Genomic DNA, 60,948 nt, shown 5'->3' with positions numbered 1-60,948 from the left:
GGGGCAAAGCTGGCTGTGCAGCAAAGCCCAGCTTAGATTCAGGCATTGTGTTCTGGGATTTATGGTCTCAGGACCCCAGCCCCAGCCTCGACCCCAGCCTCTGATATCCCTTCTCTATGTCTGAGACGACTTCCCTGCAGCACAATAACACACCCCATGCTCCAGCAGTGCCAATTTCACATATATTATTTTATTACTCATTTGTTTGCTTTCCAGGGCAAGTGAAAAAATAATTTAAACCAATTGTATGTACAGAGGCTTCATTAGTTTTCCCAAGAACTTCCAGAAAGTCTCCCAGCCCTGTAGACAGCAAAGCGTATTACCTTTAACATCTATACAAAAGTCCACCTATAAAAGTCTCATGTGTAGAAAGGTTTTCTTTATTATAAGCATCACATTTTGGGGACAGGAAGGGGGTCAGGGTGGGAGGTGGAGGAAAGTGCAGGGTGGGGTTCCACACACACCTGCCCAGGGGTCATCCTGGGTGGGGAGGCTGTGGCTGGTGGGGCTCAGGTGATCTGCAGCGGGGTCTCCAACATCTCCATGAGGAAGGTGTCAATGGGGGTGTCCCCGATGAGCTTGAAGAAGAAGAGGTGCTCCAGGCATTTCAAGCCAATGGAACGCAGAGCTGGGAGGCGGAGCAGCAGCTTGGCAAACCTGCAGGGAAGCCAAGAGGCATCAGGGACAGGGACGGGCAGGCACTGCACACCTGCACCTGCTGGCGGGAGGCCGTCCAATTGGCCTTCTCGACCCATCTGTGATAAAAGAGCTGGAAGAGGAGACAAGGGGGTCACAGAATCTCTAAGCCTAAAGAGCTTCAGAAACAGGCTGGAGGGCTTGTCAGCCTTAACAGAAGCTGGAGCGCATGACCCTTCAAGAATCTTGAATTCTGTAGCCATGTCCCAGGACTGCCCTCAGCTCCCCTCATTCACAGTGGAGAAGAGGAAGAACTAGATGACTGTGTCCACTCACTTTGCCAGCCATACTGGCTCCTCACATTCTCTGTGTCCCTCGGGTACCCGTACAGATCTGCTGAGGCACTTAGAGCCAAGCGTGAGACACTGAATGTGCTCAACCCATGGTAGCTGTCACCATTAGATGACACGTTTGAGAACCTTACTCTAGCCATCATGCCATCAATTTGCTTTAATTTCCAGCCCCCACAAAAAATCTTTTTAAGAATGGGTTCTCACCATGTTACTCAGGCTGGACCTGAGTACCTAGGCTCAAGCAATCCTCTCACCTCAGCCTCCCAAGTAGGCGGGACTACAGGCACATGCCTTGGGGTCCACAGTCACCAAATTTTTGTTGCCAATTTATAACCAATTGTTACCAATTTTTTTTTTTGAGACCGAGTTTCGCTCTTGTTGCCCAGGCTGGAGTGCAATGGCCCAGTCTCAGCTCACTGCAACCTCTGCCTTCCGGGTTCAAGCAATTCTCCTGCCTCAGCCTCCCAAGTAGCTGCGAATACAGGCTCCCACCACAATGCCTGACTAAATTTTTGTAGTTTTAGTAGAGACAGGTTTTTGCCATGTTGGCCAGGCTGGTCTTGAATTCCTGACCTCAGGTGATCCACCCACCTCAGCCTCCCAAAGTGCTGGGATTACAGGCGTGAGCCACTGCACCCGGCCAATTGTTACCAATTTTTATGATCAACTTATTAGTCTATGCTTACCCTTAAATTAGGAAAAGAGTTAGAAAATCATAGTCTCTGCCCTTGAGGAGTCTATGGTCTGTTTGGGGAGAGGATACATGGCACACATGCATACACACTGACCCACACATTATCCTACACACTCACACATGCTTCACACCCATGTGCCCGCACACACATCCTCACCACTCACACACGCACACTCACACTCTTTTACACTGTCACATTCCCTTGCATACATGCACTTACACACACACCCTCACACATACACACATGCCCACTCATGCACACTTTCACATGAACTCACATGTGCCTGCACACACACCTTCACACACACTCATGCACACACACCTTCACACACTCTCATGCATACACACCTTCACACATACTTCACATGTTTGCACACGCATCCACACACTCATGCTTTCACACTATATTCATGCACATTATACACAATACACATACTCACACATGTGCACACACTCATTCTCACATATCTCATGCCTGTGGTCTCACATACATACACATGCACACTCTTACACACACATGCATGCATGCACTCACACATACACACATGCAGACACACTCCACACTCACACTCTAACGTTCTTACAACATGCACACACACATACCCTCACACACTCACTCATACACACCCTCACACACATTTTTCTATAACTGAGGACATTTGTTGTGAGATTCACAAAAGGGAGAAAGACCAGCGTGTGAAGGAATTCATCTCCCATCTGCATGTCCTTTCGGGTACCTCTCTCTGTGACATTTTTCACTCTGTCTGTGTGACCCTCTGTGCATAGTGCAATGCCAGCTCATTTTTAACGTTATTAATGCTACTAGACATAAAGTCACTCTACTCACAACTTCCAAAAAAAGCTCAAGGACCAAAATCACTTTAGTCACTGTGGCCCTAAGTCAGAGATTTCTGGTTCCAGATGAATCTTTACTGAGTGTCACAACATTGTTTCATGAAAAAGTTACAAGTTAGAATTTCAATGTTCCTTGAAAATGTGTATATTTCTATACTTATGCCATATGACATTTTAAAGAAATGTAGCAATACAAGGAAAACAAAGTGGCACCATCTAAAAAAGTAGAAATTGCTTCCCTACATGGAAAAATTAAAGGTCTATGCCAATGCCACACATTACTTCAAAAGCCTCCAGTGGTAAAGCCCCTGAAAGCATTTGAGTGGCATCACTATTCAGGAAAGAGGTAGTTAGAGAATAAGGAGGCTGAACTCCCGGCCGTGCCTCTGCCGTTAAGCTTTATGGAAGCAGGCAAAGGAAACGGCTTCTCTGTAAGTGCAAAGTTAGACTGGGATTAACTTTAAAAAATTTTTTTAACTCTAAAAAGGCACGATTTTACAATATCTAAAATTCGAAGTATGCCATCATACTACCCTCTTTGTTGTGTGACCTGGATTTAGGAACTGAGATCAAGGCTAATAGAAATAAACACACCCATGAATGTCACAGCATTCCTCGCCCACAGGTTAGCAGCAAGGGGCATTTATGCCTTTGAAGGTGCCTTCTGTGTGTGCAAGAGAGTGTGTGTGTGAGTTCTGTGACCTGACTTTTGATCTCTGCTTTCTGATCAGAGTGAAAGCAGAATGTGGCCCCTGTGACATGTACTTCTGAAACGTTTCCACAGAGTGGCAGCACTCTCCCACTGAGAAATCTGCCTCTACCTGGCTGTGCCAGGATCCCCTTCAACCAGGTTCTGCGGACCAGAGGTGACCAGCCCTCAGCACACCCACATGCCTGGCCAGTGACACCCCTGATATACCTACTGAGCCAACTATGAACACTTGATCAGGGCAGTCAGCCTCAGTCCAAGCTGTGATGGACAAACCCAGGAGACTATGCAGGGGACTCTGCCACCTCCTTGCAGTTCTAAGTTCTGCCCTAGTCCTGGCAACAAGTGTTGGCCTCTCTCCCCAGTGTGTGGAGGCAGCCCAGCCCCCTGCCAGCCATATTCTGGCAGAAGAGTCAAGTTCCAAAGTTTTCAAAGTGATATGAATTAGAAACAACCCAAATGTCAATCACAGGGCGATGACTAAATACATTAGGATATGTTCACACTGCAAAATATTACAAAACCATTGAAAATGATAATTTGTAGTTGTCAATAATTGAATAAAATTTCTAGAATGGCTAAGGGAAGAAAATAATACACCAAACTGTATAATTTCATATCTAGAAATGCATACATGACATGCCTAATACATAATAGTTACACGAGGATACACACGAGACATAATAGATACACGACAACACTGGAAAGAAATATACCAAAATATTTACAATAAGTTCTTATTACCTGTTTTTTGTTTTTCTTTTTGTTTTTGTTTTTGATGGAGTTTCGCTCTTGTCATCCAGGCTGGAGTGCAATGGCATGATCTCAGCTCACCACAACCTCCACCTCCCCGGTTCAAGCGATTCTCCTACCTCAGCCTCCTGAGTAGCTGGGATTATAAGCTCATGCCACCACACCTGGCTAATTTTTGTATTATTAGTAGAGACAGGATTTCTACATGTTGGTCAGGCCGGTCTTGAACAACCGACCTCAGGTGATCTGCCAGCCTCAGCCTCCCAAAGTGCTGGGATTACAGGCGTGAGCCACTGCATATTTTTAAAAAATATTTTTATAATTTTTTTAACCAAAGCATGCATTGCTTTTATAGTTAGGAAAAAAGTGAGTTGGAGTTTTTTGTTGGTTTTTTAAGATAAACAGCAAGACAGAGACAATTTCAGGAAAATGATATGTACGACACTCATTATTTGTAATGTCCTGCACATAATATGTGCTCAAAAAATGGAAGATTTGATAGAAAGCATCCAACTCAGGGCTTCAATTAAGATGACTTGCCCAAGGCTCACACCTGACAGAGGCCAAGCTATTGCTGGCAGCCAGGTCCTGACCCCTTGGCCAGGGCTCTCTCAATCTCATCTATAGTGAACTACCAGGTTCACCAAAATCCAATATTTTCTTCTGTTCTTTGGCATACAACAGGATACATTCTCCAGCCTCCTTTGTGTCCAGCTGGGCCACGTGACTTGGCATCAGCTAATGAAAGTGAATGAAAAGGTGAGGGCCCTCTAAGACCCAGGTCTGGCCCATATGGCCTAGCCTCTCTGCCCCTCCACCTCTTCCCCCTTCCATCATCTGGATGCAAAACACAGTATGGCTCTGGGTCATGATGGAGACACAAGAAAAAAGGAGTCTTGGTCCCTGAGTGATGGCATGCAAGGCAACCACCTCTCTGAACTGACTGCCCACCCAGATTTGTGAGCAAGGAATAGATGTTTGTGTTAAACTGGTGGCATCTGGTGGGTCTATTACAGCTTAATCTCACTAATATACTAGGCCCTGCCTATTCATTGCACCAAAGGGCCAAAACCCACCTACTCGAATTCATCCACAGCCTCCAACAAAAAACACAGCTCAGTCTCTTCTGGACAATTGCTAGAGGTTGGCTTATGATTCAGGATAAACAGCTAAGTAGATATTAGACTTCACAGAGGAATGGAAACCATTAGTGAGCATTGGGAGCATGTAAAATTAATCCCCCAAACAAAATTAATGTCTTCAAGACAGGCTTTTCCGTTTCATTTCCAATTTTCTATGAGATTTGAGGATCATACTTTCTCATTTTAACTGGCATTAGCAGAGAGGGAAAACTCTTTGGCTTAGCTGTACTTTGGAAGAAAGTTTTGAGAATATCTTTTAATAACTCAGAAATACCTATACTGCTAGATGGCCTCAGAGATCTGCTAGATGGCCTCAGAGATCTGCTAGACCAACATCCACCTTTCCAAATGAGGAGCCCAGACTCAGACCCAGCACCTTCCCAGATGCCACACACGTGGCACCCTGGGGACCAGCATCCATATCTTCTGGCTACCAAAGCCTGTACTTCCTACTGCATGGGGGTTTCTATGGGGGCAGACCAGAAAGCAATGCAGTCACACCTCAAACACAGGCTCTGTGAAATCACACGAACAGGGTTCACATCTCACCTCCATCGCATGCTAGCATTATGGTCTTCAGCAAGTTACTTACATTTCTGAGGTTCTGCTTCTTGATAGAAATTGGAAATAATAATTCCCACATTTATTCATTTGTTTGCTATTCATCCTCCATTTAAAGATGTGTATACTATGTGTCGGGCACTGTTTTACATGTTGAGGCTAGAGGAGTGAATGGTGAGCAAGACAGATAAGGCCGCTAGCCCCATGGAATTAACATTTTTGTGGCTTTCAGCTTGTTATGAAGATTAAATAACATTTAAAAACACCTAAACAGTGCCTGCTGCACTTTAGGGGCTCAGTAGATGAAGAGCGGGAGTAGTTGCTGCTACTACTACCATTCTGCCAGCACTGTCTCACCTGCCTGGCTGTTCCGGATACTTCTGCTTGGTGTAGGCCTCAAGGGTGGCATAAACCTTCTCTCGCAGAGTCTCCACCTCAGAGGGGTTGGACAGGCCCTTGGCATCTAAAAGACATGACTGAGTTAGCCTTTGATTACACACCCTCCAGCAGAGGCTGTCCCCATTCTCTCTGGCCACCATCTCTAGAGTTACTAGAGACACCCTGGATGGGGACAAGGGTGAAATAAACAAAGCTGGTCATTCATGCCCCCTTGCTCTTCTTTCTGTGCCCAATTTACCCAACAAACTCTTGGGGCAAAGATTTTAAACTCCATGAATAGGCAAATGTACCCACCACTGACTCTAAGGAGGAGAGCTTAATTTTATCCAGACCGTTCTCGAAATATTACCTGCACACATTTACCGAGTGCCTATTCTGTGCTGAGCATGGACTGAGTCATAAGATGGGGCATGAAAGCTGAATTGGCGCATGTCCTGCATTGATGAACTAACTGCCTAATTCCGGAGATAAAGCCTCTGCATGAATGACTACATAATTCTGAAGGTTCATCTTTCTTGACCACAGCAGGGTTTGCTGGAGTTGATCGCCTCCTTCTTGAAAGACTATTTTCCCTCGAGCCTCCAGGACACCACCCTTCTGATTCTGTCCCTATCTCACTGCCTGCCCCTTCTCAGGTTTCTCTGCTGGCTCTCCCTTTTTTCCCTGACCTCTAAATGTTGGCATGCCCCAGGGCTCAGTCCCCAGCCATCTTCTCTGCTCTATCTCCCCAGATGATCTCACCCCAATGTCACAGCCATACACAGGCAGAGGCTGACAGCTCTCAGATGCACATGGCTTCTCCCATGAAGTCCAGACTCATGAGAAGTTGCTTCCTGGGCAGCCACTCTTGGATATCTACTACCCATTTCCTATTTTAATGTCCAAAGACAAGATCCCGATTCCTACCCACCCACTGTCAGAACTTGCTCCTCATGGAGTTTTCCCCATCTCAGTGAATAAGAACTTCATTTTTCCCATTGTTCAGGAAAACAAAACTTAAAAAAAAAACCCAGAGAGTCATATATAACTCCTTTCTTTCTTTCTCATTCTATATTCAATCCATCAGCAAATCACAGTGGCTTTACCTAGAAATATACCCAGAATGTGATCACTTTTTACCACCCCCTTCACTGCCACCCTGGGCCACTGTCATCTTTCATCTTCCCCACTTGCTCCAGACATGCGCCTGCCACACTCATTCAAAACATTTTCCAAAATGGCTCTAGCTGACACTGTGAGCTCTCCTGGATTCCTGGCTCTGCCATCTGTGTCTCAGCTGAGATGGAGGACAACAACATGGGAGCACTGGAGGTTGACCGTGGAAGAGGGCTGAACACACACATCCCCTGGGGTTGAAGGGTGGTCACCTGGGTTAAAGAGCACAATGGCTCGCAGGCATCCCAGCTCCGACTTGTCCATCTGCATGTCTTTCATTTTGGAAACCAGCTCAGTTAGAACTCTGTTAACAGGAAACAAGCAGGTAATGAGAAAACCATAAGTAACAGGCCAAGAGCCAATAAAATGAATTCAACCAAAATTTTTATATGCCCACTCTGTTTCCAGATGATGTACCAGTTACTAGGGGTACAGAAATGAAAAAGATGCAACCCCTCATTGCAAGGAGATTACAGTTTAACTAAAGAAATAGACATAAAAACTAGCAGCAGCACGATGCCCAGGAATATAACTGCCATGAGCAAAGTCCAAGTGGGTTCCAAAGAGGAAGCAATGAACTCCAAGCAGGGAAACGGAAAGACATCATGGAAGTCTTGGAAATTAGAAACGCAACAGGCACAGCAAGGTAAGGGGATTGCATGTCTAGAAAAACACAGCAGAGGGCAGCATTCAATGAACTGGTAGAAAGGTCCAGTTACCACGAAGGGGGATGAGTCATTCCAAACACCATGTTGGGCTCTACATGGAACATGTGGGAAAGGGCAGGGAAGTAGTAGATACAGCTCAGTGGATGTGCACATGACCAAAGAAGACCATTTACGATGGAGGTAGAAAGGGACCACGGGGCCCTGCCATTGGACAGAGAGATTAATTTCAACTTAATTATCCTCTTTACCAGTTCTCCATCCTCTCACTCTCAAGTCATTAACTACTCATTTTATTCAACTCCTTATCAGATGGCTTAATTTTCCTTTAGTATCATTTAAGGCACAGAATTTCTGTCAGGGTATCCCTGCCTGACAAAGATGGGTTTGCTCCTGCTGCAGGCCTCCTTCTGAGATCATCCAGAGCCCAGCATAAACAGTCCATCTTGCCTGGCCTCTTGAGGACAGATCCTGATCCCTTTCCCATCCTTGGCCCCCAGGATAAACAGTTCACCCTCTCCACCCACAACTTACTAGCTGATGTCAAGATCTAATCTCTCCTTAGGAAATCCATTGGGAGAATAGGTTCTCCCAACTGCCTGGCAACTGTGCTGGCCTCTGAGTGGCTCCATCTTATTGTGATCTCAATCTTTCTTTTAATCTCTCCCTCATTCCCCAGGTTTATAGTTTCATGTGCCTAGTGGTCTCTGCATGGTCATGTGTAGCTAACTGTTTGGGCTGCCCATCCTCCATCCCAGCACTACCCAGAGGTTCATGCCCATGTGAGAATTCATGTATATACACATGTGTATACACACACACACACACACACATAATACACACAAATACTGGAAGCAGAAGAGAGACACCTGTCAAAGATGGAGCCGACCCCAGCACTGTGGGCACTGCTCCGGTGGACATGTAAACCCGTGGCCAGAAGGATGCCATCCTGCACGGAAACTGAGCGGTGGGAGAAAGAGGCAATCAGCAATTCATTCCACCCTGCAAGGATAAGGAGGAGGTCTTGAGGGAAAACAGAACACATTCTTTCTTTACTTATAATCACCCAAGGCATGTACTATTATCCCACATAACACAAGCAGAATTGACAACCTAGGGAGGTTAAGAATTAGTTCAAGATGACACAGTTCATTAGCGAAGAAACAAAGGATAAGACTGGGGTCTCCTGACTTATGGCTCTGCACATCCCCCCACTCTCTCTCAGATGCAACCCAGAATGACAGCTTGAAGACAAGGATTCTTTTTTTTTTAATCAGTCAACAAATGTGGATTGAACATTTAGCAGATAATAGTCACTATGTTAGCTGCCATGGTGGATAAAGCTAATATACCTTGCAGTTTTTCCCCTTAGGATCTGACAACCTAGTTTTGTTTCTTTGGCATTGTCTAGTAACACCCAACACAGTCTGTAGCTTTCAGCTGACACTCAGTGAGTGCTCATTATCTAACAGGGATGAATGAGTGGCCTGGTTCCCAATGCTCAGCCAATCTTCATGAAATTTCCCTGCTGGCTCAGTGACAAAGAGGAGATATGGCATATGTCAACGGCCTGCAAGTGTCCCAGAAATAGGAGGCAAAAGAAAATACAGCACATAGAGTCTTAAAATAGGAAGACAGTGGAACCCATCTAGTACAAGCTTGAGCAAACATCTTTGGCTTCTTTATCTCACCTATGAAATGGGAATACCTCTATTTGCCAATTTCATTACAATAATGAGCCACTGCTTCAAATTATCCTCAATAAAATGATTTAATAGTCTTTTTAAAATTTATGCAAATTATAAAGCCATGGTAAAATTTGCATGGGAAAAGAGTCCCACTCCTTCATTAACGATGCTTCCTTTGGGAATGAACAACCCCGCACAGGGTTATTTCATCAGCAGCATGGTACATAGCTTGGACATGTTGCAGCTCCATCAGGCTACTTTTTTTAGGATCCCAAGAGCAATTTCAAAATTGTCCCAGGAAAAAAGGCAGCCAATGTGCTTTACCTGCCCGAAGCAAAATGACCTGGTCCTCCAAGGTGAGGTCAGAGAAGTGGGGAATACGCTTGGCCCATTCAACGAGGGTGAAAAGCTGCTTGTCAGCAGCATGACATATGTTGGTAACAGGGTCATTTGTCTGAAAAAGGAACAAAGTACTGTGAGGCACAGGTCCCAGGACTCAAATACACCCCTTTCTCCCATTTCCAGCCCTACCCAAGAAATGGAACACACATGTGTGTCTAAGAGCACATACCGAGTTCTCCATATTCATGTCACCATAGGATTCTGTCTTTGGTTCAACAGCAAGTTCAGCTTCTAGAATCCTCTCCACAGGCATGTCTTCATGACCACTGGTAGCACATTCTGCCTCACTCTCAGCTCGCTCTCGGCTCCTCTGTCTTTCTTCTTGCACAGCTGACATGCAGCAGGACATGCAGAGGTTACCATAATGCCCAGGACAACAGTGGGAAAGTTTATTACCCACATAAGCCTCAATTTACTCATCTATGAAAGGGGAATCATTATGATCCTGAATTGGGGATGTTGGAATGTTGACAGATGAAACAAGGAAAGCAAAGCTGTTTGCTTATGCCTACGGAGAATGAGGGGTTCTTTAGTGCATATTCTTTCCAATGCATTATGGTGACGACACTAGGAAGTATGCATTTTAAGCTTTAATAAACTCTAATTATGTCCTCTCTTTTAATGGGCCAACCACTCCTTGCTATCCCTGCAGATCCCCACATTCTTTTTTTTTTTTTTTTTTTTTTTTTTTTTTGAGACGGAGTCTCGCTCTGTCGCCCAGGCTGGAGTGCAGTGGCGCGATCTCGGCTCACTGCAAGCTCCGCCTCCCGGGTTCACGCCATTCTCCTGCCTCAGCCTCCCGAGTAGCTGGGACTACAGGCGCCCGCTACCACGCCCGGCTAATTTTTTGTATTTTTTTTAGTAGAGACGGGGTTTCACCGTGTTAGCCAGGATGGTCTTGATCTCCTGACCTCGTGATCCGCCCGCCTCGGCCTCCCAAAGTGCTGGGATTACAGGCGTGAGCCACCGCGCCCGGCGATCCCCACATTCTTGCTCTACCTGCTGCCTCTAAAAAACTGTGAGCATGAAATAGTTAAGTAACAAGCACATTACTTTAAAAACTCCCTCTGTCAGATCCTATGCATCATCCTTGGCATTCACGTCCCATTAGGTCTGCCCCTAGTGCACCAGCTTGAACACAACATCACCTGATCCGACTTGTCAGGGAAGATCTTTAGGGAGCCAGCTGTGGGTATTTAGTAAGTGAAGGGGTGGAGGGATGTCACCTAGATGACATTTCAGAATCAGTGGCTCATTTTGGAGGTGGGGGAGGGTACATAGGCAAAGGTGTAGGCTGAAATTATCTCAGCCTCTCCAAAGCTTAGGGTTTTCATCAAGGTTCAGTGCAACTCTCAGAACCCTCCATGTCTATACATTAGGATTGAAAGCAGACTGCTGCCCCCTCCAATTCTATGCTTTTCATCAGGAGAAAAGTCTCTGTTGGGTTAGTTTCCATCATCTAGAAGGCTGTAGTTTCCATCTTATTCACAGCAGCAATAAAGAGAATTCAATATTAGAACACATTTTTTACATCCCCAAAGTCAAGAAAATTATCCTTTAAGCAGGTGACTAGCCTGAAACTCCATGACAGCTACTCCACTAGCAGCTCCTATTTCTGTTTCTCTCCCTTCCTCCCCATAGTCCACTTGCAAGAGTGCCTCCTACTCTCTGAGGAGATAATGAGCCCCAGAGGCTGCAGAATGGACTGGAATCGCAATGCCGAACATCTAGTTTGTCATGCGAGCCATATCAGTCTCTCAAGGTAGGTCAGAGAAGGGTATGACTGCAAAAACACAACTTATACTCCAAAACTTAGTGGAGATACGCCAAAAGCTTCAAGACAAGAATGGTACTGTGTCATTTGAGAGAGAGGCAAGGAGGGTAGAAAGGAGAAAAGGAATAAGGGAAAGAGACAACAAAACAGGGTGAGAAAAAGAGGAAACAGAAGGGAGAGAGAACAGAGAGGAGAAAATAGGGAAAAGAGGGGCAAAAAACATGTGCCTTGGAGTCAAAGAAAACTTTTTCACATATAACTCTACCCCTTCCTTGCTAAATGGCATTGGCCATATGACTGAGCTTAGTAAGCCCCAGATCCCTTATCTGTGAAGCAGAGATTAACTGAGATAGTTAAGGCTGGTACTTAGTTAAGGTTGGTACTCTTCAGTAGTTAACTGAAATAATATCGTAGGGATGAATGAAGCAATTATAAAAACTCAATACAAATAGTTATTTCCTCTTGCCTTTGGTGTCTTTTTACCCCCTTGGGCTCATCTCTCCATCTCCCTTTTTGGCCTCTTCCTCTCTCTCCTGTTTTCTTCCTCCTTCTGTCTCATCCTTACTTTCTGCTCACTCTGTCAGCCTTCATTCATTGACAACATGTAGAAACTATAATATGTATTTTTTATTATATTTGGATTTACTGGGAAATGTTGAATGCTTCTTGTATTAATTTTTTTAAAGGTAGGTTATGAGCTTCTATTTGTCTTGACTTTAAAAGATGAGGGAAAGCAAACTAAGTTAAGTTTCATTCGTGGTCCTCAATCAATGTCTTCTAGAGATTTGTAACACTCAAGGAAAATAACCTTCAAGCTTCAGAGAAAATATCCTTGGTGTCAGAGAATTTGATTCGAATTCTGGTTTTGTATGAGCAAACCCTTTGCTATTCACTTTTCCTCTTTGTGCCTTAAATCTTCCTGTCATAAATGAGGAGTCATATATTGTTATTGGGGGGTAGCTTCTACTTGTCAGACATTCTGAGCTACTGTTACGACACACATCAGGGTACATCCAGGGAACCCTGGATGATCAAAAATAAAACCAAACTTCTGCCTTAGGAAAGGATTTTAACCATTCATCCAACACGTGTTTATTTCACACTTATTACAATAGGCAAAATTTATGAAGCTCTTTCTCTGTGTCAGGAATTATGCTCAACATTTCAGATAGATTACATTTCATTTAATCCTCACGATAATGCTCTGACATACTACGAGCCACAGAGAAACTAGTAACATATCTGAGGGCATGTGGTAGGCCATGATGGAGCCAGCACATGCACCCACAATGGCTCCTCCTGGGCCCATCTCTAACCTCTCAGTACTGCCTCCAAGGTACTGGGCTAGGTCTATTAATAAAGACCACACAGGGCTCACAAGGATACCAATGCTGCCCATGAACTGCCTCAAAGGCAATCCATTCTCCAGTCTTGAAACTACATGTATATGACAAGAAATCATGGAAATAGACATTCCAGAATTCCTGAGGTGGCCCACTAATCAGAGGGTCCCAGTCCTATACAGGGTCTGCCATGTGCTTGCTGTGTGGGCTTGTGCAGGTCCCTAGACTCTCCAAACCTCTAATTTGTCTTTCAGGAAGTGGACGTGTTACGTTAGAGAATAGAAAATGTCCACTCTAGCTTTAACATTATTTATCCTAAAAGGGCAACAGGTCCTGGCCCCTGATCCCAGGCAGGTAAATTCTGTACCTACCCCAATTCCATCTCTTTATCTGTGTGATTTCCATGGTCTCTCTGTTATCTGCTCCAGGATGTTATTATTCTTGTCCTCAAGAAAGTGTTCAAACTGAGCCCCAAATTCTATAAATCAAGACCAGAAATGATGGCGGTGGACAGGCTATCCAGTAGCCTTTTGAAATGCACCCCCTTATATAGTCAGCGGAGGAATTGATTCACTCCTTTGCCTTCCCTTTGTCAGGGTAAACGGTGCCAATCTCTTCAGAAAGTTCCCTAAGAGCTCCTTTCCCTCTCCTAATTTTTACTACTCAGCTTTTCACTATTCTTTCTGTTTCTCCACATTCTTTTAAAAAATGCAGGAGCAAAAATTGGGTCCAACTTTCTATTAAAGTACCCAAACCATAGAAGTGTCTCTTACAGTTCACATGTCCCTGTTTTCCTTCCTTTTTTAAAAACATTTAACGAACCACAGTTCCCAACATTTGGCCTATTGACCACTCTGTCCCTAACTGAGCTGGGGATATTCAGCCTGCATTTTCAGAGATGGATTAGAATAACTCTAGAGAAATAGAAATGATGGTTTCTCTGACTGAGACTATTCACTTTCTTTTAATTCAATATCATGTGCTTAATGAAAACTGTTACTGTTCCAAGTCAATTGGAAACTTATCTCAAGTGTTTTAGGAGGAAAAAAATGACCCTGCAGTCACTGGACTCTTGTTAATGGGAGAAATACTTGTAGTCATTTGTTTCATTTTGATAATCATGGTGGGGGAAGCTCCAAGGAGTATCCAATTCTATCCTCGTGGAAAAAAGATGTTCTTCACCAGCAGGTATTTCATATCGCATGCTCCAATCTGTAACATCATTGATCCTACTGCCACAGCAAGTATGACATAAGCACAGAGTAGGCACTCAGCTAATACTCAATGAATAAATGAATGAGTCATTTTTAGGAGCTCCTGCACTTCTAAAACTTCTGATTTCAGCATTCAGTTTAAACTATTCATTCAACAATTTATTAAATGGCTACAATGTATTAGTCACTGGTGATAAAGCAGTGGGGGAAAAAAGCAGATGAAGCCCCCGCCTTCATGGATACAGACAGTAAACAAGATAAGTACAAGTGTTAGATCATGATAACTACTGTGTAAAAGAGACAAGGAAGGGTTGGGGGTGGCTGGTGCAATTTTAGATGATATAACCAGGCAAGGCTTTACCAAGAAAGTGAGAATTGGGTAAAGATACGAAGGATGAGAAGAAGTGAGCCATCAGATATCTGAAAAAAAAAAATCATTCTAGACAGACAGAAAGTGCAAAGGCCCTGAGGTGGGTGCATCTCTGGTATAGTTGAGGATCACCAAAGAGGCCAGGAAGGCTGAGGCTGAGAGACAACAGGGCATCCAGACTATGTACAACTTTAAGTCATGACAAAGATTTTTGCCTTTTTTTCTGGGTGAGAAGGAAAGACATTGGAGGATTCTGCTGAAGGAACGCCTTGACCCAATCTACTTGTTCAAAGCCTCCCTCTGGCTACTGTGCTAAGAAGAGACTGTAGGAGGACAAAGATGGAAGCAGGGAGATGTCTTAGGATGCTGTGTAGATCACTACAAAATATACAGTTAGCTTGGATTGGGGGGTTAGTGGTAAAAGTAGTGAGACTTGGAAAGATTCTGGGCATAGTTTGAGGAAGAGACAAGACTTCCTCACCCACTACATGTGGTGTGTGAAAAAAGAGGGGAGTCAATGGTTTTTGTTCTGAGCAACTGGAAAATAAGTGGCCATTTCCTGAAAGGGGAAGACTGTGTGAGGAACAGGCTGGGGTGTGGGGCAGATTTTCAGGAGCTGAGATTTGGGTCTCTCACTTTTGAGGTTGCTGTTAGATGTCACAGCGAGGGCCATCTTCAGTTCCTTCACAACCTGGCAGGGAAGGAGACACAGACTAGGGCTGATCTGAAAGTCAGAGCCCTGGGGTCAGTTCATTAACTGCCTTTGGCACCTCAGGAAACTCCGTTCATCTCTGTGAGCCTGTTTTCTCATCTGGCGGATGGTTACAGTTGATTTGATGACTCTGTAAGGCCACCTCTAGCATCTTGACATGTTAAGATTACAAGAATTTGTTTGCTCATGGGTGACATTCACTTTTAGCAGGGACACAAAGAGCCCCTCTTCATTGACCCTTTCAGTAAGATGCCCTCTTCTCACAGAAAAGAAGTTCCTCAAGAATGAGGAGCGTGCTGGGCCTGACTGAACTCCTTGTTCTTATTTCCTAAAGAGAGGCAGGACCTTCTTACTCTAAAATCTAGTAAGATTCACCACTATCCCCATGTCCCTGCTTGAGCTCACTAGTTAATTAACTGCCCACTTCAATTTATCTGTGATACTTAATGGAAAGACTTTTCTGTCTACTAATGGGACAGAAAGCACCTTCTGAGGTTTTTTTCTCTCATACTAGAATACCCAGCTAAACCACACTATAAATTAAAAGATGTGATGGTTTCAACACACAGTGGTGGTCTCTCTGAATGGGAAGGTTAGGTCTGTCAAACCTGTGTAATGCCAGTAATGCCAAAAGATGATGGAATATACCAATATCAAAGATTTGATAACAGACCCAGGAAAAAAAAACTCAGTGCGTGAAATGAAACCTACAGTTTGCCCCAGAGAGAGACCTAGGATTAGAGGAGAAAAGTCACCTCCACCCTGAAGGTCAGTCTGATGATCCATTGGTAGAGCAGATCATAAGGACCCTGAAACCTTGGCTCTGAGACTTGCTGCCTGGTTATTGGAAGAAAAAAGGAGACGGTCCAGTTTGGGGATCACCATCTGGGCTCCAGAAGAGGATGGGTAAATGTGGAGGAGGAAGATGCCTCTTGCCCTCTCTGCTCTGGAGAGACACATTTCCTAGGAAAAGGGTACATTCAATTGCAATACACGAGTACCCAAAGTCATCCTAATTTCCTATTCAGACTTCTCTTTAGAGCCCTGTGGGGAAGAAATTTGAAGTGGAGATTAGGATGACTTTGGGCACCATGACTTCTCGTGTATTGCAGTTGAATGTCCCCTTGCCTAGGAAATGCCTCTCTCCGGACACGAGTTTTGGAACTGAATGTGTCTCACCTTCCCTCTTCATGCCCATGACAAGGCACTTCTGATAGCGACAGTACTGGCAGCGGTTGCGCTGACGCTTGTCAATGAGGCAGTCTTTATTATCCCGACACGTGTAGATGAGGTCCTTCCTTATCGTCCTCTTGAAGAACCCTTTGCAGCCTTCACAACTGTATACCCCGTAGTGCTTTCCTGGTTAGAAGAAAAGAACATTCCATAGATTGTTCTTGTGTTTATTTGGATCTTTCATTCAAAAGAACCTCTTGGCTCTTCCCCCAGAGAAACAGGCATATCACTTGGGCATTGGGACAGAAAGCGAATAATCACTAGCAGAGAATGCAGGCTTGATCACAGGAACCAAACTAAGACACAGCAAATACACTTTTCCTTGTGTCTTTCCTCTGCATTACTAATTCCAGAGAGAATTATTAGAAAATTCCTAAAGCTAAGGCTTTCTTTATATTTATTTTATAAAGGCAACTCTTGGGTTTAGTTAAGCAAATGTTCTGCCTCCATTCAAAACATTAGTGTAAATAATAAATAAAAATATATATGCTTGTCACATATTACCTAGCAGGAAAAGAACCCCAACTTAACTAATTATAATTGAGACCCAAGTTCTTAGGAAACCTATTTAAGTTTATTATCCTTTACCATAAACTATGAACAGAATTCTGAGTTATGAATTGTTAAGTGCTATTGACTGTTGAGGAAATTAATTGCTGTTTGATCTTTATATCATCATATGACAATCAAGCTATGACATAAAGATCTGATAGAAGCTGATTTTGCAGCCGGGCATGGTGGCTCACGCCTGTAATCTCAGCATTTTGGGAGGCCGAGGTGGGAAGATCACTTGAGGTCAGGAGCTTTTAGACCAGCCTGGCCAACATGGTAAAACCTCGTCTCTGTTAAAATATATATATACAAAAATTAGCCGCGCATGGTGGCGCATGCCTGTGGTCTCAGCTACTCCAGAGGCTGAGGTATGGGAATCACTTGAATCCCGGAGGCGGCGGTTGCAGTGAGCCAAGATCATGCCCCTGCACTCTAGCCTGAGTGACAGAGCGAGATCCCATCTCAAAAAAAAAAAAAAAAAAAGAAGGTGATTTTGCTTAATCCAGACTAATTTGTTGCATATTTCATTGCCCTTATTACCTGTCCACACATGCAGTTTTCAATTACCCCAGGCAGGGGTGGCTAATTTGGGTCAGGAGAGCCACCAAGCCCATCCTCAGACAGGCATCATGAATCAATCACAATCCTTTTTCTAGGTAGAAGTCTTCTTAATACCAGGCACTATGCTTGATTGATTGAAATTGCAGAACTTCAAAAATATAAGGAAACAAATCATTCAAAACATATTTGTGTCTGATTCTTTGAATGTAATATGTGATGTCATTGAGTTACAGAAATGACATGACTTTCTAATTCTGTTTTACTTAGGTTTCCAGCATCTCAGGGGTTTACAGTTCAGAGGAAGCCACTGTAAGATGAAATGATGGTTACAGATAGCCTGCCTGAAGAAAAGCCAGCCTTTGCCTCATTGGTTGACCATACTACAGGCCGGCTTTTCACATTGCTGAACTCACAGCAATGATAAATACAGGATTTTATCTTGGGCCCAGAAAACCTAGTGCTCTCAGTTCTGAAATATTTGTCTTAGAGAAATATGGGACCAATTTTTCAACTGTGTGACATAGTCATTCCCATGGCTTTTCAATATTTAAATGAACCTCATAGACTTTCAACTAGAATAAGCATAGCAGAGAACACACTGTCGGGCTGTGGCTGGTGTGCTATTACAGCAATGGCCAAGTCTGCATGATTTGGGAAATATTTTTTGAGAGCAAGAAAACATCAGCCATTCAGCTAGGTAAGTTCTAGGTGCCTGGAACTTTCAATGGAGTGACATTCTTTAGTGGCTTTGGTGGCATTAAGAGTATAAGGAAATATTCAGTTAGCCATCATGGACAGCTATAGAAAAGAGAATAACCTCCTCTTATTATTGTTCTTCAAATAATCAAATCGGAGATTCAGATGTGTTCAAAATTGATGGGGAGGGAAATATGGGGCAGGAAGAATGGAGAGGAAAGAAGCAAGGAAAGAAAGAACTGAGAAAAGGAGAAGAGAATCAAAGATAAGTTGGTGAAAACACATTTATTTCTGCCTATAAAAGCATATTGAAAATCTAGAATGTTATAGCAAGAAATACGCTAAAATATTAAAGGGTTTATTTTTCTTGGGGACATTATGGGTAATTTTTTTACTTTTCTTTGCAGTTTTCTAGTTCGTTCAAATCCTCTACATTAGGACATTATTTTTACAATTGCTTATCTGGGAGGGGTTATTCTTAATACTTTTTTTTTTTTTTGAGATGGAGTCTCATTCTGTGGCCTAGGCTGGAGTACAGTAGCGTGATCATGGCTCACTGCAGGCTTGACTTCCCAGGCTCAAGCTATCCTCCCACCTCAGCCTCCCAAGTAGCTGGGACTACACCAAAGCACTGGGATTATAGGTGTGAGCCACCACACCCAGCAGAAATACTTGATAATCACAACAGCTTCTGTTTCTCAGATACATGTGTAATAGTGTGACTCCAGAGAAGGGTTTCTGAAATGTTTCCTGTAAATCTCATCCTCAAAAAATAAAGCCATCCTTTAAATTCATCAAAACGGCAGCCTGTGAACCCAGTGACATAAATGTATAGGTGGGTCCCCAGTTAGCCCATCCTAAAGGGCCATTTTCCTTTCATTGAGTACAAAGTATCCAGGCAGACAGTGAGCAGCCCCTTCTCTGTGGCACTTTTCAGGGAGTGTCTGCTTCTGCATGTACCTGAGGATCTGTCTCCACAGATGGCACAGATGTGTTTAACCAGAGATCCGGGGCTGGTGGATGGGTAGTTCATGTTTCCAATCCCGGGAAGCCCTGGTAAGGGCTTGATGTCCTCTGAACTGCTGACACTGTTGACCACATTTAGCTGCAAGAGAAAAAAATACTGTAAAGCACAGAGCCAGAGTAAACTCAATCCCCAAGGCCTAAGGCAATGAGGGCTTACTCAAGAAAAAACAAGTTCTATTTCAAGAAACAGTTTCCAAGTACAGAGTATTTGAAACTGCCTATCTGTGAGATGAACTTAAGGGAGGGATAAAAGTGCCATAGGAGGAACAAAATTATTTCTAGAAGCCAAAACTTAAACCAAAAATCACAACACATCTCCATTAGAGTCTATTTGCTTTTATTCATTTTACTCATATGTTTTATTTAAGCTAGAAATCCATGCCAAATTACACACCCAGGACAATGTCAACTGTGTATTTTAAAATTTTTATCAACTATTGACTGCCTATTCAGCCGTGCTGCAAGAGGAACTACGACCCTCAGGCTAAAGACTTACGCTCTAAGAGAGCCAAGCAAAAAAATGCAAATTCATTCATTAGTCAATCAACAGATATTCCCTGGGCACTCAGAATGCCAGACACTGTGCCAGGCTCTGGGGTACAAAGGCAAAGAAAAATACACACCCAGAAGGAGTTCACGGTAAAATGAGAAAGGACATGTGTAATGGTCATCTCTGCAAGCACACTGAAGATGCTAACTCGAATACATCCCTTATTGTAAGTTAATATCAGCTCCCCATCACCATCCCTGTATCTCCCAGTGCTCTTGGTAAGATTCCTCAGAAACTGAGGCTAAGTATCTTGTGTTCACCAAAGAAAGCAAATTGAATACATTTGAGCCACTCATCCAATCAGCAATAGAAACCCAGAAGGTATATCTCTCATTCCTCAAAAATGTACAATGTCATCAAGGAGTCAGAACATGCACAAAAAAAATAAGAACACTTACAAGCAAGTTCAAACGATGGTGGTGCAGGATATGCATGTTACTAAGTGTCCAATAGAGGTAAAGGTTTAGTGGTTAGGAACCACTGACTTCCCATGGTTTGTCTGAATTTTGAATCATATTGCCTAACCAAAGTGACAATAATACTCAAACTGAATCAAAGGTATGATTTTCCTCTCTATTCAAGGCCTTTGGGACAGAAGAAAGGTTCAATAAACAGAAACTACAATAGAGCCTAAGCTAGGTTCCTTCTAAATTCACGAGCTTTTTCAATTCACTAAGCAAATATTTATTGAGCGCAGGAGGCAAACAGAGGCTCTCAGTTAAACACTATGAGGGATACAAAAAAGAAAAGACACAGCCTTTGGTGCTTTGTTTTGAAATCAACATCACTGTTAATTTTTAAAAATTAATTTGCATAATAAATGACAACACATATGTGATAGAAAAATTCCCTCTTCCAGCACCACCCCTTTTTTTATACAAGGCTATGAGAAGACATGTGGAACTTGTAACCAGTATTTTGCTTTGTTTTCATGTAGTACACTGGTTCTCAACCCTGGGGGCTTTGAAAAAAAACATGGACCTCATCCATGTCTTGAAATTATGATTCCATGAGTCTGAGGTAGGGCCTTGGCTCTGGCATTTCTTTTTTTTTTTTTTTTTTTCCTTTTTTTGAGACAGACTCTTGCTGTGTTGCCCAGGCTGGAGTGCAGTGGTGCCATCTCGGTTCATTGCACACTTCACCTCCCTGGTTCAAGCAATTCCCCTGCCTCAGCCTCCCAAGTAGCTGGGATTACAGGAGCATGCCACGACACTTAGCTAACTTTTTTGTATTTTTGGTAGAGACAGGATTTCACCATGTTGGTCAGACTGGTCTCGAACTCCTGACCTCAGGCATTCTGCCCGTCTTGGCCTCCCAAAGTTCTGGGATTACAGGGGAGAGCCACTGTGCCTGGCTGGCTCTGGCATTTCTTAATTTCACCAGATGACATTAATGTGCATCCAGGGTTAAGAACCACTGCCATAGCATGACTTCTAGGCAATAACTTTCCTCAAGTGCCTCAAAGAAACAGAGATTAGCACTTGGATCCAACTCATGAAATGGAAGAACTTTAGGTCAGATGACCCCACAGAGAGAGCCCTCTAGCTGACCACGGCTCTGTCCCCAAGTCCTCAGAGGGACAAGAAAAATCATGGGAATAAGGAAGAAACCACCACCACCTGAGGTTCAAGGGGTCCCCACCCTTCCTTCTCCTCCGACCCTCAACTCCAGCAGGACCAGCTCCACTGCCACCAGCCAGCAGCAACCACGGATAGTAATGATTGCCATTGCTACCATCTATGGAAAGCTTGCTCAGTGCTAATTAATTATGTTAATCCTCTCAACAACCCTAAGAGGTCTCCTATTTACAGATAAGGACATTGAGCCTTAAAGTGGGTTTATTCATTTGTTTATTCAGGAACAATATGGAGATCCAAAACGGAGGGAGATGCAGGCACTGCCTCAAGGAATTGGCCATTAATGTGATTAAAAGTCAGTTTGGATCATTCAGGAAGGAAAGATCACATGCTATTGAGATCAGGGAAGGCTTCATGAAGGAAGTGGCATTTGAGCTGGGACGTGACAGCCTTCAAAAATGGGTAGGATTTGGATGGGCTAGTGATGGGCAGAAGGCTTTGAGAGCAGAGGCCTAGAGGGAAGCCCAAGTGTTTGTGGAGCAAACATGTCCAGTGGATGGATGGGAGATAATGCTGAGAAGTGCGCTATGACAAAGCCTAGAAGCTGAATTGCCTTGCTAGGAGAATTGATTTAGTTTGGGAAGCAATAAGCAGCCACTAAAGGCTTGGAGCAGAGAAATAATTACCTGAAACCATTTCAGTAATACAGTGAATGAGGTACAGCATGAGGAAAGATTAGAGGAGACATCCAAGGTATTGCACCTGCCCAGATACCAGGTTAGGTACCTTACCAGGTTTGACTGCTTGGAGCCAGAACCCCAAGATCCTGGATCTCAGATCATCATTCCCCATTCACCACATTGTCTGCCTTGGGTGAGAGGTGATCCTCAATCCTCAACTGCCCTAGCAGCTTCCTTCCTCACCTCCTTGGCCAGGAGCCCCTGCAGGAGCAGACTTGCTTTGGGGCACTTTCTCCCCAGTCTGAGCCACCAGCCCCTCTCCAACACTCCTCCTCTTCATGAGTGGATAGTGGCAGGAGGGGCAGTGAGACAGGTTGGTTGATGTTTTCTCTGTCCATCTCTCTGGCTGGCTTGGGGTTTGTTTTGGGCTCAGAGCAATGGCAGATGAGATCAAAGGCAGCCATCAGAGCATAAACCCATTAGCTGCCTGGTCCCCAAGTCCCCCAATCCCGGCTGTCTTGTTCCATTAGAAACAGTCTACTGAAATAAGCACTTTAGAGCCGGGATTCACCAGGCAACTCCTATCTGCTGCTGCACGCAAGCCAGCTGCTCCCTGAGAACAGGAAAGAAACATACTTGTCTGCTGGATCGTCTTCCCTTTTGCAGACTCAGCCAGGGACCAATTCATTCTGCATGCTTCTGGAGCCATCCTTGAACATTGAGTCCTGTATTTCTGAACTGTGTTCAGCCCAAATCCTTCCACCAAAGGTTAGGCTGCAGGCAGGCACTCCCATTCCAGGGAGCAGAACTCTTATAGTGGCACAGCCTTAATCTAGCTAAGGCCTTCATCATGAGGAGTAATAAGCCTGGACCTCCAACATGGGTTTGGTCTAAACCTGCGACTTCCTAATCAGGTCACTTCACTTAGCAAAGACTCTATTTCCCCATTTTTAGGTGAGTGTGTGTGTTGCTGGGGAGGGTGGGGAGGGAGGTTGAGGCTTCAAGTCTTTTGTCCCTGGCTCAACCAGATCTGCTTTTATCTTATGTGTATATCAGGCTTCCAACTATGCTTTCATCTGAAGAAAAGACTTGATGACTTAATTTTTTAAAATCATCAGACGAGATGAACTTTAAGGTCTATTCCAGCTCTAACATTTGCAATTTTTATTTATTTTCTATAAAAATGCAAACAGACTTAAGAGGATAATAATTCAGTTATCAATAAATATCTAAGCAGAAATTAGCAATGATAGAACCCAGGTCAGGCTGCAGAGTTCAGGAGGGGATAAAAAGACAGGAGTATTGCAAAGATCTGTGAGGCCCATTCCGGAGTCCAGCCAGCAGACATCATGCTGACAAAGATGCAATATCAAACATACACACACAAACACACTCAGAAAAATGTTTCCTATATCACATTATCTACAAAGTACATAAATATCTTCCCAATGATATATTGATGTCTTTAGAAATTGCATCACTCCACTTAGATGCTCCCCAGGGCAGGGATTAAATCTCATACACATTTTTGGTATCTCCAGTGCCCAGTACTGGGCCTGGTTCAATAAATGCTTGTTGAAATGAACTTCTCTAGAACCTCTCAGAAACAGTACACCTGAATTACCTAAGTGTATAATACTATCACCTGGGAATAATCCTAATAATACCAAGTTACTGCTATAGAGCATTGCATGTCTAGAGAAGTGATTTTTAAATCCACATCTTCTTTGACATGCCTAAAAAAATCCCTGTAGGGTAATCAGGGCAAGTATTTGTAACCCCACGATAAAGAAAAGGAAACTGAAACAGAAACAAGTTAAAGTGGTTTGCAAAAGATTACACAATTCCTGCCTTCATCGTACCAGTTCCGATCTCTTCACTCCTCAAGATCAAAAATCCAACAACTGCAAAAAGAGAAGCTCAAACAATGAAATGACAGAGCACAGAGGAGACTGGCCCTGCCTGCTGCTCCCACCCCTAGACACTTCCTCCTCCCTTCACCCCCAAATTGTACTTACGCGAGACCCAGGTCACAGAATGAACATGCTTCCATCATGAATCCCTCTCAGACCAGTCCTGGGCGAGGAAGGCAGGATGCATAGGAATAATCTGCCCAGACGATCCAGAGTCCAGCTCACTGTAGCTAACACCAAGGCCTTTTGTCCAGTGTCATCTCGTTAACCGAGCAAAGCATTGCTGCAGTGTGGTTCCGGAGCCCAAGCCCAGAACACTGCTCAGGGTCTCAGGCTGCTGAGCTTCCCCAGCACTTGGCAAGCTTAATATAGCTCCCCAAAGCCAAACTTGGCCTTGGCCTCTGCACACAGCCCAGTTGGCCAGGACCAAAGCTTCCATCTGACCTTTCAACCCCAATCCCTCTGTACAGACATATGGTCCAGGAATAGCAGCCCTGCTACTCACACAGCTCTGAAGATGAATTGACTGGCCATGTTTGGCTCAATCAGACTTGAGTGTGGTTGCTAAAAGCAGCCTCAGAGGGATGGTGCCTTGCCCAATTCCTACCCACAGGATCTGTCTACCACCTCACCCTATTTTATTTCTTTTCAGATATTACGATTTTTATTTGAAACTATCTTGTTTATTCCTTAGGTTTTTGCCTGTCCTGCCTGCTATTGTGTGATTGCCATGAGAGTAAAGACCTTGGCCACCTTATTCCGTGCTTATCCCTAAAACCTAGGACAGTATCAATTAGTACCTGATGCATAGTAGGTCCACATAAATAGTTATTGGGATGAATGTCAATGCCCTTTGCAAAACTGTACTTTCATTCCAAAACTACAATGTACTTTCTGTCTGTAACTACCAGATTTTACTCACCTTCCTGGACTCTGTTCACAGGAAAGAAAGGAAATAAACAAACCGTATACATTATGAAGCATAGGGTATCAATGGCCCTGCTGATTATAGTGGGTGGGGGTGGCATAAATACATGTACACCCCCGCTGCTGCCCCATCCCCACTCCTCTGAGCACTGGGGTCAAGGAATATATATTGAGCAGTTTATAATTCCCTCTCTTTGCTCCCTTCAGGTCTGCTCCTGCGTCTATGACAGCACACAGACAGCACTGAAGTGCAATGGATCTGCATAATGTGGCCACCTCTCCCACAAGATTACCCGGGAGCACTGATTATCCATCTTTTAATCCTTGGCTGCCAACAGGAAGATCTTGGGGTCACTGTGCAAGTCAGCATACATCACAGCATTAGGCAAATGCAGGGTTGTGAACACAGGGCTGCAAGCCAGGGGACAGGTTTTCATTGTGGCTCTGTTTTTGACTGGCTGTGTGAGGCTGCACAAGTCACTTGGGCTCCCCAAGTCTTGGTACTTCATTTGTGGCATAAAGGGTTTGGACAGAATGAGTGATCCTCATTTGAGCAAGAGTGGGGCAGTTAGGATCCCCTGTGGGGCTTTTGCTACCTGCACAAGGGTCAAAATATGGGATGAGAGAGAAATGTGTACTCTGAAAAAGGTCCTACAGGTGAGAACCATAAGATTAGAAACTGGGGTGAAGATTACTGGCCAAATTATACCCAGTAAAGTAGTTTATTTGGCCTGAGGAATGCTTTAAAAGTCTTTGAATTTGAACAGCTTTGAGGGAGCAGGGCAGCTCTCCACAGTCCACACCTGCCCCATTGACTTACACACCCCTTCCTTCACTCACCTGTGTTACCTGACTGGCCCCAGCTCCTGGAATCCCTACACTAGCTGATCTCTAAGGCCGTCTCCAAATTATCTAATCTATGGAGCAATACATTTTTGAAGTCCTTACTGGCTCTATGCTATAACTCCACATGAATTTGTTTTCAGACCCCTAGAATATGAGGTGTCTCAGAGGAGACTCTAGGCATGGTCACTGAAGTTCTCTCTGGAGTAGCAGAAAATGCTGACATAAAAGAAGCCCTTCCTCCTCTCTAAAACTGTATTCAAAGGAGGCTTTGGGACTTTGTTAGTCAGTGATCTCCAGAGAAACAGAATCTATAGGAGGTGTGTATGTGTATATATATTTTAAATTTTATTATAAGCAATTGTCTCACATGATTTTGGAGGCTGATAAGTCCCAAGATCCACAGGGTGAGTCAGTGAGCTGGAGACCCAAAAAAGCTCATGACATACTCCAAAGGCCAGCAGGCTTGAGACCCAGGAAGAGCAAATGCTTCAGTTCAAGTTCAGAGACAGGAAAAAAAATGACGTCACAGTTCAAAGGTCATCAGACAGGAAAGTTCTCTTACTCAGAGGAGGGTGAGCTTTTTTGTTCTATTCAGATCTTCAACTAATTGGATGATGCCCACTCACATTAGGGAGGGCAAACTCCTTTACTCAGTCTACCTATTTAAATGTTCATCTCATCCAAAAAACACCCTCTCAGAAACACCCAGAACAATGTTTAACCGAATACGAGGGCATCCTATGGCCCAGTCAAGTTGACACATAAAGGCCCTGCCAGTTCTGCCTCTAGGTGTGCTGGTAGTTGGGGCAGCAGGGACTCTGGCTGTTATACAGGGAGAGAAGAAGCTATGGCAGATGGGATTATTGTTCCTAATACTTCACTCCTTTTAGTTCTTCATATTCTTTGCATTGTTTCTCTGCAGTACTTCCCACTAATATAGACACAGCCTTCTTCCTTGCCCCATCAATGTTGGAATCTGTCATATGTTTTGTTTTGTTTTGTTTTGTTTTGTTTTGTTTTGTTTTGTTTGAGACGGAGTCTCGCTCTGTTGCCCAAGCTGGAGTGCAGTGGCATGGTGGCACTATCTCAGCTCACTGAAACCTCCGCCTCCCAGGCTCAAGCAATTCTCCTGCCTCAGCCTCCCGATAGCTGGGATTACAGGCACCTGCCACCACACCGGGCTAATTTTTTGTATTTTTAGTAGAGACGGGGTTTCACTGTATTAGCCAGGATGGTCTCCATCTCCTGATCTCATGATCCACCCACTTCGGCCTCCCAAAGTGCTAGGATTATAGGCATGAGCCACCGCGCCCGGCCTGAATCAGTCATGGTTTTCTTAGGCTGATGGAATATCAGTGGGCATGATTTGAGCAGAGGCTTCACTGTACTTTCTGGATTGGGTTTGGACTTTTGCATTTCTGTGATACACCACGAGAAAAGCATGCCCCAAGTAGCTGCCACTCCTACTGAAACATGAGGAGCCTGCAGCTGAGCCCACTCACCCACCATCTGAAGCAGAGCCATCTGTCCTAGCCTAAGGTAGACATATGAGTGAGAAGATAAGTGTTTGGGGATTTTTGTTATGCAGCATTATTGCAGCAATAGCCAACCACTACAAGATGGGAAGGATGATGAACTTAGTGTGGCATTGCTAGAAGGAAGTAAAGTTATCTGGCCATCCTATAGGCTCTGCAGAGTAGCAATCTAGCATGCACCATGCATATACTTCTTCTCCTCCATCATAGCAGAAGGCACTCAAAATTAAGGTAAAGTTTCCTTCCCAACCTCCCATAGTCTCAGAGACAGCATAGCATGTAATGCAGTCTGCCTTGTTCTCAACTTATCCATTGACATACCTGCCTATTTCTCCTCTCATTTGTAAGCTCCTGGAAAGCAATGGCCATTTCCTGATCATTTCTGCATTGCCTTTAACAAGAGCACGTGGCACTTCAGTGACTCAATAAATGCTCATGATTGAATTGAGAAGAATAAAAGGGGTCCATTCTGCTGAGAGATGTTGAAATCACAGCCAGGGCTGAACTGCTAAAACTACAAGGAAGGCCCCCTTTTGGTCACAGTCTCCTGGACCATGAGGAGTTGTCAGTTCTTCAGGACTGCTCAGCCTGAGGACACATGCAGTGAAGGCCCTGCCTGAGGGTCGTCTGCAGAGACCATTCAAACCCTTTGGCGAGCACGCATTATGGACCTGCTGAGTGCTGGTTCTGCTCCAGGGGCAGCCTGGGTGAAACCATGTAAGATGGCTGGAAAGGCCTTGGAGAGGAAGAACACTTACCTGAGAGCTGGGTGGGGCAACCAAGTTGATTCCTGGAGGCGCTGCAAGTGCTCCTGAGGGTGGGCCCATGGCAGAGGTGATGACTCGATATGGAGAGCCCAGGGCATTGAGGGGGGTCCCCACTGCACTCAGAGTCCGTGGGGCACTCACTGGGGTATCCGTGTAGCTGGGGTGGCTGTCCATTGGCTTCCCTGTGGACAAGGCTGCTGATGGGCTCATGGATGTAGAGCCAGTGTGGCCAGGGGAGCCTGTAAGAAGAAGAATATAGATGGTGGGAGGTTGGGGAACATGGAAAGGGACCCTGGGGGACAGAGGCCCAGCCCCACCTTTCTTTCCTGTATCCTGCCCCTCTTTTAGCCACACCTACACACCTGTAAGCCCTAGGTGCTCTCACCTACACTACCCTGGTGGTATAAAGACAAGCGAGGGACACAGAGGGGAGAGGGCCTGCTCTAGGACAGAAATAAGCATGGATGTTCTCTGGGGCCCAGCTTGGAATCCACTCTGGACTATGCTGGATCCACAGCCAGTGCAACAAGGGGCACAGTCCAGAAGACCCCAGCCTGAGTGACTGTGGCCTGGGCCAGCCAGCCAGGGAAGGTGAGTCTATACCAAACCTCGATGGGGAGAGTGAGTAGGTTCCCAGGCTGCTCCATAATTCCCTGACTAGAACTCATATTGCTCTGATAATCAGGGCAGGGCTGAGATTCATTCATTTATATGCAACAAACATTTATTAGGGTGCCAGGTGCTGGGGATTCAGAGCAGAAGAGCACACAGTCGCTGACGTCAGGAGTCACATTCCATAATAATGATGGGGAAGGCAGTGGCTGTTGTCATACCCCTAGTTTCCTATATCTATTGAAGCTTTATGTACATGATGTTCTTGTCCTGTCCCTCTCTATAGTACAGGGTTAATTAGCACTCAGGGGAGAAGACTTGGAATGGCTAGGCATGGCTTTATGGCCACAGAGGCCCAGGAAGCACAGGAAGGCAAGTGCAGACCAGACTGCCGAGACCATTTCTGCCTCCAAGAATAGAATGCTGCAGCCAAAAGTGTCTGTGGAACAGGGTCTGGGTGAGGAGGTCATCAGTATCACTTTCTTCCAATAAATTGAACCCACATTCCCCTGTAGTCAGTAGCAAACTCGAGATGAAACAGGAGAGTGCCCTCCTGTCATCTTGGGAGCCCCGCATGGAACATTCTCTCCAGAAGAGAGGAGCTATAAGCTTTAGGATCTGTAGCAGCAAAGCAGAGACTAGAAAACACCACAGGGCACCCCACCGTGGATCCCATCACTAGATCCCTGTGCAGCTAGCATGCAAGAACAGATGCGAAGAAGCCATGTGCACAGTAGCTGCACGCAGCACATCCATGGCACCCAAGCTGTCCACATGGATAGAAAGGGAGAGGATTAAGTGCTCAGTAAGCACAGTCTGCTGGAGAAGCTACCCCATTCTCAGATGCCTACTGTGGGTCAGACACCTTGCCAAGCAGATGGGATAAGAAGTGGAGGAAGTCATATGCCTGACTTTATGTGGCTCATTATTCATCCAACAAATATTTCTTGAGTGCCTACTACATGCAAGGCACTGTCCTAAGCCTTTGGGCAACATCAGTGGGTGCTAAGTGTAATGTCAGGAGTAGGATGCTAGGAGAAACTGGCTTCTTTCAAGTTCTGGTAGAGAGCAGGAAGTGTCAGAAATATAACTGTGTAACTATTCTTAAACGTAAATACCCCACTGGAAAAAATGTCAACCTGCAGTTTCTCTTGGAGCTTCTGCTAGCTTAGTTGAGGGCTACTTGTGGAAGGAAGTCACTCCAAGGAAGCTGTGACCCTCTTGTCATTCTACGTATGGAGCTTTGGTCTATCAGGGACAATTGCCTCATAAACAGATAAGTCCCAATACCCCATGTCCTAAGTACCACAATCAAGGAGAAAACACATGCTGTGGGCCCGCAGGGGCATGGCAAAGTGGTTAAAATTAATAACTCAAACATTTATTATGTGTTCTCAATAGCATCAGGCAGTTTCCATAACTCTTTATCCTGACAATAAGCCTATGAAAATCATTTCAGCCTTTTGCAGATGAGAAAACTTAGGCTCCATCTAACCCCATACCATTTCCAGTTCCAGGATGACTTACCTCTGCCTCCATTGTCTAGAAGCTCTTATTCAACCTTCAAGGTCTAACTCAAGTGCCACCTCCTCCACGAAGCTTTTCCTGGTGTTCCTGGTCTGGTTTCCTGCCCTTTTTTATTTCCTAAAACTGTCTGTTCCTACTTGTATCTTAGCATTTGTTATACTGTATCACTATATTTGTTTATTCCCTGTCTTTCCCACTAAACAAAAAGGAAAAAACCATGTCCAGTTTTGTTTCTCCATCTCTATCAGATTACCTGGCACTGCCCAGGTAGTTAGTGGCAAAGCCTTGATTCAAATTGCCAATCTGAAACCCACGCTCTCCTCTGTGTTTGTTGTCAAGGACAGCAAAGATGATTGGAGAGCCATCTGCACCAAGAGTACAAGATGACTCAATTATGAAGTGATCTCAAGCTGAAAGTTCATCTGAAGGAGAGAAAAGAGGGCAGCGCTCAAGAACTGAAAGCCAAGAAAACCAAGACTCTTCAGGTGGCCACTCATTGGAAAGAGCAGTTTTAGACTCTTCTGAGGCCCTGGGGGCTGTGACATTTAACGAGGCCAATGTATACCTTGAGTCTGTTACTAAGATAAAGTGTGACAGGTGAGTTAGGCGCCAGCCCTGATTCAATGGGTGAGGAGCCATAAACTCCACTGGGAAGACAGCTGTCCTTCCCCCATGACCAAGCTATCTGAAGGAAATTGACTTTTCCTTCTTGCTTAGGCTTGCCAAAAACAGACCAGACCACCCTGCAACTTTCCTTTTTATTCTGCTTTAAACAGATCTCAGAGAGACTGCGCCTTCTATTTCTTCATCCCCAGGGTCAAGAACCAAAGCCTGACCTCAGGCCTAGACTGAGGGCACAGGCAAGAGCAAGAGTTTGCTTCACACTCATCAACCCAAGAATTCCAGGGTGTGGTCCCTCTGCCACCAGTGACAAAGGGCATTTTAAGTGGTATGTCAGCAAACTTAAAAAAAAATTAATAGTTTTATATATGTTTTCTGTTTCCTTTTGTTTATAGGGAGGGACTGAGCTCTCATTTTTTGTTATAAAATTATCTTCCTAAAGATAGCTATTTAAGCTTTCTTAAAACAGTAAATTGATTTAAGAAAAAGTCTAAGTACAGAGGATATATAAAATATCATGAAAATAGTATGCAAAGGAATGATGTTTAAGAAACATCAACCTGCATAAAAATATACAAATATGGACTTTGAAGAACTCATGAGTTGTTTCAAAAATAAAATGAGATAATGATGTGAAAGTGATTTGAAAATTAAAGTACATTTTTGTTGTTGTTATCATTATTAATAAGAAGTAAGTTAACTTGACTACTTAGAGCAGTGGTGAGAATGGTACATTGTTGAGATACAGTGAAATAATGAGTTAAAGTTTGGTTCTCAATGGCCTTTAAAATATGATTTATTTCTGTTGAGTCAATGACCCAGAAGAGGTGGGCTATTTTATAACTACATTTTAAAAAATAAAATAGAATTTTAAAAGACAAATACATCTTAGACAAATGCATTTTAGTTCTTTGCCTCTCACAATGTCCCAGTAGTTCTTAGAAATAAATAGCTTTGCTTTTAGACAAGTTAGAAAACAATAACTTTTATGACAAAAGTGTTTCTCAGTGGAAAATTAATCTATTCTCCCAAATAGACACTAATGCATACCTGTCTGTGATGTTTTTGTCAGCCTCTCTCACTCCTTTTTTTTTGTTTGTTTTTCCACAGCCCCATGGAAACCGCAGCCAATACCAAAAGCCACCACAAGTTTTCCAGATACCTGATTATATCTTATTTCTTTTCCTTCCCCATAGCCTTCTGATTAAGCTATGAACTAGGCAGAAAGCTGACAGGTTTCCCTTCAGCACCAGCTGAAAGTAGGCAGGCTCCTGTTTGAAGGATGAGTGGTGTTTCTTGCAAATTTATCCAGGAGAGATTCTGTCTAGCCCTCAGCCTAGGATAAGTCTAGTCCAAATCTGAAGTCAAGGTTTTCCCTAATGCTCCCTTTTGGTCCTTGCAATGATTTGAATGCGTGTGTCCCTCCAAAATTTGTGTTGGAATTTAAACCATAAGAGAGTAGTAACAGGTGGGGCCTTTTGGAAGTGAGTAGGCCATGAGGGCACCACCCTCATAAATGGGATTAATGCACTTATAAGAGAGGACTTCAGTGAACTACTTGGCCCTTTCATCCCTTCTGCATCAGAGGATGCACAATTTGTCCATTTTTCCATCCCTTTCATCCCTTCTGCATCAGAGGATGCACAATTTGTCCATTTTTCCATCCCTTCCATCATGTGAGGCACCATCTTTGGAAGCAGATAGTGGACCTCACCAGACACGAACCCGCTCGTGCCTTGATCCTGAACTTCCAAGTCTCCAGAACTGTGAGCAATAAATTCCTATTATTTATAAATTACCTAGTCTGAGGTATTTTGTAGCACAAGATACCAGCAGCACAAATGGCCTGATCCAGTCTCTCAGCCCAATTCACTCTGTGGCATGACCCCTGGCCCCACCATCTCATCAACCTTGCTCCCTGCCTTCCCCTGTGCCCTCTTGATCTTCCAGGCACCTATGCCAGATGCCTGGAAAATGCACCAAGTCTATTCTGCAGAGTTCATTCTCTTTGCTCAGGCAATGATTTTATTTGCAAAATAACTTATCTAATGAAAAAGCGCTAGTGGAGTTCCTCAAAAGGTTTTCTTCTCTCCTGGTAACATACCCAAGAATAGCATTGCATACTCCTGGGTCTCATTTCCCCCAGTAAGGAGCTGGCACTCAGTGACCTGAAAGATCACTTCCAGCACTAATGTTTCATGAGCATTGGGTAGGACATGGCTTGTTGGCATTGAAAACAAAGAAGTGCAGGTGTTGGTGGTCTGGAATGGTCTGAGTCTGGACCAGATGCTGAGGGGTACCTCCCACCATCAACTGGACCACGTTAGGCCTTCAAACCATTTGGCATTCCAATTAAAGGTGCTAAGAGTGTCACCAGGAGCCAAAACTGAGAAGGGAATCTGTACAGTGCATAACTCTACAGTGACTCCAAAAGTCCCTGTGTGCATTGATGGCACTATGGCTTCAGGGATGCAGGTCTGAGGAGGAGACAACAGCTCGGAAGTCAGAGTTCTAGGTTGAGGTTCTGCCACTTTCCAGCTATGTAAATTTGAGCACGGAACATGACCTCTGTAAACTGCAGTTTCCTCATTCATAAATTGAGACAAATAGGCCTAACTCAGAGGACTGCTGAGAGCTCCTGAGACTATGAGGTCCATTAATTTTTTGTTAATTAATGTATACAAGTAGGTATAAAGTTTATCAACAGAAATTATTTGCATAAGAAAGCAATGTCCCTGATGTTTACCAGAACCACAATCTCTAAACAATGAATTGCATGTGTGTGTGTGTGTGTGTGTGTGTGTGTGTGTGTGTGTGTCAGAGAGAGAGAGAGACTTACTGAGAAAGGGGACACAAAAGCCAGGGTACTTAGAACTACAGAATTCCTACCAAGGTAAGGAAGTTGCTTAGCAACCTCATCCTCAGCCAATAAAAGCAAAATGTCAAGCATGCAGTTTTTCTGACTGGCCAGACAAGGGAGCAAATGGCCTGGTGTTTCCACCCCTTTGCTGCTGTGCCAGGAAGGGTAGAGAGTTTGCTCTCCCATTAGCAACCCTCTTCAGGTTGGAATGGAAACTTGTAATGAATCATTGATAACGGCTAATGCCCACCCATGGGGAAAGGGACAGAGCTAAAGACTTGGCATTTTTCAGAGTCAGGAGTCTCCATATGAAGTCACGGGAGCACCATGGGGCCCTATCCCACTCTGATCTCTCCCACAGTGGAACTGTCGCACACCAAAGCCTGTCTCTGTTCCTCCAGTGGAGGGATATGGTGTGAAGGCCCAACAATGATAGGATTCTCAGACACCTGGCTTGTTTTTCTTTGTCTGCAGCACACTTACTCGTATATCCTTTCCCTGCTTCGCTCTTAACACAGACATGCTGCTGAGCAAGGTCGGCAGGAGATTGCCAGGTACAGGCACTTCAACCCACAACTGACTGTCACCTCCTCTGTTGTGTAACAATAATAATAACTAATATTTACTGAGCAATTGCCACAAGCCAGACATGGTTCTAAACACTTTATACATGTTGAGCATCTCTAATCTAGAAATCCCAAATCCAAAATGCTCCAAAATCCAAAACTTTCTGAGCACTGACATGACTCTCAAAAGAAATGTTCATTGGAGTATTTGGGATTTTTGGATTAGGAATGCAAAACAAGTAAGCACATAATGTAAACATCACAAAATCAAAAGAAGATTCAAAATCTGAAATATCTTGATTCACAAGCATTTCCAATAAGGGATACTCAGCTTGGAGTGGCTAACATTTATTAGGCAACTTCTATGTGCCACGCACCCTTCCAAGGGCATGGCATGCATCATCTTGTTTAATAGTCTCAAGGGCACTTGGAAATAAGGTACTATTAGTATCCTCATCCCCATTTTACTGACAGGAAAGTGGAGCCACAGGGAGATTGAGCAAACTGCCCAAGACCCGCTAGCTGGTAAAGAGCAGGGCCAGGATCCAAATCCAAGCAGTCTTGTGCCGGGGCCGCTGTGCTGAACTCCTGCACTGCGCTTGCCACTTGCCAGGATGGAGGGGAGATAGTGGAAGGTAAGCCCAGATAAGCCCCAAACGGGTGGATTATATGTAAGAATAACTAAGATATTCAATTCTTACCCTATGCTCTTCACAACTTACTTATGGATCATAATGCATTCTTTTCCTTTTGAACACACATAATTGCACCAAATGAACAAAATGACTAGGAGTGGGAGGCAGGGGACTGGGCCCCCAAAGATGCTAATAAAACAAGGATTAAAATACTTTTCCAGGTGGATCTCAATTTATTTTAATATGTGAAACCCAATTTTGCATTCTGGAGTAGAGGTTGGCACACTTTTTCTTTCCAGGGTCAGACAGTAAGCATTTCAGTCTTGCTGGCTGTACCATCTCTGTGACAACTACTCACAATATCCTTTGTAGTGTGAAAGCAGCCACAGTCAATGGGTAAGCTAATGCACACAGATGTGGCTGCATTCCAATAAGCTTGCAGACCTCTAGGGGATCATTCTGGAGAAGTTTTATTATCATTACCATTTCTGATTTCTCTTCAGTTAGCAGTGATCCCCAACACCTTAGCTCCACACTGCTCTTCCTCCAGCTTCCCCGTCACAGAGCTGGATTGACTGTCAAAGCTACACAGAAGGGCCTGCAGATCATCGAGTTCAACCCCTCAGTTACAAGCAAGGACACTGGGGTAAGGAGGTAAGGCTTGCCCATGACCTGTGGCTGTTTGTGGTCTTCAAACTGAGTTTCCCTGAGTCCCCTTGGAGCCACCTAGGATGGCAGGAAGGGGAGTAGAGGGGGCTGAACCACAGTGAGTCCTCCTCCCACCCTTTGGTAAAATAGCTCAATGCCACCAACCACATGGGGTAAGGGTTAACCTTCCACAGTGTGAGGGTTAAATAAAATCAAGCCTGGAAAATTGTAAACACATAATAAAAGTTAGCTCCCTTTATAGAAAATCTGGAGACTATGGCACTAAATTTAGCTAGAATTTGGTATGTACCTTTTTCTTAGAGGAGATTTGCCTGTTCTTAAAGTGTCAGACTGCACACTATGAGATGCTGACAAAGTAAATAAGACATGGATTCTGCCTCGGAGGGAGCACCATTTTCAGAAAACTACGTTTTAACAAATCATCCCAGGGCAGGCACTCATGAGGTCAGACAGAAAGGGAGCCATGACCTGGGACTTCCAACTCCTATCATTTTCAGGAGACCCTCACCCCAGGCAGTGACCTTGAGAAGTCCTGACCCCCTCCATTTCCTCAAATGCAAATGGAACAACCTGGAGTTCCTTGGCCTCTTTTATCAGCTACTGTAACCAGATGGGGACAGAAGTGGGGGACAGCAAGAGTTTCAAGGTTAAAGATCAATCCCAAACTCCTGGTGGGATTTCAGAATTAACAACCAAACTTGAAAAGTGGAAAAGCCTGTTATCATCTTTAATTCAAAAAGCATTTACAAGATGTCAGAGGAACGGAAAACAAAGCACTTAATGAATATTTTGGAGTGTTTCTTCTAGGCTGGTTGCCTGGGTTTCATTTCTGTGACTCAACATCTCCTTTGCTCCTCCTTTTCATTTTACTGGTCACTAGTGTCATGGGGAAGCAGCCTCCTGGAGGGTTCAGGGCTCACAGTATCTGTTTTCACAGCCCTAGCGATGTGGACAGCAGAGGTTGGAGAGCAGGGGAAGAACACCCCAGACCAAGAAGAATGCCAGTCAGTCAGTCAGCCAGCACGCCTGGCTAAGCATCTGCTTGTATATGGGCTGTGTAAGACACCAAGAGCATGAAGCCCATTCCCTGCCCTGGCAGAATGTACAAACCAGTTACAAGCTCTGATGTCTTCACAATATTTGGAGATTAATTATTTCTGCACATTTTTCTTAGGGCTGAGTTTAAGTGAATGGATTCAAAGAATTCAGGGTTTTAGAACCTGAGAACAGATAATGTTCTGAATATTACCCAATGGTAACATGGGACTAGGAATATAGTTCGCTGTATTTTAAGAGACTGCCATCTTTAGAAGACAATCTGTAGAGATTGCCCTGTTCAGATAGAGAGAGCCTATCTGAACAAGAAATCCAGAGACAGTAATGGACAGAGGTCATGGATTCAAGAGCTGGGTGTGCACATAATTGATGTTCAAGGACTTTAGGAATGAGAGGAGAACTGGGGGCACCCTCATTGGCATCTGCTTCAAACACTCATTGACATCTGCCTCCATGGACTAACTGGTACATGATGTACCAGTATACGGAATTGGCTTAAAGGGACAGCCAGCCGGTCCTCGTTAGCAGGATCCCCTGGAGCCTCTCATTTGTTAGAGATGGCATAATATCCATCTGTACTAGCAAGGTCTATAATTTGGTGCTGGCTGGGAAAGGTGGTGTGCAAGCAAAATGTCATTCATTATATGCAGAAATGTTCACAGAAATTCTGCTAGACTAGACTCAAATTCTAGATCTATAATAATTTGCAGCAAGCCCTCAAAAGGGCCACTTTATCACTCTAAACCTCAGTTTCCTAATCTGTCTAATGGGAATAATTTCTGCCTTACGGACTACACTGTCAGTTTGAAGTTTGAATGAAATAGACGGTGGCCTCCAGGAGGGGCCCCTCTATCTGTTGTGCTGAGATTGACTCAGCCCTGGCTCAGTGATCCTCAGAAAAAAAGTGAAAATACAGGTTGAGTATCCCTAATCCAAGCATCTAAAATCTGAAATGCTTCAAAATCCAGAACTTTTTGAATGCCAATATGATGCTCAAAGGAAATGCTCATTGGAGCATTTTGGATTTCAGGTTTCTGGATTATAGATGCTCAATTGGTAAGTATAAGGCAAATATTCCAAAATAAAAAAAAAAATCCCAAATCCAAAACACTTCTGGTGTTAAGCATTTTGGTTAAGGGATACTTAACTTGCATCAACTCATTTCATAACTACAACACCACTTTAAGGTCCGTAGTTTTATTATCCCCATTATATGGGGATTAAGCACAGGGCTTGGCACAGAATAGACACTCACCAAATATTTTTTGACGGATAACCCAATGATTGGTATGGAAATAAATAGCACATATTTATAAAGAGTTTTAGGAATGTAAGGCATTATCTAGCAGACGGAATAAACTTGGACCCAGGAGCCAGAAGATCTGCTGGTTTTGCCTATATGGCCTTGGGCAAGTCTCTCAACTTCTCTTCTATAAAATGAGGTGGTTCTTCAAGTTCTAAAAGTCTGATTTCTAAACAAAAACAACCAACATGGTCTTACTAATTTACAACATAATTAATTCAGAGTGGTGACTAAACTGGTCATGGTATAAACTAGTTTGTATTTGTTCATTCACAAAATAATAATAAAAAAGGTTTGTTAAGCAAATAAGATGGTAGAAGTGTTGAGCCTATTTAAGATACATATGTTTTCAAGCAATTTAAAAAGCATAGTAGGAGCACATTAGCATATTAACGGGGTGTTAATTACAAAAGAATCTTTTAAAGCAGGTTTTCTAAAATCCCCACTGAGTAACCATTAGCTTGTGGTACTTGAAACACAAACTGTTCACATGTGTTACTTAGAAGTAATAAAATTGTAATTTAAAAGTAATCTGCCAACTTGTCACGAATTTAGACTGATTTTTCTCTCAATTGATCCAAATGAGTGAGGTTTTGCTATAATTATATATAATGCTGGTAATAATGAGGCTGATTATCAATCTTTCCCTGCTTTTCACTACCTCCATCATTACAGATTTTAGGGGAGGGGGGCGGGGGTGGAGGAAGATGGGAGGAGTGGGAGCGAGGGGAGGAGGGGGGTGGAGGAGAGGGAGACAGGCAAGGATGCCACTCTCTCCCTCCCCCTTCCTTCAAGCACTGGAAGCAACCCCAGCTCCCACCCTGAGCAGCTCATCAGCCCTTCTCTGGGGGCTACATGAATCCAGGTGGAACTGCCCTGTGCGGCTTCGAAAGGCTAGCCAGCTGGTCCGAACTGGGGTTGCGTGAAGCATGCAGCAGCGTCAACCCATCAGCTAATGCATGCTTTCATTCTCACATTCCCACTGAGAGGCTGAGAGGGCTGAGCCTCCGGGGGCAGAAGGAGGGCCTCTTCTACATGCTCTCCACTTTCCAACGCATTCCTTGATTTTCCCCACTGAGGAAGCCAGAAAGGGCTTCCGTAGCAGAAAAGGTTTCCTTCCCATCAGAAGAAAGCTTCTCTCTGCTCCCCATTCACTGGAAATTTAATGTCTAACATCTTGTTTTCTACGTCGGTTAAAATGTAAAGCTTTGCACCAGTAAAACAGTTATAAAATACCTTCCCATTCCATCTCAGGGTGATTGTGCAGCCTAAATGTTTATAGGAAAGTCCCCTTGAATATGCTGATAATAATTCAAATATAAGAAATGCATATTAGCTAATCCCTGGTGTCTGAGTGGCTGTTATGTGGAAAGAGGAGGGAGAAGAAGATTAGGCTGGGCTGGGAGCCCTGAGGAAGGGAACCCAAACTGGGGGTTGAATTGTGAAGAGATAGAGTCAAGATGTGGAGTGTTCTAGTGAGAAAGGCCCAGGGTCAAAATCCTGGGAGAGGCCAAGTATTGAATTGGGAAGGGGCAGGAAGGTCTGTGCTGGGTAACTGCTGTAAGAATTTACAGAGTAGTACAGTATAGTACATGGTAGAGCTGGGATTAAAATCCAGATCTGCTGCTTTTCCTCATATTCAAATGCCACTTTTATCATTTATTAGCCAAGTTCCCTTTGGCAAATTATTAATTTCTCTGTCCCCCAGTTTTTACATCTGTATAATGGGGGTAATAAAACTACCGACCTTAAAGTGGTGTTTTAGTTATGAAACGAGTTGATACAGGTTAAGTATCTCTTATCCAAAATGCTTATTAGCACCAGAAGTGTTTTGGATTTAGGATTTTTTTTTTATTTTGGAATATTTGCATTATACTTACCAATTGAGCATCTATAATCCAGAAATCTGAAATCCAAAATGCTCCAATGAGCATTTCCTTTGAGCATCATTTTGGCATTCAAAAAGTTCTGGATTTTGAAGCATTTCAGATTTTAGATGCTTGGATTAGGGATACTCAACCTGTATTTTCACTTTTTTCTGAGGATCACTGAGCCAGGGCTGAGTCAATCTCATGAGAGCCACCAAAGCCCATGCATTCTAGAAAATTAACTTCATTCCCTGGGCCTCTGTGTCTTCTCCTTTTAAAAAGAGGAGAAAACACCAGCTTCCTCTGGGAGCCCCTGGCACACCCGCCATCCAATGCTGGTGGCTAAGTTCTCTGCAGACCTAGAAGCTTCATAATGAGGGGAAGGAAGAGGTGGGGCATTTAGATTCTCTTTGCACAATTTCTTCCCCCAGTTGCTATTCAGCTCTCTATCTCTTGGTGAGATTGTAAATGTTTTAGAAAATAGTTTATACGAAATATGTTCCTTCCTAAATCTCATAAACAGTTACTCCTTTCCACATAAACCTTAACCACTTATGCCCATGATAGGTTCCAATTAGCCACCCACATATCTGTGGAGGGGAAAAATATGTTCTAGAATATACACACATGTGCACATGCACACATACAAGCAGGTCCAACTCAACCCCTTCTCTATGGCTATTTTCAAGTGAAAGCAACTATTCTACATGAATGGTCAGGGTCAGTTGGACAGGACTCTTGCAAATAAGTATGTACCCAAGGGAAGCCACCAATTAATTCTGCAGAGATCACTGTTGCTCTTAACCTATCCCGTGGCTTATTCCTCAATGGCCAGTCCACTGGGTCTGCAACAACCAGTCAGTGCTGAGGCTGCATATCTGAGGTTGTATTGGAGCACCGGGAGCTCCCTGGGGGTGTGCTGCTGCCCCTGGCTTTGCAGAGCAACTGTGTCACGCACAGAAGCTGTGAGAGGCAGCTCAGCAGTGTGAACTCTGGGAGCTAGTCTGCCTGGGTTCAAATCCCTGGCTGTGCCATTTTCTAGCTATAAGACCTTAAGCAAGTTATTTCACCTCTCAATTCCTCTGTTTCTTTGTCTCTAAAAGGAGTACGAGAACAATGGTAACAGTACCTACTCCTAGGGTTGTTATGAGGATTACATGAGCCGAGGCTGGTAAAGTGCTTACAATAGTAGCGAGCATTAGTGTTACAGTGTGTTTGTTAAATGAAATGAGAGAAGTCCTCTCTCTCCCTGATCTCCTTCTCACCCTGAGGATTACTGCACAATTGGATGGGGGGGATTACAGGCTTTGTTTTGCCATCTTCTAAGAGGCAGCAACTGTCTCATCCCAGAAAAACAAACCTATTACTGAGCAGCTGGCAAACCCTGGACTTGGCAGAGAAGGAGAAGAGAAGGTTTCTCTCATCATCACATGGTAGGTCCCAAAGCTGGGAGATTGGGCACCTTTGTGGAGCCACCAGGTAGCCACCACACTTTGGCCAGTTTGAGCAATCTGTTCCTCACTGATGAGATGATGCTCTGACATCTGGTAAGCATGGTCCCAGACACAAATCTCAGGTGTTATTTCCAAAAGGTGACTTTGCTTCCCTGGAGATTCTTATACAAATCATGGGGCCCTCTGTAATTCCATGTGCTAATATGTAACAGGGCAGGGGTTTATTCACCAAGTATTTTAATAAGTGCAGTGCAACTTGCTGCACCGTGGCAGGGGAGGTTAGAGGCCAAAGGTGACGTCCACTCTAATCCTGCTTTCCCCTGTGCCTGCTTGTGAGTCCTCTGTCCCTCTCCCTCATCACAGAAAGTTCTCAAACAGACCTCCCTGCAGAGGGGGGCAGAGTCCTTTGGCTCAGCATTTAGGCCTCCTCTTAACTGGCACATGCCAACAAAATGGAAAACCTCAACAGAACTAAACAAAATAATTCTTCGCCTCCCTCAAGAATGACAAAGAAAAGTAGCTTTACAGGAGACATGTAGACAACATACATGACCCTTTCCCCTCAAGTTCCCTATACTATACTGAACTATTTCCTTCCATAGCTGAACCATTGTGTTTACTTCTATCTGAAATCTAATTACGCTAAATATCAGAGCCCCCACAATTATGAAAATCTATGCCAGCAAAATATGAGGGTCTTTGTGGATTTAATTTTATTTTCCCAGATTCCTTATTTATTATTTTACAATAATGTCTGATTTTTAACTATTTTGCATGTTAGTCTCTGAGTAAAATAGAGGGGAAGAAAATATTGTATTAGGTAGCAAATATATGGACAACACTATAGCAGCTGTTTTTCACATGCTAGCTCATTTAATTTCCACAATACTCTAGGATGAGATTATAAATCCCATTTTAGAGAGAAAGGTGCTAAGGCTCAGAGAGGTTCACTAGCTTGCCTAAGGTCACACAGCTAGTAGGTGAAAAATTGGGAACCAAACTCAGCACACTACCTCTTCCTGCCTCCTCTTCCTCCTGGTGCTCTTTTCACTATATTAAAGCAACAATATTATAAATTTGAGTAAGGGGCTTTTCTGGAAGTGTTCTGCAGCTCAGCCCCATATAAATTTGGACTAGTCCCTGCCTTCCTTTGAGCCTCAGTTTACACATCTATAAGATGAGAGCCTTAGGATGCTAACATTCCAAGATTCCAGCCCCCATGGAATTTTAACTAGATCTTCTTTCTCTGGCTCTTACTTTAGTTCTCTCCCTAAATCTTTCTAGCTTCAATCCTTTTATTCACCCCAACTGTCTCCAAGGGTCTCTTTGGCATTAATGAAGCCACAGTCTCACAGACCTTGCGGGGCCCACGAATCTGGCTCAAAATGAGCATGCACGTCTTACAAATGAACTAAGATGTAAAGGAAAAAGCAATTCTCAGCTCTGAATGGGACTGAGGTGGGAATTGAGGAGGCTTTTCACATCTGCAGCCCAACCATAGACTAGAGATCAAATGCCCAGGTCACAGCATCGGCCACCGCTCTCACTCTGTCATCAGACTGGCCCAAAGAACTTGAACATCACCTCGGGAACATTTCCATGGCCCTCACCCCAAGTCCAAGTGCAACCTACGTTTGCTATTACACACATCATGCAGTATTATAATGTGCCTGTGTAACAAGCCTGCCCCAGTCCCAAAGGGCAGAGACTGTGTCTCATTCATATTTGTATTCCCAGTGCCCAACACCATGCCTGCCTCATAAAAACTACCCTGAATGAATGTGCAAACTCCCAGGTCTAACACCTCCTGGTGACAGAGATCACTTCTACCTTGCAGTGTTTCACCATGCCTCCCAGGGGGTTCTGCCCAGCCAAGTTAGGCAAGCTTTACTCCCAAGCCTTCAGATGAATTGGTCCACGGAGGAAGTCTGGAGAGCAGGGACTTTTCAATTTTCAAAACCTTATAAGAATTTCTGCTGTCTTGCCTGCCAGAATCTTTCTTTGGCTCCCAACAACATAAGCTACATGCCTCCAACTGACAAGCGACAGGCCAGTTGGTCAGCTGTTGCTTCCATTTACTCAGAGCTGGGCGGCTGTACTGTTTCTGTCACTAAATCAAGGGATCCTTGGGACGGATGTGCTTGGGCGTTAAGGCAGCCTGAGGACCTAGTCTCCGGAAGCTTCTGTGAAGTGTGACTGGGCTGCCCTGCCTGGCACGGTGACTTGAATCTTCAGTTTGCCAATTCTCTAAGAGCCCCAACCCCCCATCCCCAGATCTCTACCCCCAGAGTGGAAGTGATTGCAGCAACTCTTGCAGTAGAATTGGGGGCAGCAGCAGGGGAGGAGAGAAGAGACTATTAGCAAATCAAAAGGAAAGAAAACAGGGGAAGGAAAACACAGTAGCAAATTAAAGCACTATGTTTTCTTTTTAAAAATCCAATTAAAGGGAAATCTGCTTTTGAGTAAAACAATCATGCCCTTGTTACAAAGTATCCCAGGAACCCTCAAGATAGGCAAAACCTTTTTAATCACATTTTTTTCTCATTACAAGTTGGCTAATAGGAACATCATTGTAATTCCCCGTTAACTCTTCCACTTTTCACACCCACACAAACACACTGGGTTATAACAATGCTCTTATTCTATCTTTGTCTCAGACACATTCTCAAGCATGTTGGTTTACTCTCTCCTTAGAATATCCCCATATCCTCATTCTGATATGCAAACGTATCCTCACCTACAGACCATTCTTTCCTCCTCTCCTCTCTCTCTCATGCACGCGTGCACACACACGCTGAAACGCTATATACACACTATATATGCATATAAACATATATGTTCTCCTTTTAATTCAATACTAATCCAGTCATTCGTATTTCCCAATTTCTTCTCAGTCTCTCATACAGGTCCACGCAGTGAAGCCCAAGGGAGATACTTACCTCCATAGCCTGCGGGAAACTTCATGAAGTGAGAATAATTTCCATACATGTTTACTCGTCAGTTCATGTTCCTCTCCTGTGCAGCTTCTAAATATTACCGCCTCTCTCGGCTCCCAGGCACAGCCCGGCTTTCTTCAACTTGGGCTAACAAGAGTGGTCATTGCTTCCTAGCAGCCCGGGGAGCACAGGCTGGGCCAGCCCTCTGGGATTAGTCAGGAATCTGCCTCTAGATCGGAGAGTCCACATAGTGCGTTTGAGACGGCTGTGGCGGCAGCAGCTGGTGCCTGTCAGTAATCACGCATAATGCTGCCGCCGCCGCCGTCACCGCTACTCTTGCCACCGCCGTCGCTGCTGCTTGAGATCCTGTTGCTAGTTTGATTAACTCAGGGTTGGGCTGCTGCGTGCGACTCTTCCAGCTCCCGGCGCGTCCCCAGAGGTCCCTACCGGGTGGCACGATCTATTATCTAGGAAGCCAATCGATGTATGACCGCCCGGTGTAGGTCAGGAGAGAGGCGGGAGACGGCAGGGGATGGAAGACTCTTTAGGTGCCTGTTCCTTGACTTACATCCACAAAAATCAATGGGATTTTATTAAAATGCATTTTCTCATTCGAACTTCTATCTGTCCAATGTACATGGTATTTGATCTGTGAAAGGAGGAGGGGGTAGGGTTCAAGAGAGAACAGGGCCCTTTCAGAAGCACAAGATTAGAAAAGCGTGATACTCAATCTCCAGCTACGGAAAACTAAAATAGAGTAGCCCTTAAGTTGAGGTGGGCCTCTCCTGCTTGGGTGGCCGGAAGCATTTATCTGTGCTCTAACAATGGGAGTTTGACAAGTGCAGTTGGAGCCAGAGCTCACTCAGGTGGAAAACTTACAGGTAGGGAGGAGGGGTTGGCTTGATGTGGAGGTCTTTCTCTGCATTTATTTTATATACCATTGTTATCCTGCCGCCTGTTCAAAAACACCACTGGGTCCTCACTAACACAGAGCCTGTCTTGTGTGGAACTGACCCGAGATCAAAGAATCTAAGCACCCCGTTGATGTTTGGGTCTGTCATACAGTTTTCGTGACAAGTCACCGCTCAGCCTATACTTGAACACCTCCAATAATGGGGAGCTCACCACTTTCTCATTCCATTTCTAGATAGTTTTCACCACAAGAAAGTTTCTTATAGAGATAAAATCTGCTCCTTTTCCCTACAGCTTCTGCCCACAGGTGCTAGACTGCTCCCAGGGGCCACACAAGAGAAGCCTGAAAGACAAAAAGTCTTTCACAGTGGGATCCTCTGCAAATCCTGAGATTGATCTGCTGTGCCCATAATCCCCCTTTCCCTAGGCATCTCTGGCTCTTTCAGTAATTCTATGTATCACCAAGGGTTCATGTCTATTCCCAACCTATCCTTTTTCTAATAATGTACTTCAGTTTACATAGATACCCTCACAGTGAGGAAGGGGGTTGGCCAGACTTGGATGCAATACTCCAGATATGGTCCAAACCTTTTCCTCATGGTATATGTGTTGGCACGGTGATGGGGTGCTGTCAACATACCCATTGAAGGTCCGTTTCATGGGCTGAGCTCTGTTGGGCTGGAAAAAAGATAAGAGATTTTCTCCTGATGCAGCATAAGACATAGAGAGCCAGAGAGGTAAGTCAAATCAGGGTCCCAGAGTAAAAAATCAAGATTCAAATGCTAGGAGAAGCCAAAACAAAAACGTAGAATAAAAGACCAGAGTCAGGAACAAAGTCATGATGACAAAGGAGGAGGCCAAAATGGGGAATCAAAGCAAAAGCATGTCACAAAGGAGGAAGAAATATCCAGGCCTTCACTGTAAAGAGCTTTGGAGAGCCCAGAGCTGCCTTGACTGTTGCTGGGATGAGAGTCCAGTGGACATAAGTAATATAGAATACAGGAGGACCATTTGCTCACTTGCATTAGGTGGGCAGCTCTGCATGTTAATTCATGTAGAACTAACTCGATAAAAATCTCCCCACCCCTACCTCCCCTAAGTTGTGTTCTCTTATGCATATTCTTCATCCCATCCTTGGGCAATTGGTTTTGGGACCTACATGAAATGCTTCCTATATTCCTCTGAAGTTAAAACTTTTTGGCTTCATTCATCATCCCAAATCTTTTAGGATCCTGCTTCTGTTGTCCAAAGTATTTCTTATTCATACCCTTATTTCATGACTTCTGAAAATCTGATGAACTGCTTTTTCATATCTTATTCGACTCATTGATAAAAATGTTGACATAGACATAGTAAAGACAACATCTTATATCACTAAAAAGTCCATTCATTAGTGCCTTAGACACTTTGCTCTGCTACTCACTAGTTATATGGCCTTGAAAGGCTATATGTATAGTAAAAGCACCAACTCACCAACTCACAAGCCAACATTGCTGGGTACAAATCCCTGTTCTGCTGCTTACAGCCTCATGATACTGGCAAATGAGTAAATCTCCCTGAGCCTCAGTTACCTTATAGGGTTACCATGAGGATTAAATGAGTCAATACATGTTAAGCACTTGAAATACGCCAGATAAATACTAAATGCTCGATACATGTAATCTAATTTGAGGCAAATGATGGGGAGGAGGAGGAGGTCAAAGAAGAAGAGGATGTAACCTTAAGCAAGTCACTTTATGGCTCCTCTCCTTTTTCTCATTTGTAAAATGATGGAGCAGAGCTACATGGGCTCCAATATCATCTTCAGCTTTAAAACTGAACGCAGACTAATGCATCACCCATTCCATAATTGTCCATTTTCTCCATAGTGGTATCTGAAGCAAGTGTCTTACAATCTACAGTTTTCTATTGTACGCATGTCAGAGAAGGAAATGAGTTAAACTGTTTTTTTGTGTGTGTGTGAACCCATGTTTCAAGGGTTTTTCCAAGTACTCAAGTACTCAAAAACCATTCTTTAAAAATCACAGTCTACAGACTTGTCCAAGGTCATTGTCAAGATGATCTGTTGGTTAAGCCACCAACAGATAGACTCTTTCTTCACCTTTTTCTAAGTTCAGTACATTGTCTATTTCTTTTCCTCACAGAAGAAAAACCAAATCCTAACCTGGCATGGAAAAGGCTCACCATTTGTGGGGTGTCTCGGCCTATCATGTGAGCTCTATGTAGAGGAAAGTGCTTTGGGGCAGTAATCACAAGGCTTGGGATACACACTCTCTGGGAAAAACATCCATGCTGCCAGCCTCACTAAGGTTTCTGGATTTAGTTTTGATTTTGTGGATCAGATGTGTTGAGAGTTGGGCACGTGCTCATTTTTACACTGCGAAGTTCTATACAATGGCTTTGTAAAACAAATGCAAAGAATTAATATTTTCCTGATTTTCTTTCCTCCCTTTCTCTGAGAGTTCCTTCTGATCTGGCTGTTTTGCCCACTGTACGGGTACGGTATGTTCATTCCAACTTCTGGTTTGATATAGTTCGGATGTTTTTCCTCTCCAAATCTCATGTTGAAATGTGATCCCTAATGTTGGAGGTGGAGCCTAGTGGGAGGTATTGGATCATGGGGTGGATCCCTCATGAATGTCTTAGTGCCATCCTTTTGGTGATGAGTGAGTTCTTGCTCAGTTAGCTCTCAGGGATCTGGTTGTTTAAGAGTTTGGGACCTCCCCCTCCACTCTCTTGACCCCTCTCTCACCATGTGACACACCAGCTCTCCCTTTGCCTTCCACCATGATTGAAAGCCTCCTGGGCTTCACCAGGAGCTGAACAGACACTGACACCATGCTGTTTTTTAACAGCTTGCAGAACTGTCAGCCAATTAAACCTTTTCTCTCTATAAATTACCCAGCCTCAGGTATTTCTTTATAACAACACTAAAAGGACTAACACATAGTTCATTGTTCATGCCCATTTACTTTTTCTCATCACTAAAATTCTTACCTATCATTCAAGTTCCAGCTCATTTCCCACCATGAAAACACTTATCCAAAAAGATGTCTCCCTAACCTAGGTCTGATAAAACGTATTGTCCAGTGTGTTCAGGTGACACTTAGTATGTATGGCCTTGTGGCATCCCCAGTGAAATGGCAAGGAATGGTTATTTATCTTTCCTTTGAATATGTCTTATCTTCATAACATGATTGTTAACTCTTCAAATATAGTGATAATGTATTATGTCTCTTTGTTTTCTCACCTAAGTGCTAAAACACACAGTAGGTGCTCAACAGGTATTTCTGTATCAAAAATGCTTGACATAGTCAAATACATCAAAAACAATATACCAAACAGTACCCCAGTATGCTTTTCTTATGATACCTTCCATATGGCTTAATACCCCATAACAAACCATAAGCTCTGCCTAAAGATCAAGAAATATGAATGTGGTTTTTTCTTTTTAACCCACTTTTTTTTTTCTTGGCACCATTGTGTCTTCCCTAAGACCATTATTGGTATAACAACGTTATCCTAAGTGGCTGGTATTTCTAACATAAGCCCTTCCCAAACAGCTCCACTGACTTCAGTCACAACTGTGTCTCCAGCTGTTACTGAATTCTCATTAGGATGTCAAGTGAAAGACCAAATGCTCAAAGTCTACAGTAGGAATTAGCTAATTCATTCACAAGAATTCTTGGCCTACTTCTTGTCAAGGCTAATTAACTAGTCCTCTTAAATAATATGTTCTACTTTTACTAAAGCCATTAGTGCCTTTGAATAAGTGAAAAGAGCATGGATTTTGACTAGTATGTTTGACTGTTTGACACAAGTTCAGACAATAATATCTAATATTCACCCTGGTAATCAAAGGATATAGCTTTACGTCTGCTCTTTTTTTCTCTTTTGACCCGTGGTGATATAAAATAGTATTTTGCAGCAAATACAAATGAAAAACCAAACTCATTCATTTGACAATGGCCAATAAACTTTAACTATAGAATTTAGATGCAAATATCTCCATACTAATATTATGTATTAATATTTTTATATTTTTGTAATACCTTACCTACATAATAGTACATTAAGTTTCCATGTGCTATCCCCAATACTAGACTTAAATAGGGCAGGCTTTGTTACCCCAGTTTTATAAATGGGCAATTTGAGATTAAGACTATGAAATCAGAGAATGAAAGACAGTTACTCTAACAAATTGGGTTTTGGATCTGGTCTCACAACTAGGTAGTGAAAGAAATGGGTGTAAAAGCCAGGTCCCCAACTCTGCTGTCTAGTAAATGTGTCTTTTGTGAAATCACAATCCTTCTCTCATTAGTGATATGTTTCCTATCTATGTTTGTGTTACTGCGGATGGGGTTTCTCTATACATAGTTTTTTTTTTTCTCGTTGCTGTTAATCACTTATTCACTTATCATTCAGCTAGCACTTACTGAGAGCTTATTATCTGACAACCAGCAGGAATATACTAAGGGGAAAGATAGATATAGTCCCTTATGCATCCCAATAGAGGAGATGAATATTAAACAAATATTCGTAGACACATATATACCAGCATAAACCATGATAAGAACTATGAAGGAAAATAATTGGATGAGATGAAAGACTATAGCAGGGAAATCTCATTTAAATTGGAAGGTCAGAGCAGACTTCTTTGAGAAAATGGCAGTTACACTCAGATCTAAAGGCTGAGTAGGATCCAATCTGGGGAAGAAAGCAGGAGGATGAGGAGAGGGTGGACCAGAAAGAGAGAACAATAGGTCTAACAGCCCTGAAGAGGGACTGAAGTCAGTGCATCCGAGAAGCTGGGGGGTAAGAATGTTCAGATCTCCCATGTGAGGTGGTCTGGCCATCTAACATGAGCCATCTGACACGGTCGGGCCATCTAACATGGGAGATCTGAACCATCTAACATGGGAGGTCTAACCATGGTCTGGCCATCTAACATGGGAGCTCTGAACATTCTTATCCCCTGCCCCGCCTGCAGTGAGTTCCGTTGTTTCATTGTCTCACCTATGATTTTTTGCTTGACATGCCCATGTCAACTTTGGGCTCTGTGCTGCCAGAAAACCATCCTTCCTGGCTTTGCCTCACCTTCACTTGCTGGTCAGATCAATGACTCGCCATTTTTCTATGACACTCCCCAGTAACTCACCACTCTTGTGTCTCTCAATATGTTCCTTCTTATATGATTATCATGACTGCACCTGAAAAACCCTCTTACTAGATGACTAGCAACTGAATCCAGTCATTTTTGTAGCTCCAAAAGCCTTTAATGCCAGAACCCAACTCATAGTAGAAACCCAGTAAATACATGATGAATGAATGAATAAAAGTTTGTTGATTATGCTGAGATGTCCTGATGTCAACTCCAGGTCACTGGGCATGAGGAAGTGAGTGTTCCCATTCCTATGTTCCAATAGTTTTTAACAGCCCAATTTTCATTTCATGAGCTCCTTTTTCCTGGAAGCAGACTCCTATGTGGACAGGTTCAATGCTGGCGCTAGTGCGGTACATCAGTCTTGATGACTAAGACCCACTGACGATGGAAATGAGGCACCTAAATCAGAAAGATTGATGATTAGCTTTAAATTAGAACAGTTTCGTCTATGATCCAAAACAGGGCCATTTCCAAAAGGCCTGTCCAAAAACACAAATTAAATCTAAAATGTGTCACACACGGCTTAGGAACCAACTATAAGTTTGCATCATAGCTAATTGATCAAGTCACTGGTGAAACCAACTGACTGAGTTTGCCTTAAGGAAACGATTCCCAAATTTATCTGCAAGTTGAAATGATCCAGGAAGCTTAAAAAATTACTCATACCCATGTTCACCTCCAGAGATTATTCAATTAATGTGGGATTGTGGTCTGGGTTTTGGAACTACCAGAAGAACCCCAGTGATTCTAATGTGCAGAAGAGTTTGTGAACCATTGACTTGCAGCAAGAGAACATTCTCATAACAAGCTAAGAAAAGCCCAACAGCAGAAAATGAGAAACTGTTTCCCTGGATAATTCCAGGGAACTAATAAGATCCACTTTACCCATCTGCTAGTACACACAATTGGGGCTTATGAGTCCAAGGAGCTCTTGCTTAGCGGGAGATATGGTGGCTATGGCCATCTGCTGTGTAGACGTAGAATATACTGACTTGAGGTTTCCTGGCACTGTGTCCTCAGCATAGCATGCTCCCACAACACTGCCTCTGCTATCAAAATCTTCCTCATTAAAGGCCAGTCCCTCTATCAAGTCTTCCCTTACAAGTAGTTAATACTTCCACTGTTCTCTCAAAATTCTTACTTCTTCATTACAGCATGAATTTAATTTCCCTTAGTATCAAAATTAATTGTTAAACTGGAATCTTCTTTTGAGTTCAGGGACAATCTTTTATTCATCTTTATATTGTCAAAGAATGTGGCATTTTGCTTTGTACACAGTAAGTGCCTAATAAATGCTTATTGCATGAATGCTGAGATTACAACAATGAACAGGGCAGACGCTATCTCTGCTCTTATGGAGCTATAAGCTATGAGTTAAGGTTAACATAATTACCCTTAACTCCAAACTAGGTAACACCGGTTACAAAATTTTCAAGGTAGAAGGAACCATTGCATAGATGCCTCCATCTCTTGGTTCCCAGCCAAATGATGATCACAAAACCTTTCCTGTCATAAACAACTCCACCACAGCTGCAGTGCACATGGGAGCTCTCAGAATACAGAACAACTGTGACCACACTGAGAGAATAGGGCTGAGACCAGGGGAAAACATCTGGTCCCCTCTAGAGAGGAGACAGCAGTGCAAATACGGGACTCTAATCTAGACTGGGTCCAGATCCAAGGAACCCCAGCCAAAGAAGTAGATGTCAGCATTAGAGCTCAGGAAAATGTGTTCAAGTCCCTGAGAGAGAGATGAGGAAATTTAAAAATACAGCCCAGCCTCTGAGACCAAGTCATTGCCACTTGGATTTTGTTGAACGGACATGTATTAAGAACCACTGTGTAATGGCTACTGGCTACATGTATTCATGTATTCAGGTGTAGATTTGGAGGCTGCAACCCAATCACATACAGGCAAAGCAGTCTATTTTCAGATCCCACTTACTCTTGGGGAGAGGCTCTAAATATACCACCCAGTGACTGCAGGAGGCAGATTATCATTGCTGGCAGCTGAGCAGGGTGGGGCAGACAGGGACGTCAGGAGCCCCACCATTAACCTCAGCACAACTCAAAGGCCCCCACCACTTGTAGAGCTATATTTACATAAGGGCAAATGTCTATTATTTGGCTTGGTTTTCATTTAAGAGCTCCTGAGAATGGGTTTTGTATGGCAGGAAAAGCACTATGTGATGCCCTCCAAAGACCCACTGAACAAAGCATGTAGATGTCACAAGGTAGGCCTTAGACAAAACCAACCTTGTTCTGTTCTCAGGCATTTGCATCATAAGAAGGTCTTGCATTATATAACTAAATAATGAAATTGTCTACATGTATAACACCTGATAATTTATAATATGCTTTTGTAGCCCATTTATAAATGGGTATAAAATATTGTTAAAGCAGAATTCAAGAAGGCTACAATCAGAAATGATATTGGATATTAAGACATGAGAATTTATCTTGCCATAGTGATTTCCTCTATAGCAGGGAAGGCCTTTTGAGTAGGTGTTCAATAGAGACATAGTTTTCTTACTGCTGAAAGCCAAACACTGCATAATCCCTTCTGTAACCATCCCTATTTCCAGGCAGCTAATACCAAAAGGCCAGAAGGCATTTAGTTTTGGAAGGAATTGAGAGAAAACCACACTAACCACCAGCATTTGGATAACTCTGTCCAGTAGTGAAAATGAATAGACATAGCTGTAGGTAGAGAAATAGTTGATTGGGGAAAAGTTTGGTGGGGAGTGCAGGTACAGAAGGACATAGTCAGAATGTGTAGCAATATCAGAGTTTGAGAAACCTCTGTATTTAGTGTATTATATTAGCCTTTGAAGAGGGACTAGACCCAGTTTGGCTGGTATCAACCATGGAGTAGCATCCATGGGAGGTAGAGGAAGATGGGGTCTGAGACATTCCACCTGCAGCAGGGTGGCTCCAAGTCTCCTGGCACCATCTACATCAGACTCACCTGGAAGGTGGCTAAACACACAGACTTAAGGGGCCTGCTCCCACCCTCTGAATCAGAATCTGGGGCTTGATTGTGCCTAGACATATGTCCATTTGACAAGCTCCACAGATGATTCCCACCCATGAGCATGATGTGAGAATCACGGCCTTAGAGAATGGTATCTGCAGAAAGTCAGGTGTGAACTTGGTATGCCACATGACAGCATCAGAGATTATTTGTTGATGCCTTCTGGTTACTTTGAAGAGTCAATATTATGCCATTTTAGTCCAATTTCCTAAGTCACAGTTATTAGTAGTGGAGTCAATATTAGAAACAATTCCTTGGCAGAGAGGAAGGCTTTTCTGGCTGTCTGTGACCTCACCCACAAGCAGCTGTTAAGGATGCTACGCTATTTCTGAAATGGCCCAAACATCAGCAACTTTTGTGGTGGAATTTTAGACACATCAGCAGACTGGGATACAGACATTTAGGGGCCAGAGCCCTTCTGACGCCAAATCAAAGGCTATGTGTGAGGCTGATGTTGCACCCCCTCTCCCCTCCACAGGAGGCCACTTGGTCCTGCACAGACACCTGTGGTCCAGATCATTGGCAGGCCTCAGCCAGCCAAGACTGAAAGGGTGTGAAGGCAGAAATGGAGACTGCAATGGTGACGGAGGAGACTTCTCCTTGACAGCCTGGCAGATGAAGAGAGCTTCCAAAGACATCAGGCCACCAAAAGCAAAAGCAAAAAGGGAGGAAATTCAATAAGTAGTTCTTGAACAGCCATGGCTTCCTGACTGTTTGAGGGACAGGGATGTGCCCTCTCCATACTTCAGTGAGGGATCAGTCCTGCCTGGTAATTAAGAAAAGCAGTAATGATCAGCGCTAAAAATGAATCACCCATTTCCTGTGAAAGAGTGGGCAGAGGACTGTTTTAAAACTTCGATTTATTGACCGATTTGTCTGTGGTAAACCAGGAAGACGCTGTGAGGGAGGTGGAGGGCTGCCACCCTTCCTCCCTACCTCTCCCACCCATCCCATCCTATGCACTTCTGACAGATTAATCTTCCTAATGCACAGCTCTGATGGGACTCCTAGGACCGAGGCCTTTTTTTTTTTTTTTTTTAATCCTTTTTAAGAAATGGGGTCTTGCTCTATCACCCAGGCTGGATTGCAGTGGTGTGATCATAGCTCACCACAACCTCGCACTCCCGGGCTCTTGCAATCCACATACAGTGGCATGTGCCTGTAGCCCAACTACTCCACCTCAGCCTCTGGGGTAGCTGAGGTACAGGCACATGCCACTATGCTGGGCTCTTAAGCCAAAGACTTTTAATGGCTTCTCCTTTGCCCAGAGAGATATCTACACTGGGTTTCATCTCATTTCTCCATGCCCTTTGGCCCTCACTTGACTGAGCACATTTCAGTGTCTAGAAAAGTGCACATGTACTCTCCCATACACACTTTGCACATTCCTTGTTCCCAGGTTTTGCTCAAACTGCTTTCCCGTCCTGGAATAGCATCTTACCCACTACCCACCCTATTAGATGAATCCCATCTCATCCTTCTCTGGGCGTCCTAAATGCTCCTCTCCCTAATCCTTCCTAACTAGGTAGTCGCTGTCTCCTTCTATCTTGCTTTCCATCTCTCTGTGTGTCCCTGTGCATGTCTTTCTCTGTCTCTCTCTCTCTCTCTCTCTCTGCTTTTGAGCTCTCATCCCCAGCTCCCAGCCCCCAGCCCCCAGCATCATGTACCTCTATTTCTGATCTGCACTAGCTACTAAACTGTGTAATCTTTCAATCTTTCTCAATGTGAAGCATACTCACAGACTGCTATCACTTAACCTGCTGCTACTAAAAACTCATTCCTCATGCCTTTTGCCTTTGCATTTTAGCTGATGTTTAGCCTCTACACCAAGGGCTTGGCATAATTGTAATGAGACAGGGAGCCCAGTTCCCTTCTTGGGGGCCAGGCATGTCTTCCCACCAATCTGGATCAAAGTCTTCTCTGTAGGAACCTTTCCCAAGTGTGCCCCACATCCCCCAATCCTGGCCAAAGTTGGCACCTATGTTTCCACACAAGTTTCTTACTGTGCATGCATTCTTCCTCTCCAGCACATATCACAATTATAATTAAATAACTGTCTAACCAGTAGTTTAACACCTGCCTTCCTCCACAATAGGAAGCTCCATGGGGACAAGGCCATACCTCTTTTATTCATCATTGAATTCCCAGTGCCTGGAATGTATTAATAGTTGATGGCAATAAATATTTGGTGAATAAATGAATAGCATTTATCACACTCTGCTTATAGCTTTGTGTGCACAGTGTACGTCTCATCCACTCTTCACTGTCTTTAAGAATATAGGTGATATAGGACGCCCTTTGTATTCCCCCAACACTTTCAACAGTGCCTTGTCCATAGTAGGTACTCAAACAAATAGTTGTTAAACCTATTCCTCTAATGGGCAAGTAATCTAAGGCATGTGATGGTGAGTCAGTGGCATCACATTTGATTCAAAAGAAAACACATTTAGTCCAATAAATCAACAGATAATTACTAAGCACTCTTTATGCAAAAAGTATAGGGTTCTTTATCTGTCTATCTGTCTGCCTATCTATCTGTCCATCTGTCTGCTTGTCTAGGATTAGAGAAGTGGTTGTAGAGATAGTGCAGGGTCTGGTTTTGGGTCCATCTTTGCTCCTGAGTGTCTATATGATCTTGAGTAGTTAGGGCCCTCTAAATGTCAATTTCCAGTTTCTTCAGGCTTTAAAATGAGCATAAAATTTTTAGTTAACAGGGAAATTGTGAGGATTGAAAGAAGGGGTGTATCTGAAAGCCTTTTGTAAAACATGAAGTGTAATAACATGTATAATTATTGTGAGTGCATGATGAAAAGGAAAAGGCGACGGAGTGAAATATGGCTGTGAGGAGTCTCAGTGCCTCTCTAAGCAGTGAGGTGTGGGCCAGGAGTGCAGCATGAGGTCCAAGCTCTCTGAATCTGCCTGTCCTGACCCCCTGATAAATCTCTAAGCCTCCAAGACACAGGTTCATCATCTTGTCAAATGGGCTCCAAGGCTCCTGGCTTCCTGGGAGGAGCCGCCTTACTAATAAAGAGATTGTCTTAATAATGTGAAGTACCCCGGGTGCTATGGTAACGGGCATTACATGATCTGGAGAAGAGGAGCAGGTTTTGATAAGAATAGGGAGCCTGCAGATGGGAAAAGGGGGTGGGGATGCACACAGGATGGGAGTGGAGGAAAACGCAAATGTGGATAGATAGAGTCAGCACCAGCGGGAATGAACAAACAATATTGTTGGTTCCTGTCTCTCAGAGTGGCCTCTCCTGTCTGGGCCCTGCTATCTGTGGGGTTTCTTGAACATTTCCAGATTTTTGGGTGCTACTGCAATTTTAGAACCCCATGTACTTAAACTGAGAGCCCCCATGGCTTTTTAAACACATAAGCACATGTAAAATCTGGATAAAACCAGGTTGTGATTAAAAAAAAATTAGAAACCCAAGTTTTTTGTATTCACCAATGGATTATTTTAACAAGTTCTCTCATAACTGTTTGAAACAGGCTTGTGACCCAAGATGTTTTCCATAAGTCCTACCAACGTGGAGAACCAGAAAATTTGTGCACTATGAAGATGTCAATGCCAATGCCAATGTCCATGCCATGAAACTTCATAACCTTATTAAATACTACTGGTCCATCTGAGGACATGCTGCACAGCTTAGAAGGGTGTTGGTGCAATGAAAAGCACATTAGATGGGGCAAAGGAAAAAAATGTCACGCCTAATGAGTCCTTCTATGTTTCAGACACTGGACTGGGCACTTATGCACATTAGTTTCTGCCACAGAGTCTGATAGCTTGGGTCCTGGACCCAGCTTGCCACCAGCCAGCTATGAGAGCTTTGGGTTTTTTTTTTAAAGAGAAGCATATCTGTTCACAGACACTTTATTATGATTCTGTTATTAAAAGAGCTTCCTCCTCATGTGGTCACTAACTGTCTTCTAGTTAACCTTTGCTTTGGTTTTTACCTCCTGCTATTTCCTCACTTATAACTGAGGTCCTGAGCCAATCACAGTAATGAAGACAGTTTAGTTCCTTCTTGGTTTTATATTTTGGCTTAAGCTCTTTTGGTAAATATTAATTGCCGCAAAGGCAAGTTGAGTGTGACTATTTTGTGTGTTTATTTCATAGGTGTTTCTACTGCTGCCAGGACTAAAGGAGGTGGGTATAAAAAAAGAAGAGTGATTTAGATTAGGAAACTGAAAGAGTTTCCTGGCTTCCAGGCTGTAGGGTCCATAGGAAGGTAATGCCTTAGGTGGCTATACATATCCTCTTTCTATGAATTTTTAAAGAAAAACTAGACTCTTCTTTTCCTTCATTAGTGTAAGATCAAATGTGCCTGCAGATAAAAAAGAGAACTGCCCATCATTCCTTTCAATATTTTATCTAAGTTTCAAGTAGCTTTGGATTTTTCAAAAACATTCTTTAGTCTGGAAAGAAATATAACAGAATTTGAACAATGTTGAACTTTAGACCACACAATCTTGAAGTGATTTTTATTTTATTTTACAGTATTCAATATTTTAACAAATTCTCTATGACCATGTATTACATTTACAATGAGAAAAATAATCAAAATATTTTAAAATCTTAAACAAAAATGTTCTTTAATCTTTTGACTTGTTTATTTTTGCCATTGGTATATCACAAGTCACAGCCCATTTCCTCCATACATTCTATTTCATAGAGCGAGCAGCTGACAAATAATCAAACAAACAAACAAAAATAGCCTGGAATCCTCATCTCCCTGAAAAAGCCATGAGATTGAAGCCAAATATTATCAAAAAGTCCAAAGACAACAAATGTTAGCAAGGGTGTGGAGAAAGGGAATTTCTGTGTACTACTCGTGGGAATGTAGATTGGTACAGCCATTATGAAAAACATTATGGAACTTTCTAAAGAAATTAAAAATAGAACTACCACGTGGCCTAACAATTCCTCTTCCAGAAATATACCCAAAGGAAATGAAATCATTGCCTCATAAAGAGGTCTGCACCCTCATGTTCACTGAAGCCAAGCCATATTCACAATAACATATTCACAATAGCCAAGATATGGAAACAACTTAAGTGTCCTTTGATAGAAAAATGGATAAAAAACTCTAGTACATATATAGAATGGAATACTATTCATCCCTAAAAAAGAATGAGCTCTTGCCTTTTGCCACAACATGAATGCCTCTGGAAGACATTATGCTAAGTGAAATAAGCCAGACAGAGAAAGAAAAATATTACATGACCTCACTTATATGTGGAATCTAAAAAAAAAAAATTCACATATAGAGAGATAACAAAACAGTGGTTACCAGAGGTGGGGTGCAAGTAGGGCAGATGGGGGAGATGCAACAGATATGTAGGATGACACACCTAGAGATCTAGTGTGCAACATGAGGACTGTAGGTAATAAAATTGTACTGCATATAGGACTCATGCTAAATAAGTAGATTTTAGCTGATCTGGCCACAAAAAAAATGGGTTACTATGTGAGATGATGAATATAGTAATTTGTTTTACTATAGAAACATTTTACTATCTCTATGTATCCTATAACATCGTGTTCTGTGCCTTAAATATACACAACAAAATGCATTAAAAATAAAAAAGGCTGGACCAGAAAACCAACATTTTATGAGCATCCCTGGATACAGCCCCTCAGAGGCCCACTCACCTGAATTACATGAGACATCTCATCCCATCAATGACTCAAACTCTTCAGTTGCCCCTCCTCCTCCTCCTCCCTTCTATACTCCCTCCCACCCCTGATCATTTAACTACCTGCTTTTCATGTCCCTCAGAAGTCACCAAAAAGACATACCATCAATATTTTTGGATTATTACGGCCTGTCTTGGTCCTCCTCTATCCTGCTAATTTTCTAACCTTTATAAAGTGTATGCCCAGTGAAATTAGAAGACCTGGGTTCAAATCCTGACTCAGCTATTTACAACACATAGGAAATTGTATTAGTCCATTTTCATGCTGCTGATAAAGACATACCCGAGACTGGGCAATTTACAAAATAAAGAGGTTTAATGGACTTACAGTTCCAAGTGGCTAGGAAGGCCTCACAATCATGGTGGAAGGCAAGGAGGAACAAGTCATATCTTAGATGGATGGCAGCAGGCAAAGAGAGGGCCTGTGCAGGGAAACTCCCATTTTTAAAGCCATCAGATCTCACAAGACTTATTCACTATCACGAGAACAGCACAGGGAAGACCCACCCCTAGGGTTCAATTACCTCCCACCAGGAATTACAATTCAAGATGAGATTTGGGTAGGGACATAGCCAAACCATATCAGAAATATACTTATCCTCTCTGAGCTTTCATGCTCTCATCTATGAAATATGGATGATAGCTATGAAAATCAGATTGAAAAACGTACAAAAATACATGACACCATGATCAATACGTAGTAGGTGCTCAATAAATATAAGGAAGGTCTACAGCTATTCTTATTTTGAGAGGACAGTTCAACCCTAAAACCAGTCCCTGGAGTTAACCAAGACATCCACTGGATCCTTTTGATTTTTCCCAAGCAGAATCTTCGGCAGCTTAACCCCCAAGGGGTCAGGCTGATAGGGATAACTTACACAAGCCATGGCTGTCAACAGTCTGCAGTTATCTGGACCTGTCATCAATCTTAACAACAGCAGGGGGTGCTAAGCATTGAGCCAGCTCTACATGCTGTGGAGCAGTAGAATGGTCCTTTTTGTTAAGGATTTGTATTTTCCGATAGGTTCAATAAATATGGTTTAATGAACTACCATTTGCCAGGTACTGTGCTGGTCCAGAGGATGAAAGAAGTTGAAGAAATGGTTCCTGCTCTCCGGAATGCACAGCCTAATGAATAATTTTGATATGGAAATCTGTGTTATGTGACACTGTTCTTTCATAGCTGCCCTCTCTTCCCCTTCCCAGCTACCCTTGAAGGGGTTGTTTAGGCAACCCTCATGCCCACCTTCTACTTCCTTCTCAACCCACACAGCCTGGCCTCTACATCCTTCACTCTAATAGGACCACTCTTTCCAAGGTCATAAAAAAATCCCTTTGCTTCAAACTTGAATAAATCTTATCTATGTTTATTTGCAAGCGTGACATCACTCAACACAACTGACTATTCCCTTCCTTTCCTGAAGCAGGCTCACTTGGCCTTCCTGGCACAAGTCTCTTCAGATCCAAGTGTCAAGGGGCCCACTAGACATTCACACTTGGATATCTCATAATCTTCTCACACCTAACCTTACCCAACTAAACTCACGATGTTCCCTCCAAACCTGGTTTTTCCAGGGTCTGCTATCCCCAGATGGTATCTCGACCCAACCAGGTTACTCAGGCCGGAAATCTAAGAGTCATTCATGAATCCACTTCCCCCTAGCTCCTTATTTCTCATTTGATGCTGTGACTTTTCTCTATCTCTGATGTATTCACTTTATCCTATCATCTTCTTTTGCC

General features: G+C 43.5%; 1 protein-coding gene across 2 annotated transcripts; it reads right to left on the bottom strand.

The window, feature by feature from the left end:
- Positions 1 to 364: 364 nt before the first annotated feature.
- Positions 365 to 45,144, bottom strand: RXRG (retinoid X receptor gamma). Of its 2 annotated transcripts, XM_513962.7 has the most exons (10): positions 44,399 to 45,144; positions 28,280 to 28,527; positions 19,428 to 19,572; positions 16,605 to 16,784; positions 10,182 to 10,342; positions 9,935 to 10,064; positions 8,792 to 8,924; positions 7,470 to 7,561; positions 6,061 to 6,166; positions 365 to 657 (listed from the first exon to the last, which is right to left on the bottom strand). In XM_513962.7, exons 1-10 carry the CDS (start codon positions 44,445 to 44,447, stop codon positions 510 to 512), a joined length of 1,392 nt encoding a protein of 463 aa, XP_513962.2. In that variant the 5' UTR covers positions 44,448 to 45,144; the 3' UTR covers positions 365 to 509. The 2 variants fall into 2 exon arrangements, with proteins under 2 accessions (XP_513962.2, XP_003949681.1); XM_003949632.6 differs by lacking the exons at positions 28,280 to 28,527; positions 44,399 to 45,144 and adding an exon at positions 24,319 to 24,552.
- Positions 45,145 to 60,948: the final 15,804 nt, after the last annotated feature.

Source organism: Pan troglodytes, chromosome 1, assembly GCF_028858775.2.
Source record: "Pan troglodytes isolate AG18354 chromosome 1, NHGRI_mPanTro3-v2.0_pri, whole genome shotgun sequence".
In the NCBI taxonomy this organism is placed as follows: domain Eukaryota; kingdom Metazoa; phylum Chordata; class Mammalia; order Primates; family Hominidae; genus Pan; species Pan troglodytes.
This window is presented reverse-complemented; position numbering and strand designations above follow the sequence as displayed.

Excerpts from the sequence above, each read along its gene's own strand:
- RXRG (XM_513962.7), bottom strand. The coding sequence starts at position 44,447 with ATGTATGGAAATTATTCTCACTTCATGAAGTTTCCCGCAGGCTATGGA. Across the intron at positions 19,573-28,279 it reads TTGCCCCACCCAGCTCTCAG|CTAAATGTGGTCAACAGTGT; the intron begins GTAAGTGTTCTT and ends TTTCTCTTGCAG. Across the intron at positions 10,343-16,604 it reads CATGGGCATGAAGAGGGAAG|CTGTGCAAGAAGAAAGACAG; the intron begins GTGAGACACATT and ends GCTGCATGTCAG.